The following is a 64,257-nucleotide window of genomic DNA, read 5'->3' on the forward strand; positions in this document are numbered from 1 at the left end:
CCCACCCCCAGAGAGTTCCCCAATATGGTCTTCCAACTTCAATTTGTTTACACTCGAATACATTTTACTTTTTATCCAATCAATTAAAAAAAACAACTGTTACATTTCTTATGCCTATTATGTATTTTTTGACATTTTATTGTTCATATTTTTGATCATCTTCTTTTTATTAGATAAGTCCCTTTAACGGTTTATATAATAAGTGCTTGATGATGATGAACTTTTTTAACTTAACCTTAATTGGAAAGCACTTTATCTGCCCCTCCATTCTCAATGACAGCTTTGCTGGATAGAGTAATCTTGGAGGTATCTCCTTGCCTTTCATGACTTCAAATATTTCTTTCCAGCCCCTCCTGGCCCAGTAGGTTTCTCTTGAGAAATTTGCTGATAGTCTTATGGGAACTCCATAGGTAACTATCTCCTTTTCTCTTGTTGCTTTCAAGATTTTCTTCTTATCTTTAATCTTTGGTAATGTAATTACAATGTGCTTTGGTATGTGCTTCCTTGGGTCCAACTGCTTTGGGACTCTCTGTGCTTGCTAAATTTCTGGGAAGTCTATTTTCTTTGCTACATTAGGGAATTTATTCTTCATTATTTTTTAACATTTTTATTGACTTCAAGTACAGTTGTCTCCATTTTACCTCCATCATTTCCCCTCACTCCAGCACACCCTCCCTCCCACCCTTGATACCTACCCCCTTTGGTGTTGTTCATGTGTCCTTTATAGATGTTCCTGCACACCCTCCCCCATTTCCCCCCATTATCCCCTCCTATCTCCCCTCTGGTTACTGTCAGTTTGTTATTAATTTCAATGTCTCTGGATATGTTTTGATTGCTTACTTATTTTGCTGATTCTCTTCCTCTTCTTCTGGCATTCCTAGAATTCAGATGGTGGAATGTTTAAAGTTATTCTGGAAGTTCCTAAGCCTCTCCTCATTTTTAAAAAAATTTTTGTTTTCATTCTGCTCTGGCTGAATGATTATTTCTTCCTTTTGTTCCAAATAGTTTATTTGACTCCTGGTTTCTTTCCCTTCACTGTTTGTATCCTGTATATTTGTCCTTTTTTAAATTTAATTATTGTTCAACTACAGTATTCTGTCTTTTACTTCCATCCCAGCCCACCCCCCTGTACCCCCCACTTCCCTCCCCTTTCCACCCCCTTAGTTGTTGTCCATGTGTCCTTTATACTAGTTCCTGTAAATCCTTCCCCTTTTTCCCCTGAAATTCCCTCCCCTCCTCCCTCCAGTCACTGTCCCCCTGTTCTCGATTTCAGTGTTGTTTTTATTTTGCTTGCTTATTTGTTTTGTTCTTTAGCTTATGCCTATTATATTTTTAATGAAAGACTGAATTCAGGGGCACACATTTGGATTAATCATAATTCTTGTTCCTTGCAAAGTGTCAAATTTTACTCAAGCATCACATATTTATTTACTTACTTATATTTAATAATATATTAAGACTCTGTGAACCCACCACAAAACACAAAAGCTAGGATGTTGAAAACAACCAACATCTGACAATGTGTTCTGCCATCCTATGCTTCTTTTCCTTTCACCACAGGAAGTCATTACTTTAAATCCTGTGTTCATCATTCTCTTTTGTTTTAAAATAGTATTTACATATAATGATATATCTTTTCATTTTATATGTTTGTTAACTTTTTTAAAAAGTATCAAGCTTTATATAATTACTGGGAAGTTACTTTATTCACTTTATTATATTGCTAAGTTTCTTCCATATTGATCGGTCCTTCTGTAGTTTGTTTCAGTTCCTGTATAATATTCCTTTGTATAAATGTACTACATTATTTTTCATGCATTTTTTTCCTTGATAGACATTTGGGTTACTTCCAGGTTTTGCTGCTGTGAAAAATGCCACTCTGAACTTTCCTGCTCTGATTTACCTGTGTAAAACTTTCTCTTAACATATAGCCACATGTGTGAATGTTCAACTTCTAAAGACAACATTAAACTGTTTTACAACATGGCTACTCCAAACGTCATTCTCTCAAACAATGTATAAGAGATCCTGTGGATTTATTGTCTCTAACACTGGTTATTGCCACACCCTTTTCATTTTTCCTAAACAACTGAATTTCTAATGATATAATATTATGGTCTTCATTTGTATTTCTTTTGTCTCTATGACACTGAGCATCTCTTCATAATGCTTTTTGGCAAAATTTTTTTTTCTGCAGTGAAATACCTATTTATGTCTGTTGCCCATTTATCAAATTAATTTTTTTCTCATTGATTAATAGAAATTATTTATATACTGTTGATAGTGATCCTTTTTGGTTGCATGTATGTTTAACAAATTATCATTCCCCCCCCCCCCCCACCCCCCCCCATCCCATCCTTCTTCAATGCCCAAACCTCCCCCCCCCCCCCCCCTTTCTGTTTGCTTGTTTGTTTTATTCTTTAGCTTCCTGTCAAAGGTGAGATCATATTTTAAAATTTTTTGAGGAGAGATCCAAGATAGCAGAGGAGTAAGTGGAAGCTACACTAACCTCCTCCTATGAACAATCTGGAATTACCACTGAATTGCATTTGGTTATTCAAATTGCATCTGAAATAACCAAATGCACACCGGCTGGAAAGAAGCCTTATAACCATAGATAGATGGAAGAAGCTACCTTACCACAATGAGACTGGTAAAGGAGGGTGGAGGAGGCACGAGAGGACTGGCTGGGCTCCTACGGGCAGCTGCTGAAGTTGCAGAGGGATATTTCAGTTGCCAGGGAGTTCTCCCTGAGAAGTGTGGGGTGTAAACTCCCCAGTTAGGCTCCCCAGACTACAGCACCAGAGCCAGAAAGGAACCAAGATAACATCCTGCTGTGAAAAGCAGCAGGGTTCCTGTCTGCCAAGGAGAGACAGCTAGAGACTCAGAGAGCCTCTTAAAGGACTAATGAACAAAATTTCATTTGCAGCCACTTACCCTGAGCTCTGGCAGAGAAAGGGAAGAGTGGACTAGAGTTACTTGAGGAGAGTCTGTTGTTGGTGTGTCTGGGGAGAGAACAGAAAGAACAGAGCCAGGATCTCAGTGCTGAGTCATTGCCCATTCTGCAGAAGCCATCTTTCTCAAACAGAGCACTCCTCTCTGAACTGCATCAGCCTGAGGGGAAGCAATAGCCCTTCCAACAGATATTACTCTGCCCCACCTTGTGGAGCTTAAGCCAGGCAGCGGATTATAGCTTCAGGCGACATAATTAATTAGTTTAACAAGTAAGACCAATCACTAGAATCTCTATGAGACTTCAACTGACCTTCCCTCAGGACCTCTGGCTTGGTGTGCAGCTTGGTTCTTTTTGCACAAAAAAGGTCCAGCCAAGGGAACCACATGCTGTGGAATGCTGATACTTCCAAACAGGTTGACCAGGGCCAGTCACAAGCAGCATCTGACAAAGGCTTACACCAGAGTCTTTACAAATCTAACTAATACATAAAAACACATTCAAAGAAGCAGACAAAATGGGAAGCCAAAGAAACAGATACAAAATGAAAGAACTAAGAATTCTCTAGAAGAACCAGACTAAATGAAGGCAAGCAATTTATCAGATAGTTTAGAGTAATGATTGTAAGGATACACAACAGCATGAAAAAGACATAGAAACCATAAAAAAGGGCTAGTCAGAAATAATACAATATCTGAATGAAATGACATACTAGGAGGAATAAACACTAGGTTAGATGAAGTGGAGGATCAATTACATCAGTGATTTGGAAGACAAGGTAGAAAAAAAAACCACCCAGGAAGAGCAGCAATAAGAAAAAAAGAATTTTTTAAAAATGAGGAGAGCATAAAAAACATTTTGAACAACATGAAACACAACAACATACAACACATGGGAGAAGAAAGTGGGCAAGGGTTCAAGAACCTATTTGAAGAAATAATGCCCCAAATTTTTTTAATCTGGTGAATGAAAAAGACACACAAGTCCAGCAAGAGAGTCCCAAATAAATTGGACCCAAAGAGGCCTACGACTGAGACATATCATAATTAAAATGACAGGGCTTAAATACAAGGAAAGAATCCTAAAAGCCACAAGAGAAAAACAGTTACATACAAGGGAGCACCAATTCCACTGTCATCTAATCTTTCAACAGAAATATTTCAAGCCAGAAAAGAGTGGTGTGAAATGTTCAAGATAATGAAAAGCAAGGACCTCCAACCAAGGCTATTTAACCCAGCAAGGCTCTCATTTAAAATCAGTGAAGAAATAAGGAGCTCCCCAGATAAGAAAAAGCTGGAGGAGTTTTTTTTAAACACAAAACCAGTACTGAAACAAAAGTTAAACGTCTTGCTTCAAGAAGAAGAAAAAGAGGGAGAAAAATAAAAACAGAGGAAAATAGTCTAACACTAAAATGACACTAAATACATATCTATCAATAATCACATTAAATATAAATGCCTTACATGCTCCAGCCTAAGGACCTGAGGTAGATAAATGGGTAAGAAAACAAGACCCATAGGTATGCTACCTCCAAGCAACCCATCTCAAATCAAAAGATACACATAGACTATAAGTAAAGGGATGGAAAAAGATATTTCATACATGTGAAAAGGGAAAAAAGCTGGGGTTAGCTGTACTTATGTCCAACAAAATAGACTTTAAAACCATGGCTATAGTAAGAGGCAAAGAAGGACACTACATAATGATAAAGGGAATAATCCAACAAGAGAATATAACCTTAGTAAACACACCTGACATAGGAGCACCTGAATGTGTGAAACAAATCTTGTTGGACATAAAGGGAGAAGTCAACAGAAACACAGTCATACTCAAGGATTTTAACAGCCCATTTGCTTCAATGGATAAATATTCTAGACAGAAGATCAACAAGGAGACAGCAGCCTTAAACAACACACTAGATCCAATGGATGTAATTGATGTCTTCAGAGCATTTCACCCCACAGCAGCAGAATATACAGACTTTTCAAATGCATATGACATGTTTTTTAGGATAGATCACATGTTAGGACACAAAACAAGTCTCAATAAATTTAAGAAGATTGAAATTATATCAAGCATATTTTCTGACCACAATGGTCGAAATTGAAACTGGAAATTGATCACAAGGAAAACATTGAAAAACACACAAGGTCATGGAGGCTAAATAACATGTTATTAAATGATAAATGAATCAACAACTGAGATCAAGGAAGAAATAAAAGATAACTCAAAACAAATGAAAATGAGGGCACAGTAATAAAAAATCTGTGGGGTACTGAGAAAGAAATCTTAAGAGGGAAGTTCAGGCCAGGTGTTGAAAAACAAATACCATATGATCTCACCTTTAACAGGAAGCTAAACAACAAAACAAACAAGCAAGCAGAATAAAAACAAAGACACTGAAATAGAGAACAAGGGGACAGTGACCAGAGGGGAGAGGGAAGGGAATTTAAGGGGGAAAAGGGGAGGGATTTGGAGGAACAAATATAAAGGACACAGGGATGAGAACTAAGGGGGGTGGAAATGGGAGGGAGGTGGGGAGCACGGGGCGGGGGGCGGGGGGTGGGATGGGAGAAATAGACAAATAACTGTACTTGAAAAATAACTAAATAAAAAAAGGGAAGTTCATAGCATTACTAGCGTCTCTCAATAAAGAAGAAAAAGCTCAAATAAACAATCTAACTTTACACTTAAAGGACTTGAAAAGATACAACAAAGCACAAAGTAGAAGGAAGAAAATAATGAAGATCAGAGTACAAATAAACACAATAGAGCCAAAAAATTTTGCAAAAAATCAGTGAATCCAAGCACTGCTTCCTTGAAAAGGTAAACAAGGTTGATAAGGTTGACAAACCTTTAACCAGACTTATCAAGAATAAAAAAGAAAGTATCCAAATAAATAAAATCAGAAACAGGAGAAATAACAACTGACACCAAAGAAATACAAAGGATTGTAAGAAAATATTATACACAACTATATGCCAACAAACTCGACACCCTGGATGAAATAAAGAAATTCCTAAAAAAATACAACCTTCCAAAACTAAATCAGGAAGAATCAGAGAACCTGAATAAACAGATTACACCTAGTAAAATTAAAGTAGTAATTAAAAAACTCCCAACAAACAGTAGCCCTGAACCTGATGGCTTCACAAGGAAATGTCAGCAAACATTCTGAGAAAAACTAACATCTCTTCATCTCAAACTATTTCATAAAATTCAACAGGAGGCAAGGATCCCAAATTCATTTTATGAGCCCATCAATATCCTAATTCCAAAACCAGATAAAGACACTGCAAAGAAATAAAATTATAGGCTAATATCCCTGATGAACATAGATGCTAAAATTCTCAAAAAAATTTTTTAGCAAACCCAATAGAGCAATGCCTCAAAAAGATTATACAACATGACCAAGTGGGATTTACTCTGGGCATGTAAGTTTGGTACAACATTCATAAACCAATTCACCACATAAACAAGATGATAGATTAAAAACCATAAAATCATATCAATAGATAAACAAAAAGCATTTGATAAAATCCAGCACCCATTTATGATAAAAATCTCAGCAAAGTGGAAATTGAGGGGAAAAATCACAATATAATAAAGGCCTTGCATGAGAAACCCACTTTCAGCATCACACTCAAAATGCAAAAACTACACTAGTTCCCTAAAGAGTGGGGACAAGACAGGGATATCCACTTTCACCTTTGTTATTCTTTGTAGTGCTGAAAGTTGTAGCCACAGCAATCAGACATGAAGAAATAGGAGTTCCAGCCAAGATAGAGACATAGGTAGAAACGCTTTGATTCCTTGCACAATCAAAAGAAGGATAACAACCAATTTAAAAACAATGAACAACCAGAACTGCCAGAATATCAAACTGCATGGAATTCCAGCAATCAAGGAATTAAAGAAACATTCATTCAGACTGGTAGGAGGGACAGATAAGGGCAGCCACATGTAGAGGAACCTCGGCAAGGCAGCCAACTGTGTGTGCAAGGCAGGAGCTGGCTGACTGGGAAAACAAAGGCTCAAAACCTCTAGCTGAGGTCTACAGGATCCTAGAATGTACACAAACCCACCCACATGGAAATCAGCACCTGAAAGCGCACAATCTGCTTGTGGGAAGTGAGGAAATGACAGAAAGTGGGGTTACAATGGAACAATCCAGCTACATTATTTCTTATCTGACCCCTCCCCCACAGACAGCATGATCACTCAGCAAAGAGGGTTACCCCACCTTAGTGAATACCTAAGGCTCTACCCTTTACAATGTTAACACATGCAGTGAGACAAAGAAATGTGGCGCAAAAGAAAGAACAGATCAAAACTCCAGAAAAAGAACTAAGCAACGAGGAGATAGACAACCTGTTAGGTGCAGAGTTCAAAACACTGAAATTCAGATGCTCACAGAAATGACTGAGTTCAGTCATGAAACGAAGGCTGTATAGAGTGAAATAAAGAAAAACATACAGGGAACCAACAGTAAAGGGAAGGAAACTGGAACACAAATCAACAATTTGGACCAAATGGAAGAAATAAATATCAAACCAGAACAGAATGAAGAAATAAGAATTCAAAAAATAATGAGGAGAGGCTTAGGAACCTCTGGACAGCTTTACACACCCCAAAAGCAAAATCATAGGGGTGCTGCAATTTACAATAGCCAAGTGCTAGAAGCAGCCTAAGTGTCCATCAGCAAATGAGTGGATCAAAAAACGTCGGTACATTTACACAATGAAATTCTATGCAGCAGAGAGAAAGAAGGAGCTCCTATCCTTTGCAAAAGCATGGATGGAACTGGAGAGCATTATGCTAAGTGAAATAAGCCAGGCAGTGAGGGACAAATACAATATGATCTCACCTTTAACTGGAATATAATCAACAAAAGAAAAAAAAGCAAGCAAAACATAACCAGAGACGTTGAAATTAAGAACAATCTAACAATAGCCAGAGGGGAGGACAGGACAGTAGGGAGAAGGGTTTTCAGGAACTACTATAAAGAACACATGGACAAAACCAAGGGGGAGGGTGGAAGCAAGGGAAGGAGGTGGGTTTGGCTGGGGTGGGGGGAGTGGTGGGGAGAAAATGTAGACAAATGTTATTGAACAACAATAAAGTAATTTATTAAATTTATTAAATTTAAAAATATCCTGGAGAAGAAGAAGAGGGAGAGCAAGAAATTGAAAACTTATTTGAGTAAATAATGAAGGAAAACTTCCCCAATCTGGCAAAGGAAATAGACTTCCAGAAAGTCCAGGAAGCCCAGAGAGTCCCAAAGAAGTTGGACCCAAGGAGGAACACACCAAGGCACACTATCATTAAGTTACCCAAAATTAAAGATAAGGACAGAACCTTAAAAGCAGCAAGAGGAAAGGAGAGAGTTACCTACAAAGGAGTTCCCATCAGACTGTCAGCTGATTTTTCAAAAGAAACCTTGCAGACAAGAAGGGACTGGAAAGAAGTATTCCAAGTCATGACAGGCAAGGACTTACATCCAAGATTACTTTATCCGGAAAAGCTATTATTTAGAATGGAAGGGCAGATAAAGTGCTTCTCAGGTAAGGTCAAGTTAAAGGAGTTCATCATCACCCTTATTATATGAGATGTTAAAAGGACTTATCTAGGAAATAGAAGACCAAAACTATGAACAGTAAAATGACAACAAACACAACTATGAACAATCGAACCTGAAAAAAACAAAAAGTAAACAAACAACTAGAAAAGGAACAGAATCACAGAAATGGAGATCACATGGAGAGTTGCCAGTGGGGAGGGAAAGGGAGAGGGGGAGGGTGAAAGGTACAGGGAATAAGAAGCATAACTGGTAGGCATAAAATAGACATGGGAAGGTTAAGAAGAGTACAGGAAATAAAGAAGCCAAAGAACCTATATGTACATCCCATAGACATGAAGTAAGGGCATGGAAAATGTTGGAGGGTGGGGGGGTGCAGACCAGATGGGAAATAAAGAGGAGAAAAAAACTGGGACAACTGTAATAGCATAATCAATAAAATATACTAAAAAAGAAAAAAAGAAAAAAATATAAAAGGCATCCAGACTGGAAAAGAAGTAAAACTGTCATTATTTGCAGATGAAATAATACTGTACATAGTGAACCCCAAAGATTTTACCAAGAAACTGCTAGAACTAATATGAGTTCAGCAAAGTAGCAGTATAGAAAATTAATATTCAGAAATCAGTTGCATTTTTATATGCCAATAACAAACTAACAGAAATAAAATTAAGAAAAGAATTTCATTCACAATTGCTACCAAAAGAATAAAAATACCTAGAAATAAATCTAACCAAGGATGTAAAAGGCCTGTACTTGAAAAATTATAAGACACTGAAGAAAGAAATTGAGGAAGATACAAATAAGTGGAAGCACAGACTGTGTTCATGGATAGGAAGGATTAATGTTGTTAAATATCCATGCTACTCAAAGCAATCTATAGATTCAACACAATTCCTATCAAGATTCCAAAGACATATTTCACAGAACTAGAACAAATATTTCAAAAATTTATATGGAATAACAAGGTTCCACCTAGCAACAGCGATCCTGAGAAAGAAAAACAGAGTTCGAGGAATCATACTATCTAATATCAAACTATACCATAAGGCCATAGTAATCAAAACAGAATGGTACTGGCATAAAAACAAACATATAAATCAATAGAACAAAAGACCCAGAAATAAACCCATAACTTTATAGTCAATTAATATTCAATGGAGGAACCAAGCACATACAACAGGCTAAAGGTAGTTTATTCAATAAATGGTGTTGGGCCCTGGCTGGTGTAGCTCAGTGGATTGAGCGCGGGTCTGTGAACCAGAGGATTGCAGTTCAATTCCCAGTCAGGGCACATGCCTGGGTTGCAGGCCGATTCCCTGCAGGGGCCAGTTCCCAGCAGGGGACGCACTAGAGGCAAGCATACATTGATGTTTCTCTCCATCTCTCCTTCCCCTCTGAAGATAAATAAATAAAATTAAAAAAAATAAAAATAAAAAAATAAATGGTGTTGGGAAACTTGGACAGATACAGGCAGAAAAATGAAACTTGACCACCTTCTTACAATACAAAGAAGGGTAAATTAAAAAATGAATTAGAGACTTAAATGTTAGACCCCAAACCATAAAATTCTTAGAAGAATACATAGGCAGCAAGTTCTTGGACATTTTCATAGCAATATTTTATCAGATATAGCTCCCCAGGCAAGGGAAATAATAACAACAACGACAATAAAAACAATAATAACAACAAAACAAATGGGACCTCATCAAAAAAAGCTCTTGCAAAGCAAAGGAAATCATCATAAAATAAAAAGACAAACCACAGAATGAAAGATTATATTTACTGATACATCTGATAAGAGATTAATATCCAAAATTTATAAAGAACTTACAAAATTCAACACCAAAAAAACAAATGACTCAATTAAAAAAATGGGCCAAAGACCTGAATAGACACTTGTCCAAAGAGGATATACAGATGTCCAATAGACATATAAAAAGATGCCCAATGTCACTAATCATCAGAGAAATGCAAAATAAGACCACAATGAGATACTATGTCACACCTGTCAGAATGGCTATGATCAATAAATCAACCAAAAATAGGTGCTGGCAAGAGTGTGAAGAAAAAAAAATCCTTTTGCACTGTTGGAAATGTAAATTGGTGCAGCCCCTGTGGAAAGCAATATGCAGATACCTACCTCAAAAAATTAAGAAGGGATGTGCCTTTCAAGCCAGCTATCTCGCTTCTGGGAATATATTTGAAGGAACCCAAAACACCAATTTGAAAGAACATAAGCACCCTTATGTTCATTGCAGAATTATTTACAATCACCAAAATATGGCAGCAGCCAAGTGACCACTGGTAGATGAGTGGATAAAACAACTGTGGCACATTTACACAATGGAATACTACTTGGCCACAAAAAATAAATTTTTACCTTTTGCAACAATATAAATGAGCCTGGAGAATATTGTGGTACATGAAATTAGCTTGTCAGAGAAAGACAAATACCATATGATCTCACTCATCTGTGGAGTCTAATAAACAAACTGAACTAACAAGGAAAAGGGGGACAGACTTACAGATGGAGAGCAGGATAACAGCTTGGGTGAGGAGGTTAGGGGGCAGATGGATTAAGCAAAATTGAAGAACTACTCATGGATATGGACTACAGCATGGTGATTGCTGGGGGGAAGGGCATATAAAGGGACTAAATGGTAATGGAAAAAAAGACAATAAAGATTAAATTTTAAAAAAATTTTGAAAAAAGTTCTAATTTTTAATATAGTTAAATGTATTAGTATTTGCTCATAAAGTCAGCTCATTTGCATATTAAAAATCCATAATAATCTCAAAGGCCAAAGAATTCACCTGTACATTCTTCAGATGATTTTGCAGTTAGAAATTTACCCTTGCATTGTCTTGTATGTTAATATTGCCTGTTTTCATAACTTTATGTACATGAGATCACATGACCAACTTTTTTCTCTCAATATTACATTTCTTTTTTAAAATATATTTTATTGGTTATGCTATTACAGTTGTTCCATTTTCCCCCCTTCACTCCACTCCACCTTGTACACCTCCACCCACCCATATTTCCTGCCTTTAGTTCATGCCCATGTGTCATACGTATAAATTCTTTGGCTTCTACTTTTCCCATACTATTTTTACCCTCTCCATGTCTATTTTCTACGTACCATCTATGCTACTTATTCTCTGAACCTTTTCCTCCCTCTCCTCCTCCTACTCCCCTGTTGATAACCCTCCATGTGATCTCCATATCTCAATTCTGTTCCTGTTCTAGTTGTTTGCTTTATTTTTGTTCTTGTTTTAGGTGTGATTGTTAATAACTGTGTTTGCTGTCTTTTTAATGTTCATCTTTTTTATCTTCTTTTTCTTAGGTAAGACGCTTTAACATTTCATATAAGGGCTTGGTGATGATGAACTCCTTGAATTTGACCTTCTCTGAGAAGCACTTTACCTGCCCTTCCATTCTAAATGAAAACTTTGCTGGATAGATCAATCTTGGATGTATGTCTTTGGATTTCATGACTTGGAATACTTCTTTCCAGCCCCTTCTTGCCCGCAATGTCTTTTTTTAGAAATCAGCTGACAATCTGATGGAAACTCCTTTGTAGGTAACTGCTTCCTTATCTCTTGCTATTTCTAGGATTCTCTCCTTCATTTTAATCTTGGGTAATGTAATGATGATGCGCCTTGGTGTGTTCCTTCTTGGCTCCAACTTTTTGGGGACTCTCTGAGCTCCCTGGACTTCCCGGAAGTCTATTTCCTTTGCCAAATTGGGGAAGTTCGACATTATTTGTTCAAATAAGTTTTCCATTTGTTGCTCTTCCTCTTCTCCTTCTGGTACCCCTATAATTCGATGTTGGAATGTTTAAAGATGTCCTGGAGGTTCCTAAGCCTCTCCTCATTTTTTTGAATTCTTGTTTTTTCATACTTTTCTGGCTGGATGTTTCTTTCTTCTATATGGTCCACTCCATTGATCTGAGTCTCAATTTCCTTCCCATCACTATTGGTTCCCTGTACATTTTCCCTTATTTCACTTATTGTAGCCTTCATTTTTTTAATCTAATTTGCAACAAAATTTAACCAATTCTGTGAGCATCCTGATTACCAGTGTTTTGAACTGTGCATCTGATAGGTTGGCTGCCTCTTTGTCACCTAGTTGTGGGGTTTTGTTTTAGTTTTTTTTGGAGCTTTAATCTGTTCTTTCATTTGGGCCATATCTTTTTGTCTCAGCACATGAGTTATGTAGCAAGGGGTAGAGCCTTAAGTATTGTCCACAGCAGGGCAGCCAATGTTGCTCCCTGTGGCACTGTGTGTGGGGAAGAGGTCTGAGGAAGAACAATACCACTTGCTCAGCTTCTGCCTGGCTTTTGGTCACTTCCTCTGCTACCCACAAGCAAATTGGGCCCTTCTGGTGCTGATTCCTGGGTGGGTGGTTTTGTGTATGTTCCAGGATCCTCTGGGTCTCTCCAACAAACTCTCCTGTGAGGCTGGGAGTTTTTCCCACCACCACAACATCCACAGGTTTTTTCAGTCAGAGCTTTTGATGCTTTATTTCCCCATGCTGGAACTCTGGGTTGTGTGGTCTGTCTCACTCCCTAGTTGTTCCTCCCAGTTTATCCATACTCAAATGTGGGACTGCCTGCTCTGCCAGTTTCTGCTTTGCCATTCCTGGTCCTCCAGCTGCCACCTTGCCACAAGTCCTCTCCACCCTGGCTGCCCATCTCTGCCCCTACTACTGGTCTGGATGAATGTTTCTTCTTTAACTCCTTGGTTGTTGGACTTCCATAAAGTTTGATTTTTTGGGCAGTTCTGGATGTTTTTTGTTTTTAAATTTGTTGTTGTCCTTTTGGTTGTGCAATTAGGCAAAGTGTATCTACCTACACCTCCATCTTTGCCAGAGGTTGGCTAATTGATTTTGAAATATTAAATTGATCTGTGTTTATGGAACACAGATTAATATACTTAACTAAATGCAAAGTATTATCTTTTCTGTATTGCTAGAATGAGTGTATTAATATTTGGTTTAGAAATTTATGAGTGATATGGCTCTATAATTTTTTTATAATACCCTTATTATTTTTTTAGTCAAAGTTATACCAGATTTATAAAAAGAGTTAAGGGAATGAAATGTTTATGTTTAGAAGAATCTTTCAAAATACAAAAGAACACAACTCATTTTTCATTTTCTTCCTAATACAAGTTTTTGTTGTTCTTTCTTTTTTACATCAAACCTTAAGAGTTATTGTCTGACTGTGTCATCCTATGAATAGCCTTTTAGGAATGCTCTAAAATCTTCAGAAAAAAATATATCTGCAGAATTCCTAGTATAACAGAAGAAAATTTTGGCAGTGGGAAATTATAACCCATCCCACCGTTCTTTTGACATTGTTTCTGTAAGTGCTGACTCTGACTAATATATAGCTTGTAGATGAGCTGCATGTTTGCATAAGAATCCTAGGAACTAACTTCAAAAGATACAGACTTTGACCTTTAGACATCCCACCTCCAGGAGATTTGCTGACATTCAACCACAGAGCCAGGATGACATGAAGCTGAGATGACCAAACCAGATGATACATACCAGACCACCATTTGCCTTATTGGAACAGACTGTGCTCATCTGCATGTAGAGGATTTTGCAACCCCCTCCCTTGATCTCTTTGTTATGTTCCCCTGTCCATCTGTATAAAAAAAAAACCCTCCACCTCCACTGAAAGGTGAAGATGGACTTCGTGACACATCTTCTAAGTCCCCCATCTTCCAAGAGATGGGCTTTGTGATACGAGTTTTCCATCTTCCAGATGATCTGCAAATAAACCACTTTCCTTTACATCAGCACCTGCTTCTCAAATATTGACTTTTATAGAGGCAGACAGCTGGACCCAAGTTCAGTAATACAAGTGTTTGAGATCCTACTTTAAAACTGAGGTCTAATGATAATAAGTTGAGTATAGTCATTATTGTTAGTTAAACCTAGCATACACACACTAGGAAAAACTTCAGCATAATTTTGTACTTCTCTCCCTTGGCTGGGACTCAATACAGATCTATTAGATGCCTCAGTATTTATCCTTTTAAAAATTGATAAAATACACATAAAATGTATCTTCTTCACAATTCTTTTTTCTGCATTCTTACTTGAGAATATGTTTTAAAAAATGATTTTAGATAGAGGGTGGGGGTGGCAGAGAGGGAGAGAGAGAGAGAAAGAGAGAGAGAGAGAGAGAGAGAGTGATTGATTGATTTTGCCACCTATTTGTGCCCAGAACATAAAACCTAGGTATGTGCTCTGATCAGGAATTGAACCTGTGACATGGGACAACACTTCAACTAACCAAGTGATCCTGCCAGGGCATCTTAACCATTGTTAAATGTACAGTTCAGTGGAATTAAGTATATTCACTTTGTTGTGCAAACATAATCACCACCCATCACCAGAACTTTTTTGTCTTCACAAACTAAACCTCTGTACTCATTAAACACTAACTCTCCATTCTTCCTCCCCTGGCCCCAGGATAACCATGCTTCTCCTTTCTCTCTCTATGAGTTTGATACTGTAGGTAGCTCATTTAAATGAATTCACACAGTATTTGTATTTTGTGATTGACCTGTTTTGCTTAGCATAATGTCCATAAAGGTTTGTCCATGTCACAGCATGTGTCAGAATTTCTTTCCCTTTAAAAACTGAATAATATTGCATTGTATGTATATACCACTTTTTAATTATTCATTCATCCATCCATGAGCACTTAAATTGCTTCCACCTTTTGCCTGAGAATATAGATGTACAAATATCTGTTTGAGTCCCTGTTTTCAGTTATTTTGGGTATATATAAATATTGTTTCTTGAGTGTAGAAAAAGTTAGTTTCAGTTTAGTTCAACTCATTATTTAATCAGATTCCTTTGTTTGTGTACCATGTCAAGTCATACAGAAAACACTAATGAAAAATAGGGCAGATTCTGGTTTGGACAGTTTACAAGTTTGATGAAGTGTTACTCAAGGTAATAATAACAATAATAATAATAATAATAATAATTTCATGTTCTTGTTTTATTATATGTGCCATTGGTTTTCATTAATGACTTGTAGCATATTATCTAGGGAAATGAGTCCAACAATAGCATGTATTCTGAATTCTTATTTTTTCTAATATAGCCATAAACAAAAGTAGGAAGTATGGAGTAGACACTGTTGAGAATCAATGTAGCTCTGTTGCTTAATCCCTGTGTTATTCAAAGCCATTTACTGATCTCTCTCCGAAATGGGCTTGATGCTATAGTATTTATGCCTTGTAGTGTCTTCATGGCATCTGAAAAAGGCCTCTGACAATGCCCTTCACAGATGACCTTAAAGGAACAACCTGATAACCCCCATACTGTGTCATGGAGGCTCCTGAATTTCAGAATTCCTGGCCCCTGTCTTGGAGTCAGAGATGGGGACCTATTCCTGTTCGTGGCAGGGGCTGGCTTGGGGTGGAGAGAACAGTTGTTTTCAGTATCAGCCCTCGACAAGAGTTGTTATTTTTCCTGTCATGTTTGTTGGGGTCCAGCTCAAGTTTGTTTTTCTTGCAGAAAGACAGGAAGGCCAATTTGGAACACACACAACTTACATGTCATCAATGATGACTTGGCCCAGCACTTGGCATTGGCTCCTTGACAGTTAAAAGGCACATGGTGGGTGAGCCCCTGTGGCCAGCACTGAGGAACAAGGAAAAGGAGGGAGAATGTGAGATTCTTATCTGCGCAGGCCTTGCAGGCCCCTCCATTCTTTCCCCTGCTCACGCCTCCCTCAAGGGACTTCTGGCTTCAGCTCACACAATTTCTCGCCCTGCTGTTCAGTGGCCGCCTCCACTTTCTGTCCACCTCTTCCTCTTACTGAATGTGTGAGGAAGCATCCCACCCTAAGGAGAGGAAAGTCTGGATCAGCAGAGATCCATGCAGCAGCCTTGTGGGAGGCACAAGCAGGAAGAGGGAGAAAGAGTACTTCCCATATTGCACCCAAGACAATCATGCAGTTATTTAGAAAAACTTGGTGTTTTTCCACTGAGACTTCAGTGGTGTTGGGAGTCACCATATACAAGTTTTCACTGACTTTAAATATTAGGGTGCTTTGTAGGATGGCATGCTCTTGAAATGTGTGTGGGTGCTTGGTGAATTCTGTCCAGTCCTGTTACATACAGGTCTTGGAACTTTTGAAGAGAAAATCATAGCCTTACATGTTAGTGAAAGAGCACACTCAATTCCAGGGAAACTTGACTGGGTAAAACTGCAAATCAAAAATAATATAAACAATAACATTTGTAAAATATGATCTTATGTTCTCAATAGCTAAGCATTCCTCATTCTGTTCATTAATGGATATTTTAGGGAGTCAGTGTTACTTTGAGAGTATTTAGATCCTCAAAGCATCAGTTTTGTCACTAAAATGACTAATAGTGTGGCTTACTTTGCAGGGTTTGAAAAGATTCAGACAGACCATAATTCCAAATACTTCTTAATCTCCCCACAAATGACAGCTGTTTTTGTGATTCCTATGTGTTCATCCCTTCTTTTTGAAAAAGTATGATGTTTGTAATTGAAAAGAAGTAGGAGTTGTAGCTTGGATGTTATCTTTGAAGAATATACTTTACCTTGTGATATAAGATTAACATAGCGGACATTAAAATAATTTGTTAAACGAACAGCTTTATAATTGTTTGTTTTCTACCTATTTTATGCTTCAACTACAAAAAAGCAGAAACCTTGTTTTCCATTTCTTCCAGGTAAAATATATCTTTAATGTAAGACTTTTGTGGTGTTAAGTTTCTTTTTTAGATACATTATACATAATCCATGCTATCCTCTAAAATACTTCACTTGCTTATCAACCCTTTAACCAATAATATGCCAGATGGGGTATATCACACATCCAAAGATAGCTATAACAATGTCCACCATCCCATAGGCACTGTGCAATGTGACCTTGTCACTCCTCATGAAGAAAGGATATCTCATTCCCATCACCTTGAATCTGGGCTGGCCCTGTAACTGCTTTGACCAATATGAAGCAGTGGAAGTCTTGTTCTGAAACTGCAAAACCCAGGCGTGAACAAGTACTAACAGTTTCTGTCTTTCTACTCTTGGACATCCTGATGAAAGTCTAGCAGGTAAGCAGTTTGGCTGCTTAAAGAAGCCATATGGAGAGGGAGAAGCCCTGAAACTGTATATAAGGAGAAGTCCAGCTGTTCCAAGCCCTAACTGAACCCAGACCCCAGCTAACCTGCTAGGCAAATAAACCCACATGGCATGGCCGCAGGAAAGACCAGCAGAAGAATAACTCAGCCTCGCCTAGGTTGCAGAATCATGAACAAATAAATGGCTGTTATTTTAAACTGCTAACTTAACTTAATTAAGTAGCTTATTTTAAGCTAAATTTTGGAGTGTTTTGTTATTACAACAGGCAATCAAAATATCAGATAAAGTAATGTTAAATCTTAATTGAATTAGTTTCAAATGTTTAGTGCAAATGGTGTGAAAAACATTTTTCATTCATTCATACGGTTTTAGTTTATAAGTAAGATCTTGTGAAAATTGTATACTTGACAATTTTATAAGTATTGTGTTTTTGTAAATATAACAATTACATTGCTCCTTCTTGTCTTTTAATTCTCCATTTCTTTGTCCTGGTCACTTTACATTAGAATACAAGGCATTTTCTTTTTCTTAAATTATATTTTATTGATTATGCTATTACAGTTGTCCTGATTTTCTCTTTTTAGCCCTCTTCACCCAGCACACCCCAATATTCTCAGGCAATGCCTTCACCATTGTTTATGTCCATGGGTCATGCATATAAGTTCTTTGGCTACTCCATTTCCTATACAGTACTTTACATCCCCATGGCTATTCTCTAACTACCTATTTGTGCTTCTTAACCCTGTGACTTTTTCACCCATTCCCCACAACCCCCTCCCTAATGGCAACCATCAAAATGCTCTCTGTATCCATTATTCTGTCTTTGTTCTTGTTTGATTAGTTTGTTTTTCAGATTCAATTGTTAATAAACGTATATTATTGCCATGTTATTGTTCATAGTTTTTATCTTTTTTTTCTTAAATAAGACCCTTTAACACTTCATATAATAATGGTTTGGTGATGATGAACTCCTTTAGTTTTTATCTCATCTGGGAAGCTTTTTATCTGCCTTTTGATTCTAAATTATAGCTTTGATGGGTAGAGCAATCTTGGCTGTAGGTTCCTGCTTTTTACAACTTTGAATATTTCTTGCCAATTCCTTTCAGCCTGCAACATTTGTTTTGGAAAATCAGCTGAGAGTCTTATGAGAACTTCCTTGAAGGTAACTTAATGACTTTTCTCTTGTTGCTTTTAAGATTCTCTCTTCATTTTTAACCTTTGTCATTTTAATTATGATGTGTCTTGGAGTGGGCCTCTTTGCATCCATCTTATTTTGGACTCTTTGTGCTTTCTGGATTTGCTTGTCTACTTCCTTCACCAAATTAGGGAAGTTTTTTCATTTTTTTCAAATAGATTTCTAATTTCTTCCTTTTTCTCTTCTTGTGACACCCCTATGATGCACCATCTTGAACTTGTCCCAAAGATTTAGTATACTATCTTCATATTTTTGGGTACTTTTCTTCTTATTGTTCTGATTGGTTGCTTTTTGTTTCCTTATGTTCCAAATAATTTATTTGATTCTCAGCTTCATTCTCTCTACTGTTGTTTCCCTGTAAATTGTTCTTCATTCCAATTGGTGTATCCTTCATTTCTGACTGGGTCTTTTTTATGCTGTTGAATTCCTCACTAAGTTCCATGAGCATCCTTATAGCCAGTGTTTTGAACTCTGCATCTGATAGATTGCTTATCTCCATGTTGGTTAGTTCTTTTTCTGGAGTTTTGATCTGTTCTTTCATTTGGGCCATGTTTCTTTGTCTCCTTATTTCAGCAGCCTCCCTGTGTTTGTTTCTGTATGTTAGTTAGAGCTTCTTTGACTCCATGTCTTGGTAGTGTGGCCTAATGTCATAAGTGTCCTGTATGATCCAGTGGCATAATAAGCCTTCCCTATCACCCAAGCTGGATACTCCAGGTACATCCTTGATATGTGCTGAGTACAACCTCCTCTTGTAGTTGAGCCTTGGTTGCTGTTGACAGATTAATGCGAGGGATTTACCCAGGCGAGTCAGATGCAAGAATTGGCTGTGATTGCTTACCACCAATATCTACCCTCTGTGGAGGATCAGCTGTGTGGGGGTAGGGTGGTGGTGCTCTGATGTGGTCTATAGCTGTCTACTATTGTGCTGGCCCTGGAGTTTCCTGGGTGGTGCAGGGCAAGATCATCCCCCACCTGTATTTTTGGCTTGGGCTATCCTGCGTGAGCTATAATGCAATTTGAGATGGCTGCTGCTTGTGCTGGGCTTGGAGATTCCCAGGTGAAGCCAAGCTGTAAATTTAGGCTGGCTGTGATAGTGTCAGACCTGGGGCTCACTGAGGCCAGCCGTTGCTTGTTTGAGAGGATTTAGGAAGTTGAAAAGTATGAGCAAAGACCTACCATTCATTTGGAAAAGCAGTTTGGGTGGACTCATAGTTGGGTAGGGTGGAGTGTTTTGGATCTCCACAGTGAGTCAAACAGTGTTACCTAGATCAATGGAGCCTCAGATATGACACCAGCCTACTGGCTTTGTTGGGGAAGAGTTCACAAAAGGGATAATGGTCTCTGCTCACCTTAATGTCAGACACTTCAGTTTCTCCTGCATGCCACTGGTGCCCTTCAAGCTGAAGGGCACCCTGGTGCTGAAGTTCCGAGTCTGAGTAGGTGGGTCCATGTGTAGGTTTGGTTCTGTATGATGGTTGTTTATAGTTTAGTTATAATTTTGGTGTGGTTGTATGAGGAAGCAAGAATCACATTTACTATGTTGCCATCCCAATTTTATTTTTTGCACATGGATATGCAATTTTTCCAACATTATTGAAGAGACATTCCTTTCCCCATTATGTGATTTTGGCTTCCTTGCTAAAAATCAGTTGATCATTACAATCATGCCTCATAATATATTTGAAAATCAGAACATGTGATGCTTCCAGTTTTGATCTTCTTTCTCCAGATTGCATTGGCCATTCAAAATCTTTTTTGGTTCTATATTAATTTTATAATTGATTTATATATTTCTGTAAAGAATATCATTGTAATTTTCACAGGGGTTTCACTAAATTTCTAGATCACTTTGGGTAGCTTTTAATATAAATTCTTATAATCCATGAATATAGGATATCTTTTCATTTATGTGTCTTCTTTAATATTCTTCACCAATATTTTATAATTTTTTAATGTACAAACATTTCACTTTTTAATTAAGTTTATTTTTAATTACTGTATTTTTTGCTACTAAGAATTAGATTGTTTTCTTAATTTTCTTTTTGGGTAGTTTATTGTTTATGAATAGAAATGTAACCAATTTTTGTGTTCTAATGTTTTATCCCGCAACTTTACTCAATTCATTTATTAGCTCCAATACTTATTTTGTTGCATATTTAGAATTTTTTGCATATATACTCATGTCATCTATAGACAGAGATAATTTTACTTCTTTCTTTCAAATTTGGATGCATTTTACTTATTTTTCTTGTCCAATTGTCCTGACTAGGACTTCCAGTACTGTGTTGAATTACAAGTGTTGGGAATGGGCATCCTTGCCTTGTACCAGATCCTGGAGAGAAAACTTCCAGTTTTTCTGCATTGGTTATGATGTTAACAGCGGGCTTCATAAATGGCATTTAGTGTATTGAGGTAAGTTTCTTCTATACCTATTTGGTTAAGAGTTTTTAATGATGAATGGGTATTGAACTTAGACAAATGCTTTTTCTGTGTTTACTGACACAATCATGTGTTTTTTTTCTTTTATTCTATTAATATGTCATTCTGTATTACATTGCTTGACTTGCATGTGTTGCACCATCTTTACATGCCAGAGGAAGTCTCACTTGGTCATAGTATATAATTCTTTTAATGTGCTGCTGAATTTGCTTGGCTAATATTTTATTGGGAATTTTGCATCCGTGATCATCATCATATTCTTTATCTCCATCATCACCATCTTTCTAATATCCAATTCTTCTATATTCCCCAATCCAGAAATGCCATTTAATTTGTTTACAATAGAAATTTTCTTTATCTTCATTAATTAGTTTCCATTAGTTTATTAAAAATCAATATACTTCCTCTTCTGGCTAAAATCATAATCTTTCTTTTTACAATTAATTAGTTTCCTTCTCTTCTGTAAAAAGATGATTGTGAAAATGAGAACCTTAATACCAATGTAGAAAATAGATAGTACTTATGGAAAGAATGGTCTGTGGTGGTGACAGTGAAGTAAAGTATCCTTCAAACCATTATTTTAGCAAGTCTCCCTTTTTATTCTGTGGACTGAAAGGTAATTTGTGCTCCAGGGGAATGGTGACAGAGGCAGTGAGTAGAGCAGGTAGCTCTCCCAGGCTGGGAGGGAAGCAGAGAGGTGCAGTATAAAGGCAAGCTTTAAAGAGAGCAGGAGGGCTCAGCTCTGATGGCATCATCTTGTTTGCCAAGATGGCATCCTCAATCCTGGAACCTTCTCCTAAATTCAGATTCTTGGTTTCATGCTTTTAGCACCTCATCCTAAAGTGGCCTCTTTAGATCATACAACCATCCAGACATCAGAACCCATTTTATCACAACAAAATATATAAATGCAGGTTCAAAAGGTAAGTTTTATGATCACACTTCATTGAGAATTCTTAGCAAACAATTTGTCCATAGATAGAAAAAATGTAGGACATTTAAAACGTACATTTCACCCTTCTACATTTTGCTTGATCTGCAGGAAGACTGCTTCTCTGGTATGTCACACATGGCTTCTCCTTGCCATAGACACCCTTTCTAATGGGCGTTCACTTTTGTTACAGGGTCAAGCTGTGCAGTTTCAGTGAGTACAAGATCTACCCTGGACACAGGAGGTGCTACACCAGTACCGACAGGGAGGTTTTCTAATTTATTAATGCAAAATGCGAGTAGGCATTCCTTTCCAAGAGGAATCCTTGACAGATAAACTGGACTGTCCTCTATAGAAGAAAGCACAAAAAGGGACAGTCAGAAGAAATCGAAAAAAAGAGAACCCATCATGCGAATTGCAGAGGGCCATTACTGGTGTGTCTCTTGTTGATATAATGGCCAAGAGAAATCAGAAACCTGAAGTTAGGAAAGCTCAAGAGAACAAGCTATTGGGCTGCCAAGGAAGCAAGAAAGGCTAAGCAAGCATCTAAAAAGACAGCAATGGCTGCTGCTAAGGCTCCCATAAAGGTAGCACCTAAGCAAAAGATTATGAAGGCTGTGAAGGTTTCTTCTCCTTGTGTTGGTGGAAAATGCTAAGTTGACTGATCATATTTTTAAATAAAGACTTACAAAGTTAAGAATTTAAAACAAAAACAAACAGAAAAATACCCTACATTTATGTTAAAGTTACTCCTCCCTGAATAAGATACAGCTAGATCTTACCATAAATAATTGTAGGATTAGATCTTTTATCATCTCATTAAAAATTCCCAATGGTTATAATTAATAGGTTAAAAGTATAACACCATATATACATTTTATAGATTATATATATATTTAATAGGTTTTTGCAAATTATTTATATCAGCAGTCACCATGGTTATTTTACTGTCTCAGACATTTCTTCAGTCTCTTTACTTGAAAGATATACAGGTGGGGTTGCAGACTAGTACAACCACTATAGATAACAGTATGAAATTTTCTCAGAAAACTAAAAATGGATCTGCCTTTTGACCCAGCAATTCCACTGCTAGGATTATATACTAAGAACCCTGAAACACCAATCCAAAAGAACCTATGCACCCCAATGTTCATAGCAGCACAATTTACAATAGACAAGAGTTGGAAGCAACCTAGGTGCCTGTCAGTAAATGAATGGATCAAAAAACTATGGTACATATACACAATGGAATTCTGTGCAGCAGAAAGAAAGAAGAAGCTCCTATCCTTTGCAACAGCATTGATGGAACTGGAAAGCATTATGCCGGGCGAAACAAGCCAGGCACTGAAAGACAAATACCATATGATCTCACCTTTAACAGGAACTTAAACAACAAAACAAAGCAAGCAAAATATAACCAAATACACTGAAATAGAGAATAGGCTCACAGAGACCAGAGGGGAGAGGAGAGGGAATTTCAGGGGGAAAGAGGAAGGGTTTACATGAACAAATATAAGGGACACATGGACAAACACTAAGGGGGTAGAAATGGGAGGGAGGTGGGGAGCACTGTGGGGGTGGGCTGGGATGGGAGTGAGAGACAGGAAACTGTACTTGAACAACAATTAAAATAAATAAATTTAAATTAAAAAAGAAAGATATACATATGGAGAATATATAGTATCTAGGTTATAGGTCACATTTTCCTATTTCTTTGAATATTCAGTAATTTTTTATGGTGTGCTGGTGTTCAGGGAGTATTAAATTATGTCATTTTCCTTTAAATAATATTGACTTTTATGCTAACAAGCAATTAATTTATTAGTGGGTTCTCTTGATCCAACCAAGTTGGCCTATTTCTGTTTTGTCCGTAGTTCTTTTGTCCTTGCTCCTAAAGAACATGCCTCATTCCAGAGCATATTCTTTTTTTTATGTCAGGATAACATTTTTAAATATATTTTATTAATTATGCTATTACAGTTGTCCCATTTCCCCCCTTAATTCCCCTCCACCCTGCACACGCCCTCCCACCCACATTTCCCCCCTTTAGTTCATGTCCATGTGTCTTAAGTACTTTCCCTTCTACATTTCCCATACTATGCTTGCCCTCCCCCTGTCTATTTTCTATGCTACTTATTCTCTGTACTTTCCCCCCCTCTCTCCTCCTTCCACTCCCCTGTTGCTAACCCTCTATGTGATCTCCATTTCTGTGATTCTGTTCCTGTTCTAGTTTTTTGCTTGGTTTGCTTTTGTTTTAGGTGTGGTTGTTAATAACTGTGAGTTTGCTGTCTTTTTAATGTTCATATTGTTCATATTTTTAATCTTTTTCTCAGATAAATTCCTTTAACATTTTGTATAATAAGGGCTTGGTGATAATGAGCTCCTTGAACTTGATCTTATCTGAGAAGCATTTTATCTGCCCTTCCATTCTAAATGGTAGCTTTGCTGGATAGAGCAATCTTGGATGTAGGTCCTTGAATTTTGTGACTTGGAATACTTCTTTCCAAACTCTTCTTGCCTGTAAGGTCTCTTTTGAGAAATCAGCCGACAGTCTGATGGGAACTCCTTTGTAGGTGACTGTCCCCTTATCTCTTGCTGCTTCTAGAATTCTCTCCTTCATTTTAATCTTGGCTCACATAATTATGATGTGCCTTGGTGTGTTCCTTTTTGGTTCCAACTTTTTGAGGGCTTTTTGGGGATTTTATTTTTAAAAATAAAATAAATAAATTCTTCCAATTAAAAAAAAGCTGTACAGCAGAGAAAAGTTCTTGTTTCAGCTGGTTGACTCAATAGTGAGAAACAATATGGGAAGTGCTTTTTATCAAATCCCATATTTGGAACATCAACTGCATAAGAATCTTTCTAAAAGTGTGAATTTAATTTCTGTTTCAGTTAATTTTTATCTGATGCAATAATTTTTTTCTTTAAATCTTTGAGGTTTCTTTTAGCAGTCTGAGCTGCCAACCTATTACAATGTGCTGGTTTTTTTCTCATGGGAAATAATCTGCCTTTGATAAGAATGAATAGTTCTTTCCAATTCTTTTTTAGACTTTTTCTTTCACTTTCTATGGGTCTCCAGTTCTTTAGATGCATGGCTGATCTATCTATTCATCTGCTTTAGAAAGTTTTTCCTTTCTCTAACCAGTAATGTTCTTCTACTGTTAATTTCTATGAAGAGTAATTTCATTTTCTTGATATAGTATAGTCATTAAGTTTGTGCTGAAGCTTTTGACTCTCATTTTCAAGATGTTCATTTTCTGACTGCAAAGATGCTTGTTCAGTCTGGAGATTTTTAATACACTCTATAAGTGATTCCTTTGTTTTATCAACTACAGTTAATAAGTGTAAATTTAGTTTCTCCTTCTAGGAGAAAGAAGCCTTTAACCTAGGAGCATAATTGAGCTTCTTCAAAGCTTCTTTTGGTTGATTATTTTAAAGTGCTCCATTTATTGAATCACTCTTCATTTCCAATTTCAAGTTATCATCAGTTAAATCTTCTCCAAGAACAGTAGTCCAATCTTGCATCTTTAGAAAGCATTCAGTCAGATAATTGATCTGATATTCTTTTTCATATAGAACTTGTTTTGCATATATTTTGAAATCTTCAAATATTATTTTCTGTTTACTGACTTCACTTACTTTTTCTTTCAATTCTTCAGTGTCTTGTAAAAGCTGTTTCTGGCTTTCCTGGAGTTGGAAATTTTCACTCAAAACATCTTTTATAGTTATCTTAAGTCACTTCATTCATTAAAAATATTTTGAAGGTTGTTTTGGCTTCAGCTACTTGTGATTTGAATGATTTTGATTCATATTCTAAGGTCTGTATTCTTTTTGAAATATCTGCCATCAATTCTTGTTTAGAATGTTTAGGTTGCTCTTCCTTTAGGTTTTTTTCTAAAAAAAGTATTTTACCCTCAAATTCAGATTTGGAACTTTTCAGTTTTTCACTGATTGCCTTCCAGCTTTGAGTTTCTATTGACTCTGTCTCAAAGCTGTAATTCTTTAATGACTCTAAGCCTTCGTACTCTTTTTGTAAGAGGCTAAATTTTTCAAGTAGTTTACATTTTTTATTTAATTAGTATAAACTGTTCTACAGCAAGCTTGTTCTCTCTTTTCACATAAATCCAGCTTCTAATTGATCAAAAACTTCACAAAGACAAGAAAGTATAAAATCCAACAATAGCTGCACATATCAGCAATTTCCATGGGAAACCATAAGGATTAGGAACTTTCCTCGTATCTTCAGGCAAGGCTGCCTCAAGTAGCTTTTCCAGGACCAGCCCCAAGTATGGCTAAGGGGCAGTCCTGGGCTCCCAAGGTGTCCTGGGCAACCTTGAATATATACAGTTGCTATACTCAAGGTTGCTTTGGATATAGCAGCTGTAGCCATGGCCTGGCTAAGACACATCAATGGCAGAGAACACACAGAGTTCTGTCCAGAACCCAAACCCATACCAGGCAACTGGACTAAACCCCTTCAGAGCTTGCTGTGGGAGTTTGCAGGAAGGAATTCGGCTAATAGGCCTCAAGTGTCTACACTGCTTATGGCGGGTCCTAGGCTTCTACCTTATACTTAGCATCTAGACGATCTGAAAAGTCCCTGACAGCACTTCTATCTGGGAGAATGGTGCCCTTCCAAGTGCTTACCCTAAAGACAGGCAATTAAGTTCCTCCTCCTATGTCCCTTGCTCTTATTCAGCTGCTGTCTTAGTATTGGAGCTCAGAGTAAGTGAGTTTTTGAATGAGTAAATCTGTGCATGGGCCCTTCAGGAAGAATACCTTGGACTCCAGAAACCCTCTACTTACTCAGCCAGAGTCCCTACTGGTTTTCACAGACAGAAGTTTTGGGAACCCTGGGCTGAGGGACCTGGTATATGGGGTTGGTAATCTTGCTCCTCAGAGGGAGACTTCTCTAGCTGAAGTATCCCTCCCATTTCTTAACTGCCACATCATGAGTGTGGGGCTTGCCCAATGTATGTCTTCGCCCTTCCTATTAGCCTTGATGTGGATTCTTCTGTAGATCCTTCATTATAGGACTTTTATTCAGCTAGACTTCAGGTGGTTCTCAATGATAGCTGTTCTGTAGTTTAGTTGTAATTTTGATGTGGTCATAGGAAGAGGGGGGCGCAGTGTTTCTACCAGTCATCTTGACTAGAAATCTTTTAGGAGCTCTTCAATGCCAAATTCCATTTAAATAGCAGGTTAAGAGTTATGAAAATACATTCATCTTTTTGTTTAGCAAATGTTTATTGAATTCTTCCATGCTCAGGAGCTCTTCCAGGGTAGCAGGGAACCAGAGAACTAAACAATAAGTACTCCCTGTCTTCTGAGTGGTTCCATTCTACCTTGTGAGGGTGAAGAGAGTAAACTATCTAGTGCAGCAGATGCACCCAATGCTGTGTGGGGTATGCATGCTGGAAAGGCTGTAGAAAGTGTGTGTTCCTGGTGAAGCAGTTTTAAAGAAAGCAGATGGGAAGACCTCACTAAGGGTTATTTTAGCAAATACTCAGGGAAGTAAGGAGATACCTGAGTGCAAAGTTCCCAATGCCCCTCATTCGTTTGAAGAATAGCAGGGAGGCCAGTGAGACTAGAGTCATGGGGTGGGTTTAGAAATGGTACCAAGGTCAGTGTGGGGAAGTTTTTGGACTCAATTAAAGAATTTTGGCTTTCACTTGAGCCAGATGGGAGCCACTAAGGAGCAGCTGGAGACTGCTGTGCAGAAAATAGACAGGTAGCAGTGATGGAGGCAGAAAGCTGTTAAAAGCCAGGGAGTGCTAGACTAGTGCAGGCAGGGAGATGGGAAAAGTGGCCAGATATTGGATCTATTCTGAAGGTAGAAGAAATGGGATGTCTTCCTTCCATGAGAGGTGGGGGTGAGAAAGAGAAATTAGAGCTGACTGTAAGATTCCTAGCCTGCTAACTAGAAGAATTGAGTTGCTGTTCCAGAGAAAGTTGATACTAAGGAGGGTTTAGTTTTGGGTATGTGACATTAATAAGCATACTAAGCATTTCAGTAGAGTGTAGATGGGCAATTGAAGATAGAAGAATGAGTTAAGAGGTTTGCACTCAGATGGTGTTTAAAGCCTGAGTTGGGGGTGGTGGTGGAAGGAGTGAGGGTAGCTGCAGAAAAGATGAGGCCTAAGGTCTGTGAGCCCCTTTGCTTACTCCACCGATATAGAAAGAGTACAGTAAGGACCTAGCCTGGACAGTCTAACTATAGGGTCCTGGGCACATTGCTGAACCTCTCTGAACCTCTGAATCTGTGACTGTAAAATGAGAATAGCTGTACCCACCTCCCCAGATTATTAGGACTAATGAGGTAATTTATGCATGAACATTGCTTACCTTAGCACCCATTTCTCAACTCCCCTTTCCTAGCCTGAGTGATACAGTAGGGCCCATAGACCATCCCAAACCATCTGATTGAAAGCTTCTATAAGAAGCCTGGTAAAATTATAAGGGAAATATTCTCCACCTGCTTTAGCTATTTCCTTTTCAAGTCTTGCATTTTGCTGCTCTTGAGAGCATAAGGCATCTTTCATAGACCCCTTTTCTTAGCTGATTGCCAATATCCCCTTTTCATCCAGCTTTTCAAAACTTATCTGGGTTTCTGTTCCAGTTTTGCAAACACTATTCTCATTTATGTGCCAAGATAAACTTGCCAGAGGGTTAATATGTTAATGGTGTTAGTGGGTATTCAGTTAGCCTTCCCAGTCATCTGCAGTCTGTAGCTACAGGACCCCCTTCACACACTCCCCCAAAGTAGTTGCTGCCTAAAAACCTGTTTTCCATCAGAGGGTGGGGGAAGGTGAGAAACTGGGAAGCTGAGATTTCTGAGAGGGTCTGGAGAAAGAGCAAAATCATCATGTGCTGTGAAATGCTTTTCACACACAACTGATAAATCAAGCTGTTCTTGAAATTAAGAGGTTGGCGTTAAACAAACACAAATGTAGACTAAATATATGATTTTTCCATCTTGATTAACATCCCAATGGCCCTAACAATAGATCCACATAGTGGGAAGTGCTGTGATATGCTTGGTCTTGTCTTGTTGCAGTTTAGAAATATTGTAAGACCTAGTTAATCAGTGCAAGAAAAATAACTTGAAGGTGAAGTGCTTTCTGATAGCTCTTGTAGCATTCTTCCAAAATATACAAATTTAATGAAAAGAGGAAAAATTTAGTGTAGATAACACCAAAATTGAAAAACAAAGCCTGTTTCTAGGGGAAGCAGCAGTATTTTCATTTTTAATGTTACATGTTCAATGTAACAATGAACATTGAGAATTCCAATTCTTGAACTCAAGAGTCAGGAGTTGAATAAATTCTATTTTTGTAGACTTAACAAATTAACTCAGAAATCTGTTCCTGGCAAAGCTTCTGAAGAAACAGATTTTGCAGCTCAGAATCTTGAAATTTCTAAATTACTTTTCTATAAAAGTGTGCTTTGTTTTTCATTATTATCAAAGCAAAAAAGAACTGCTCTATGTCTTCCATAATTTCAGAAAGCACAGAAAAACAAAAACAAAAAGATCAATGACCTCACCTGATGACCTCACACTTTCAGTAAGCAGGTTGACTATTTCAGTTATCACGTTGGTATTTGTACTTTGAGATTTTTTTCCTGAGCACATTTTCCTCTACCAAATGAGACAATTCTATAAATTTTATGTGGGGACATGCATTTTCATTGTACAACATGCATCTTGAGGAAGTTTTCAGGTTAGCAGTGCATTGCCAGTGCAATACAGTACTAGGGGCTGCATTCTAAGCCAAGCGCAGTGTTTCTGGGTCAGTTTGTTAACATTAACAAGATTGACAGAGTCCCTGCCATGATGAAGCTGCTAGTTTAGTGAGAAATAGGAAACTGTAATACACCACAGTGATGGAGAAGAACAGGTATATGATAGACCCATAAATTTGTGAAAGGAGGTACTTAAGCTGAGATTAGAAAGATAAGTCAGAATTAACCATACGGAAGAGCAGAGGGATAAAACTGGCTTGAAGGCTCTGTGAGGAAGCAAGCACTGGGGGTTCAGGAAATCGAGTGGAGGACATTATGAGCATGGCCAAGTGAGCTAGGGAGAAGGGTAACCACACTGCTGAGTCCAGGTCAAAAGTGAGATGAGCACTGTAATATATAACTGGGTGTTCAGAGTGTACCCTAAGCACACTGAGAAGCTGTGAAAGGTTTTGAGCAGGAGAATGACAATCAGATTTGAGTTTTGGGAAAATTACTAGAACTAGAACTGAAGTGTAAAGAGAGGCTTGGCAGGGCCCCAGAATGTGACAATGATACAAAGGAAGAGGCCTATACAAAGTTTGGAAAGTAGAAATAGAGAGAAACAAGGTTGATTCAAGAAATACTTAGGAAATAGATAGGAAACAACTTTCATTTTGTTTGTAATCGGCGTGAAGATAGGCCTGCACATCCCTCTAACAAAGGACTTGTCCCACTTCAGGGAGGGCTGTCAGCCAGCCCTTCCTGTCCTAACTACTTCCCAAGGTCCCTCTCTATTGGGCAGCTCATATTCAGTGACCGATTGAGGTGGAGCCACAAAAATCAACTGAACCTGGAACAATGTTCACAGACCATTCAGCTTCCACATCCCTTGAGGGTTCCAGGAGGCCATTATTGGGCCTACATCACCACAGCTCAGGTTCTGCCTGTGTCTAGTCCTGCCCCCACTTTCTCCTCCCCACAGAAGTCTACCCCAAGAGCATGGGAAAGAACTATGTGTGGCTTCTGGGTTTCTGGTGGCATTATTCATTCTCACTGAGAACTCAGACAGAAGAACCAGGGTCGGAAAGAGGGATGTAGATGATGAACTTAGCAGAAGTGGGAGGGGGCTGTGAAATTGGGGTGCTTATGACATATTCTTGTAGAGATACCAGTAGGTGAGTCAACTAGGCATTTGGTTTTGAGGTTAAGTATGATTTGAAGCTGCATGGTCACAGATGTATTTCTTGCTGTCTTTTGCTGGCATCTCTGTACTCCTGCTATTCTGAAAGCAGTAGTTTCTTAAATATACTTAATTCTCTTTTATTCTGTGTCCTTATACATGCTATTGTCTGTGCCTGGAACATTCTTCTTTTCCCTTTATGTTCTTCCCCTGCTTAATTTCTGCTCATAGTGATGACATGACTTCTTCCAGGAAGTTATCCCAGGTGCACCCAGATCTGGTTTAGGGGCCTGACCAGCACACTCCCAGACCATCCCATATCCCAGCACTTGTCATGTGATAATCGCTGATTTTCTTCTTTGTGTTCTCCCCAAAGTTTATAAACTTCATGACAGAAAGGATTTTGTCTGAGTTGTTGAAAGCTTTAACCCCAGCACCTCCCATGGTTGTGACACCAGGAAGTTATCAGTAAGAAATTGTTGCATGAGTCATTGCTAATTGAAAGACAGACTTAGAAAGAAGCAGAGGAGTGCTGAGATTTAATGTAAAGTTAGAAGCAGAAAATACTAAGAGAGGTGTGGCCAAGAGGTAAGGGTAACTTTTTAAAAACTTTTATTTATTTATTTACTTATTTTGATCAACATTTATTTCCCCATACCTTTTTCTACCTCCACCCAATCCCCTTGACCCTGCAATCACCACACTGTTTTCTGTATTAATGAGCTCTTCCTTTTTTTTCTCTTTTTTGCTCAGTCCCAGCCTTCACCCACAGACCTGTCAGCCTGCTTTCTATCTATGAGTCTGTCTTATTTATTAACAGAATTTATTAAACTAATATTGTTGGACATTTAGGTCTTCCCAACATTTTCACTATAAATTAAAATATGCATTATTTATAAATCTGTTCAATAAATAAGTCTGCCTTATTTTAAACAGAATTTATTAATAATAAAATATTTATCATTTATAAATTTATTTAACAAATAAGGGTGCCTTATTTATTAAACTAATACTGTTGGACATTTAGGTCCTACCAACATTTTTTTAACAATTTGTTATTGCAATGTTATCACAAATGCTCTTCTACATAAAGATTTTGTGCACGTTTTAAATTATGTCCTTAGAATAAATTGATGAAAATGGAATGGCTGTCTCTAAATTTTCTGTTATTTGATTTTTGATATCTAATAGTGATAATTTATCTATCAGAAACATTGTGTCATTTATGTGCTTATTTCTCAGCCCTGAAGTATTTAACAATTTAGTATAAAGCTTTTGTTCATTTATTTATTAATTTTTCTATTATGCTAAAGCATGTATGATATAAAATGTACAAGCCAGGGGCAATAAGTACATTAATAATGTTATACAACCATTACCACTGTCCATTTCCAGAACTTTTTTTCATCATTCCAATCAGAAAGCCTGTGCCCATAAAGCAGTAGCCCTATGCCCTCCTCAATTATTTCAGAAAATCATGTGCATGGCTTTGAAAGGAATTTTTTATTTTATTGCCATTTCTTCCAGCAATAATAGAATGTTAGTCAACTCTAAAAGTTCTAACACTGCATTAGGCCAATTACTAGGAACCTGAGTGAATAGTTATATCATTATGCCAAGGAATGGAATTTTGAGAAAATAATATCCAGGCCCACAATTCCATAAACTAGATAGCCCATAGGGTTTTGTAGACTCAGAAGAGCATCCTTTTGTAATATTAAAGAACTTCTCAATAAATCTAGTGATATGAAATAAACAAAGACCAACATGTTTAGGATTTTAGAAGCTTATCTTAAACTAGAAATAAGACACAGAGGGGTTCTGTTTGTTTTTTTGCCGGTGTAATGTATAATCCTAAATATTGATGAGGTGTAGTTTACCAAAGTGGTAGCGATTTTAAGAAAACTGAAAAGAAAAATTTAGTTTTTGTTTTGAAATGATTTCCCAGAGATGAAAGATTATATTAATATTTTAAGAAGTTTACATAGCAACTCCTGGAGTGCTCATGAAAAGTCAGATAACCCAAGAATGAGACAGCATGGGATTGAGAGGAGCGTATATTTGGACTTGATATGGATCCTGAGATTAAGTAAGGTATGTCTGGAGACCCACTTCAAACAATGGCAGTTTCTAGCTCTGCTAATTATTGGCTCTAGCCTATCTTTTTCTGTTAGGATTACTAAGCAAAAAGGTATTGTATTGAACCTCTAGGCATAACAGGAGGGAGAATTTATGGAGGATTAACTTTCTTTCATCTTTTTACCTTTAAATAGGGGAACAAGTCTAACAAACTGAATTAAAGGGAGGTACTTTCTTAAAGTCTTTGAAGTTTTTCTTTGCAAACAGAGTTGAATTGATTTGAGCCCTTTCCCTTCAAAGTAAAAGCCCTACAAGCAAATTTCCTTTATACATTCTTTGCTCTTTGTGAATTAACAGAGATAATACAGTAAAAAAGAGGATCTGATAAGAAGCAAGCCAACCCCTTTACAATATTAATAAATGCTGATGAGCTTATAAAGTGACAGAACAATTTTTAATGATTAAAAAGTCTTAATTCTGTACTCTGGAAGCATTAAAACCTTAGGTTGGTGATAAGAGTAACATGGAAAAAATTGAAATAATAATATGACCTTAAGATGTCTGCCTCTCAGAGCTATTTAAATTCAGCCAAATATTGTCCATTGGTGGGGCTCTCTGTTTTAGTATCTGAAAAAAAAAACAAAACAAAATTATGAGTAAAATGTTTCAAAATAGCCAAAATTTATGTCTTATATAAGTCCCCAGTTTTGATGGTCACCCTACCGTCAGGATACTGTTCTGATCGAGTGTACCCTGCAGCCAGCTTATAGCAGCCTTGGTTCTACCTTGGGCTCTGCCACTTACCAGCTTTTGTTCCTCACAGTCTTTCTAGGACTCAGTTCCATCATTTATGCAACGGCAATATGAATGGGAGCTAATTTAGGAAGCTACTTCTCATGTGGCGGCAGGGGATTATAGAAGATACACTTTATGTGCTTTCGAGATAGTTTTCATACATTTTCTTTTATAAAAAGGAAAAAGATTATTTGGATTAAATGAGGTCATGAGTATAGGCAGTCTAGCTCACATGTGTAGGATGACATTGGAAGTGCCCTTATCTTGGAAGTTTCTGACCCGGTTCTGCTGTCAGCATAGAGGCAGGACCTGCCTGGCCTCACCTTTTCTCTTGGGTAAAATGAGGTTTATCAGGCCCAGGTTTGGAGAACTTTTTCTGTTGGTTGGGATCACAAAGGGAATCCGACATACATGAGGCAGTCGGCACTGCCTACACCACTGTCTGCAGCGACAGTCTCCTTATGCTCCAGTGGATGGTAGACATCCTATGCATGTGTTCTCTCATGCAGGCTGGGTAAACCAAGACAGCAACCATTCTTGCTCAACCCAGTCTTGCCACCTCTAGGCCCTTCACTGGATAAGGCTTTCCTGCTCCAGATTTTCTTCTTATCTTTATTGTCCTTCCTCTCCCTCTATGTATACATATGCATATGAAATTTTCATTTAAATAAAGCCCTTTGGTTCTAATGTTGATGAGATGCTGTAGGGACTTAATTCTTGCTTTTCTTTTTTTTTTTAAAGTCTATGAGATGCTGTAGGGACTTAATTCTTGTCTGATATGAGAATTGCTACCCCAGCTTTTTTTTCTTGTCCGTTTGCTTGAAAAATTTGTTTCCAGCCTTTGACTTTTAGTCTGTGGTGAACTTTTGTCCTGAGGTGGGTCTCTTGTTAATTCTTGCTTTTCTTATAGTCATTTTGACACAGGTCCAAGAACCTGTCAACAACGTTAAGTGAGGACTTACTGTATTCACAGACTCTGTATTTGCAAATTTGCTACCTGCTAAAATTCCTTTGTAACCTCAAGATGAGTATTTGCTGTACTTTCCCAGTCATTTGTGAACATGCATAGAGCAGGGGAAATTTGAGTTGCTTGACTAGCCTGTTCCCAGCCGAGGAACAAGGCAATGTTCTGCCTTCTGATTCAGCCTCCAGATTGCAAGTAAACAAGAGGCCTTTTATTGCTCGATTTAGTGCCACATTTTTGTTGTTGATTTTACTGTTTAAAATGGCTCCTAAGCATAGGGTTGAAGTGCTGCCTAATGTTCTCAAGCACAAGAAGGCTGTGATGTGCCTTAAGTAGCAAATAATGTGTGTTAGAGGAGTTTTGTTCAGGCATGAGTTACTGTGCTGTTGTCCATGAGTTCGGGTTAATGAATCACCAATATAGTATTTTAAATAAGGAGTATTTAAACAGAAACACATATAAATAAGTTTGTATATTGGTCAGTTAATGAAAATATTACCAAAGACTCGCTACTGTATGTCCCCAAGGAGTAATTACAGTATCCACTAAATCAGTGTTCATAGTGAGTTTTTAGAACACAACTACTGTCAATAATGAGAATTGATATGCATGCATGCATGTGTGTACATAATATACACATAAAACTATCTTCAAGGAAAGTAAATCTAATTGAGAAGGTAAAATATAAAAATAAAGGAAATATAAATGGAAGCATTTGAGTGACAGCTTAAAGACTAATGATAATTGACAGCCGAAAAGAGAAAGTTCTATTAAACTCTCCATATCCGAGTAAAGCTTTTCCTACCAATAAAATAGAGCAATGATACCCAATGCTTGGCTAGTTTCTGCTTATTTTTCAGTACAAACAAAGCTCTATTCAAAATAAGGATAAATGTATCCATGTTATTATTACGTAGGACTCTTCCTTGAAAAGTAATTCCCCTAATTTTTCTCACCAAACCAAAATTTGTAATTATCAGATGAAAAAGTTAGCTTAGAATAGCCATTCTCAGAGGAGAGATTTGCGTCAGTCGGAGTTTTTCTATTGTCTAATATGATGTCAAATTCTTGAAATTTAACTTCAGAAATTTTGGCAGAATTTCAGGCAAGGGTCAGTTTTCCCCAACTTCTTTCTTGGTTTTTCACACCTGAGACTTGTAAAAGAGAGAAGCCATAGCTGAGGAATGATGATACACTGAGTACATTAATTCACAACGTCTTGACATGACCAGTGACCCACAGGTTTTGTTCATGGGGAGAAACTCTAAATCAGCAATTTTCAACCTTTTTCTGTTCATGGCATGTATAAACTAATTACCAAAACTCTGTGGCATGCCAAAAAAACATTTTGTGATCTGACAAAAAAATAGATATAAATTGTATTCATTTACACTGATGGCTATCGTTACCTTTTTATTTATTTAACAATCTAAAAGAAAAGAGGTCAGTGCCTCTGACTAAACAGTCAGGTATTGCATGTTTTAAAAATTCTAGCAGCACATAGGTTGAAAAGCGCTGCTCTAAATTGTTTATTCTTTTTCCATTCTATTTCTTTCTTCCTTTATGTCTTGTACTCATGTTAATTCTCCAGAAGCACATCTTAGTTCCCTTGGCTGGCAGTATCTCCTCCCCACTCTGCTCTCAGTGGACTGATTAATCCAGTATCTTCACAGTGGGAGAATGAACCCCACATTTTCCTTAGGTTTTCTCTGTGATCCCAGTTTCTCTGCTAAGACTCCTCTGTTCTTTCCAATAAATTTTCAGTCATTTTTCTAGGTGAGAGGCCACTTCCATCTAAGATCACCTGGTCTTAGCTTTTACTAGAGCATTTATCCTACCAGACCCACTGGTAGTATAAGGAGATTCTAGAACACATTATCTAAATTTGGTTATTTTTAAGTGCCCTTGGCCTCAGTTGGCAAGGCTGAGAAGAGGAAGTCCATAAGCCACAGTCAAGAGCAATCTACACAATTTTCTTCGTGGTTGGCTGCCATTATGTGAGTTCAGTGTTGTAACAGTAGACTGACCCAATTACTCTAAAAAGTGACAAAATCTATAAAAAATATTCTATAGGACAGAAAAAAAGAGGGATTCTCAAAAATTAAAGGTCAAAGGCACTAATTCCATCTATCAGACTTCACAAGTAAAGTTATTTATAACCAATATACTAGAATTAGGGCCATAACTCAGGCCTATGAACTTCTAGTTATAACTTTACTTAATCAATGATGAACAAATATATATTTGGGTTTTATTATTAAATTTAATCCTCTTTTTCATTAGTCACTATGGTAAATTAGTATAATTATTTTTGCGATCATTTTCAGTTTCTTTCCAAATAGATCTTTTTTAAAGCTTTGTTAAGGAATAATTAATTGACTTACTATAAACTGTACATACTTAAAATATACAACTTGACACATTTTGACATATGTGTGCATTCATGAAATCATCACCACAAAGCAATAAAATGAAAGAATCCATTACATGTTTCCTTGAACCCTTTTGTTTTACCTGCCTTCCATCCCTTTCTCATACCTTCTTGTCCCCCTCCTCCAATTTGGCAACACTGATTTGTTTTCTGTCACTGTAGATTAGTTTGCATTTTCTAGAATTCTATCTAAATAGAATCATACAGTAGGTACTTGTTTTAGTTTCTCTTTTTCACTCAGCATAATTTTTTTGTGATTTATACATGCAGTTGCTTGAATCAACAGTTTATTCCACTTGATTGATGAGTAGTATTCCATAGTGTGGATAAACCACAATTTGTTTCTCCCTTTACCTGGTAATGGACATAGCTTCTCAACTTGGTACTATTGAAATATTAGGCTGGAGAATTCTTTGTTGTGGGGGACTGTCCTGTGCATATGTCAGTAGTACCCCACCCCAGTTGTGACAACCAAAAATGTCTCCAGACATTCCCAAATATCACCTGGGGGCAAAATCACCTCTAATTGAGAACCACTGGGCAGCAAATTGTGCGGCAATGAGCATTCGAGTATAAGTCTTTGTATTAAACATATGCTTCCATTTCTCTTGGATAAATATAGAAGTAGAAAGGTTATGTCATGTAAATGTATGCTTAACTTTTCTAAAAAACTGCCAGTTTCTAGAGTGGTTGAAAGTTCCCACTAGCAGCATTTTAGAGTTCAAGTTTTTCAACGTCTCTGCCAATACTTGATGTAGTCAGACATTCTATAGTAGTGAAATGGTATCTCATTGTGGTTTCAACTTGCATTTCCCTAATGATAACAAATTCAAACATCTTCATGCACACTTATCTTCTTTGGTGGAGCATCTCAAGGATCACTGTCCTTCATTGCCTGATGGCCAATGTCTTGAAAACTACTATTTCATATATTTTGTACAATTTTTAGTTGTTTCCATTTGGAAGATAGATCTGGTCCCTGTTACATCTTCATGGCTGAAAGCAGGATTCTCAACACCGGTACATAAATATTTTTCTAGTAGTTTCTCACAATCATATAACAGCTGCTGTCATATCTTCCTATTCTTCAGTTTCAAATCCTTGGATCTTTGATTTTCTTTCTTTTGACTTTCAAAGTTAGTTTGCTTAATAAAGAGTTTATATTGTGTGTTTTCTTTTCTTATTCTGGTTTGTTGCATTCTGCTACTGTATCTTTTAAAATTTCCATTGTATCTAGGAGTATATGATGTTCACAAATTTTAATTTGGCAATCAGGATGCCCCAAAAGATCAAGAGGACAAATAAGAGGAATGGATAGAAATTGAGAATACCATTTCATTCTATGTATTTTTACTTCTGGTATCCTTAAAAATAAATTGGCACAAGATAATAAATAAAATGGGCTTTATCAAATTAAAAATATTTATTCTTCTGAAGAAAAAAGTTAAGAAAAATGTAAGTCAATACACAGATTGGAAGAAAATACTTGCAATGCATATAATTTTATATAACTTATGCAGTTAATAATAATGTTTAAAATGTAAACAAACACTTCAAAAATGGAGATATATGAATGACCACAAAGCACATACAAAGGGTCATCAACCCTAATCACCAGGGAAATGAAAATTAAAACACAGTGATACCACTGCCCATCCTCTAGAATGGCTATTGTTAGGAGGACTGACAATGTCACATATTGGGTAAAATATATAGGAACTAGAACTCTCATACATCGTCACGGGGATGCAAAGTTGAATGGGCACTTTGGAAAACATAATGTGTGGTTTAATTAATATGGAATCCTAGAAACGGAAAAAAAGCTACTGTTAGATGGCAGAGCAGTCTGTGTCAGTAGTTGTATAAGTGTATCACAAAAATTCATCAAACTTTACACTAAAGAAGGAGAAATTTTATTTTAGGTAAATAATACCTGAATAAATCTTGAAGGGGAAAGTAAATGGTGACATTCCCATTGGAAAGATCAATGTGGAGTAACTCTTTTCTATAGTAAATGGTAGAGCAGTGCAACTTCTGACCTGCCATCTAATTTGATTTTTAGGCATCTTTGCACCTCATTTTTATGGTTTTATTTTTTCAGGCATGTTTTGAAGAAAATAACATAAATGTTTAAAGTACCTGAAATTCTTTTTTCATGGAAACTTCAATATAAGTGCTATATAAATCCTTATGAACATGCTATAAATCCACAACGTGCAAATATGTGACTAACAATTTAGGTTGGAAAATGAAGACAGACTACTGACTCCATATATTTTACTCCCTTTGTTTCTAAACTGTGTGCTGTTGGACTGTGATTAAATTGCTTGGCTAAAGCACTAAAAACACTGAAAGAAAGAACACTACTGAAAATATGTACTTTCCTCACAGAGAAATATTAAAATCAAAGCTTAATTTGACAGCTTAAATGGTGTTGGTCCAACAATAAATACTGATGTATTTTAATAGTGACCTCTTTTGTCTTGGGTCTTTGAAACCCGAGATCCACTTTGATTTTTTGAAACAAAATGTGTGTGCATGGGAACTGCCAGAATTATGATGTAAAAACATAGGCAGTAGGACCATGAAGTATGTACAGAGAGCCCCAAATTGTAAATCTCTGTGGACAGAGGGTTTTTCAAAACACAATTTCTGGAAAATCCCTTGCATTTCTAATCTACAGTGTGGTACATTAAGCAGGGTTTAGAAATCTGATATCCAGTAACGGTATATCTGTGGAAACAGAAGGCATGTGCCTGATTTTAAATGTCAAAGCAATCTCTTCCTTTTTTCTCCTGCTTTCTCTTCTTATGCTTCCTTTGGCTTCAGGACCTCTTATCTACTGATAGCAGTTTAGAACACATTTCTCTCTCTCTCTCTTCTTCTCTCTCTTTCTCTCTTTCCCCCTTCTCCCTGTCAGCCTCTCTCTGTCTCTCCCCCTCCCTCTCACCCTCTGTCTGTCTCTTTCCGGCAGGTGTGTCAATTTCATTCAAACCTGATATTTTATTATTTATATATTCTCTCAAGTGATAATAAAAAATTTAGTAAAATCCAAGTTATTGGACAAAGTATGGCATGCTAGGGCCTCAGAGCATCAGCTGATTATAGGGTCCTGTGGCCTGTGAGAGATGGATTCTTACCCACAGTGGGCTTGGAAGTCAGACTGGGTTTGAATACTGGCTCTGCTGTTGCTTCTGTCTTTACTATGTAGATATGACTTTGAGCTAGTATCAGCCAAATGTTTATTAATTTCCTTAACCTTAGTTCCCTCATTTGTAAAGGGGGATTGATACATTAAATATTGCTGAGGACTTCCACCAAGATGGAGGTGTAGGTGGGAACACCTTGCGTCCACGCACAACCAAATCTAAAAATAAAGTTTTAACAATAATAAACACAACCAAACCACACAGAAAATTGACAATACTGAGTCCAAAGACAACAAAATGCTCAGCTAAACCGGTAAGAGGAGCGAAGCCAGCAGCAGAGCAGGTTGGCAAAAAAGATCCCCGAACGGGTGGTGCACAAGCAGCAGAGGGCGCAGATCCCAGGTGCAGTGATCACAGGTGCGGTGCAGGCTAGCTACGGGCGGACACAGGAAAGAGGCACAGCTGGCTGTCTGCGGTCAGTGGAGCATTTGCATGCAGATGAAACAGTGAAGAGGCGAGCATTGAGACCGCACAGTGCAGGGCGGCGGGCTTGCACCTTTCCGCTCAGATAAACAGGCCGGGGCGGTGGGACGAACTGGCGAGCGGAGAGGTCTGCCATTGCTCCCTCTCTGACCCCGCCCCCACATACAGCGTCACAAACCAGCCACCTGAGTGGCCCCGCCCTGGTAAACAACTAAGGCTCTGCTCCTCATACTTAACGGGCACGAACAGATCAAAAATGGCTCAAGAACAACTCAGAGCCCCAGAGCCAATAAATCTAAGTGATGAAGAAATAGCCAAACTTTCCAATGCACAGTTCAAAACACTGGTGATCAGGATGCTCACAGAACTGGTTGATTATAGTCACAAATTAGAGAAACATATGAAAGCTAAACTAATTGAAATGAATGGTAATGCACAGGAAACCAACAGTAATGGAAAGGAAACTGGGACTCAAATCAAGGGAGTAGACCAGAAGGAAGGAAAAAATGACCAAACAGAAAAGAATGAAGAAACAAGAATTCAAAAAAATGAGGAGAGGCTTAGGAACCTCCAGGACATCTTTAAACGTTCCAACATTCGAATTATAGGGGTACCAGAAGGGGAAGAGGAATAGCAACAAGTGGAAACCCTATTTGAACAAATAATAAGAGAGAACTTCCCCATTCTGGCAAAGGAAATAGACTTCCAGGAAATCCAGGAAGCTCAGAGACTCCCAAAGAAGTTGGACCCAAGGAGGAACACACCAAGGCACATCATCATTATATTAGCCAAGATTAAAATGAAGGAGAGAATCCTAGAAGCAGCAAGAGCTAAGGGTACTGTCACCTACAAAGGAGTTCCCATCAGACTGTCAGCAGATTTTTCAAAAGAGACCCTACAGGCAAGAAGGGGCTGGAAAGAGGTATTCTGAGTCATGAAAACCAAAGACCTACAACCAAAATTGCTTTATCCAGCAAAGTTTTCATTTAGAATGGAAGGACAGATAAGGTGCTTCTCAGATAAGACCAAATTCAAGGAGTTCATCATCACCAAGCCCTTATTATATGAAATGTTAAAGGGACTTACCTAAGAAGAAGAAGATAAAAAAGATGAACAGTGAAAGGACAGCAAACTCACAGTTATCAACAACCACACCTAAAACAAAAGCAAATTAAGAGGACAGCTAGATCAGTAGTGAACCATAGAAATGAAGATCACGTGGAGGATTAGCAACAGGGGAGTGGGAGAAGGAGAAGGGGGGAGAAGGTACAGAAAATAAGTAGCACAGACAGTAGATAAAAAATAGATAGGGGGAGGGTAAGAATAGTAGGGGAAATACAGAATCTAAATAACTCGAGACACATGTTCATGAACTAAAGGGGGGGAATGGTGAGGGAGGGGTGTGCACGGTGAAGGGGAAAGGAGGGGGGAATAGAACAACTGTAATGGCATAATCAATAAAAATGTTTAAAAGAAAAAATACATTAAATATTGCTGAGAGGGTTAAGGAACCTAAAGCCCAAATGTCCCTTAGGTTTGCCACTAAATCTCTAATATTGTAGCCTCCCATCTATCAAATGAAAAGGTCACCACCTGTGTTGCCCTACAGTTCCTAGGAACCCTGTTTCACATGTAAGCTGAGCAGTGGACTGCACCTCTACAATTAGCTCTGCCCTGCTGACCTTGGCCACCCTGATCAACTGGGTTGAGACTGATCTGGGCTAGATTCTCAGAAGTGGTATCTCAGCATGTGTGGGTCCCTGAAGTGGCGCCTGGAGCTTCTGTTTCACATGCCTCCACTTTTCTGCTGCTCTGCATAGCCTCTGAAGAGAGGAGGGTGTCTTCTCTTTGTAGCTCTGCCTTCCACCCAAATTAATAAGAATATTTGGTCCCTGTGTCCTTCCTATTTGAGAACTAAGGGGGGGGGAAATGGGAGGGAGGGGGGGAGCAAGGGGCAGGGGAGGCTGGGATGGGAAAAATAGACAAAAAATGTACTTGAAAAATAACTAAATAAAATTTAAAAAAAAGAATATTTGTTCCTCGTGCTAACTTTGTCTTGGTGTGCCCAGCCTTTCCTCCTCTGTGGCAATCTGACTCTCAGAAATGTTGTTGTTTCTATCACTATTTCCTCATCTCCAGTTCCTCCCATCCATGAGACTAACCTATATATACATGCCTGGACCCAGAGGGTAAATGTCTATGCATGTGTGTTCCCAAGGGTCTTATAGTCAAGGAACATGTATAAAGGACCCATGGACAAAAACAACAATGGGTGAGAATTGACTGTGGGAAGTGGGGGTGGATAGGGCAGGGGAGAATAATGGGGGGGAAATGGGAATATCTGTAACTGAACAACAGTAAAAAAGAAGAAAAAGATCAGGTGAACCAGACATGTTTATTCATTTGTCATTCAGCAAACACTAGTTGCTACACTAAGAGCTGAGGAATCATGGTGGACAAGACAGATTTGGTAAATATCCTTACAGAAATTTCAGTCTAGTGGCAATAATTCCAATTAATATTCAACTTCCAAGGCAATTAAAATAATGTGCTAAAGGGAGGGTAAGCAGGAAACTATAATGTCTAAGTGGATTGATGGATGTGAGGGAATCTTCCTGAAAAAATGAGGTTAGCCCTTATTGGAGAGAAAAATCAATGCTTTTATTGAAAGAGGAAAATGTTGGAGTAAGGGCAAGAGAGACAGGGCTGTCCTCCCAGACTGTGCAAAAGGGAGTATCCCCTAAACAGAGTATCCCCTAACAGGGACAGCATGGTGTAAAAAAGTGAAGATTGGAGACAGTGAGCTGTGGGTCAGGATGGGAAGCTCTGACGTAGCACGTAGTAGCCCAGTCCCCGTAAGAGAATGATTACTGGAATCAGGGTTTCCGGCAGTTCTCAATTGCTCAGCCTTTTCCTGGGCAGATACTTTCAGCCTGAGCCGACAGGGAACCACCCAACACAGAAAGGCAGCAGCCTGGACCGGCTGATGGAGACCCACAAGAAACATCACCTGTGATTTCTGTAACTGCCTTTGGCAAAGCCTGCATTCATATCTAAACCCAGTGAACCAGGAAGTCTCTTCATAATATTCTGACCAACTGCAAAATAATGAACAGAGCCCATACTACTGAGCAAGTGAAATTTTCTATTACTGCTCAAATTTAGCCGTCTTTCCTTTTTCTCCCTGAAAACATGGTAGTTGGAGATATTTTCGTCCCTGCACTGGCTCGCCTTGTGCTTCCGTTCCTCTCAGATGTCTCTGTTATACAGTTATAAGAAAAGCATACACAAAAGAAATGAGGGCATCTCTTTGACAGCATTTTGCATTTCCTGTGGCAGATCAATAGGATGTTTCTGAATGTAGAAACTTTGGCCTAAAACAATAAGAAGAGCAACTTTAAATGAAGAGATCACTGGTCCTAACTGCCTGGCTCTCTTGTTTCTTTCGGGATGACATACTGATGTCTGGATGTGGACACATTCCAGTGACATCATTTTTTGGTTTTTGACTTCTAAAGTGATTGATTTTTCATTTTGAATCCCACAATCTTAAAAAACCTAGTGCTCTATTCTTTAAAGCACTTTAATTATAAAATAAAACAAATATTAAAAGTGCATAAAACATCTGCATGTAGTTTAACAAGTAATTATACAACACTAAAAAATATCACCCAAACTGAGATATAGGACTTTCTTTGGTTCCCAATATCCTAATGTGAAGAAGACTGGAATATACAGTCCTGTTTTTCTTTATAATTTTTACTACTTCTAGTTATAGCCTAAATATTGAAGTTTATTTTATTTTTTTTGGAAATTTAAGTAAATGGAATTATTATGTACATATTCACTTATGTCTTTGTATCCTTTACTGATTCTATGTTAGGATTCATCCATGTTAAGAGTGGTTATTCATTTTCATTGCTATGTAATATTCCATTGTAGAACAGATCACAATTTGTTCATCTGCTCTAGATTTGATGGTATTTGTCTTGTTTCCAATTTTTGGTTATTGTAAACAAGGTCATAATGAACATATACATGGCCCTGTGCATGTGCGTATAAGAGTTTCTTCCAACTGTATCCATAGGAGTGTCACTGATGGATCATTGTGTATGCCTATATGCTACCTTACAGGATAATACCAAACTTTTTCCCAAAGAAGCTTATAATCCTAACAAATTATCAATATCCTTTGATCACCTACTGTGTAATTTAGATCTTAAGGTAAAAAAATCAATGAACAAAACAGACGAAATTCCCGAACTCATTGCATTTACATTCTAGTGGATGGTGACATGTAATAAATAACAGTATCATATTGCAAGTGGTAAAAAGCACATCGTATGGAAGTAGAGACTGAGAGTGGGGTACTCCTTTAAATAAGATGTTCAGGGTGGGGCCCTGGCTGGTATAGCTCAGTGGATTGAGCGCGGGCCTGCGAACCAGACACTTGCGGTTCGATTCCCAGTCAGGGCACATACCGGGGTTGCAGGCTGGTTCCCTGCAGGACAGTTCCCAGCAGGGGATGCATGAAAGGCAACCATACATTGATGTTTCTCTCCCTCTCTCCTTCCTTTCCCCTCTAAAGATAAATAAATAAAATATTTTTTAAAAAAAAGATGTTCGGGGGGGACTTTCTGCCCCTCTGAGGAAGTCAGGGTCATACTTAAAGAATTGTGCCCTTATGTTTGTTGTAGTTTATATTTCCTTAATTACTAAACATATGGGTATCTTTTCATATATAGTTTTGGGTATTTGAATTTTCCCTTTTGTGAAGCTCCTGTTCAAGTTTTTTTGTCCATTTTTGTGTCACTTTGCCTTATTTTCTTAATGATTCTTTATGAGTGTTTCCTTTTCTAATGGCACCTTTTGATTAACAAAATTAAAATTGTGTAGTTTGATTTATCAATCTTTTCTACATGAAGCTGTGCTTTTTATTTCCTTTTTGTAATTCCATCTCTGTCCAGTAGGTGGTACGTGTTCAGGATGTCAGACCCGGGGCTTCCCACATGGGCCTGGGCCCCTGAGCCTACATTCTTTGATTCTTCATCATTTTCCCAGGGAAAATGCCAACTGGAGCATCCCTACTTTCTGAGCTGTTGTGTGATTAACTATGCTGCATGCCATCTCTGGCCTCTGTGCCATGGTGGACAATGCCTTCTGCCTGGGAACACACCTCCTTTCTGTTCTTGTCTTTCTTCTACCTCCTTTGGAAAATGCCCATCCACTTTGGAGTCTCCCTTAATCTCACCCCACACCTGAGTTTGGATTAGGACCCCCTCATCAGTCTTCCTATTGGGCCTATTGTCCATCACTCTCAGTGCCCTGACACAATGCATACAAAGTATTTGTATCTTTAAAAAGAAGTGACTGTATTAACCTTCTATGCCAATAATTTTTAACCTTTTTCATCACACACAAATTAATTACTAAAATTCTGCAGCATACCAACAATACATACTATGATTTTTGCCAATCTGACAAAAACAGATATAATTCTGATTCAGTCACACTGGACAGCTACTGTTGTGTTGGCTGTTGTAATTTTTTAATTTAACAACCTAAATAAAAAAAGGTCAGTGCCCCTGACTCAATGGTTAGGTATTGAATGATGCAAAAATTCTTGCAGCACGTTGGTTAAAAATCATTGCTCTATACTATTTACTCCACAATGACCAGGGTAGCTGATTAATCCTTGAAAGCCCAATGCCCAGCACAATGCTTAGCATGTAATGGGCACCCAGTGATTGCTTATTGATCTGAAAATTAACTCTGAAAACGTCAAGGTCATCAACCTAATGAGTTCTGTTGACTGACTGCATTTTATTTTACTCGTATCTTATTTTTCTAAATATCAATTAATTTATTTTTAGAGAGAGAGGAAGGGAGGAAGAAAGAGAGGGAGAGAAACATCAGTGGGTAACATATGTGCCCGGACTGGGGATGAACACACAATTTAGGGGTGGAGCCTGATAGGGAATTAAATTGGTGACCTTTCATTTTGCAGTATGATGCCCAACCAACTGAGTCACATGGTCAAGGCCAGAATACATTTTCAAAATTTCTTATTTTTTTAATTTTTAAAAATGTGGTTATTGATTTTAGAGAAGAATGAAGGAAGAGAGAAGAATTATAGATGTGAGAGAGAGACATTGATTGGTTGCCTCCCATTTACTCCCTGACCAGGGATTGAACCCACAATCTTGGTATGTGCTTTGACTGGGAATCAAACCCCCAATGTTTTGGATTGTGGAATGATGCTCCAACCAACTGAACTGCACTGGCAAGGGTAATTTTAGACATTTCTGTAGGCTCATTATTAAAGTGAGAATTTTCTCTTAACTCCATTAATTACTACTAGGACTTCTTTCTCAACAAAGAGATTCTGGTAGTGGGTTGAGAATAGATGGAAGAAAAAAGAAACACTTGGAGATTTGCTGGGATAACCAGCGGCCCTCAAAGTCAGCTGTAGATACTGGATAAAAGGCCATAATCAAATCCGCAGAAGCATCGCTGTCCCAGCACCTAGAAGAAACAGTTATTCCATGTTTTGGGGAGGTATGCAAAGCCTGACAAATGTGAAGAGTGAGCTACGTGTGTGATTTGGATGAATTTGAAATTGCCCCTGTGTGGATTTTGTGCTATTCATGCTGTTTATCTTTTAAAAATAGGGCAGTGGTTACACAGCTGAAGCTCTGAGCCTGCCCAGCTCCCTGCAGGACTCTGCCCGCTCCAAAGCTTGACAGCACTTCCTTCCTGACCTCGAGTGGCTTCCTGCTCTGGCCTTATCGCACACAAAACTTGACACTGTGCTGGAATGCACTTAAAGTCCATACATGGAAATCTCTTGCTTTCTACATTTACAAACAACTGCGATCTACTAAACACTTTCTTTTTTTTTTTTTGCCAGACTTTCTTTACTCTAGTAGGGTAGGATTAATACAGTTCCAAAAGAGCAAGGGAAAAAGCACTTTCCATCTCTATCCCTCGTTCTCAACTGAAATTTCAATCTTTTGTTTTATGAGCCAAAGAAATTATTAGTAAGTATGACATATATGTATACATTAGCAAGAGAGAGGTGGTGGGAAGCTTCAGTATTTACGAGGGAAATGGCTATCTACAAAAGCGAATTATACAATTATATATTTTCATTGTCATTTTATTACATCTCTACCTTAAATAACAATGGTGGGCAGTTTGATTATGAATATTGTTATATTAAAAATAATCTTCTAGCACTGACATTTGGCTTCTCTTGAAAATTTTAAGTGTTTAGGTAGTTATAAAAGGCCTTTTGTTTCCTATCACCTGAGATATCCTGATATACTTCTTTCTTTCCCCCATAAAATTTCAAGGTACATATGAGATAATCCCCACATTGAAAATTAAAATTTGGAATGCCAAATCAATCAAAGATAAATGGGGCTTACAAAACTTTTAAAGGTTAATTAAGTTTCAGAGACAAAGAACACAAACCACTCTCTGCTTTCAATGCATTTTAAAAAGCTACTTTGTAAATAATTTAAAATTTGGAAAGGTGCTGATCTGGAAATTTCAGGGGGTTAATGCAGAAGAAATGTAGTTTAGAGGAGGTTCCTGGGAGTGTCTTGGCTTTCTAAATTTAATTGCTTGTCATGAGCTCATCAACTTCTTAAGATATTATGATCTTTTACCCAGGCTGGGGGAATTTCCTCAGATGTGATTAAAGAGTGGGCTGGGCCATGTCCTCAGAGTCAAAATGCTTAATATTGGAAGCATGAACTTTCTTGGAGCCTTTCCCAATTTTATTTCAGAGGAATTCCCCCTTGAAGAACAACTCCCACGATAGAAGGCAGGGGACAGAGGAAGCCTTTTGAAATGTATTTATTATTTTAATTTGGAAGTTAAAAAGTCTCCCCTCGACTCTTTGTAAACTACTTAAGTAAGAGTCAGAGGGAACAATTCAAAGTCTCTTTCATAGGATGAGAAAATTAAACAAGTGAAGAGTACTCAAAAATACTCGTTGAAGTTCACAATCATCCTGAGTTATTATTTGTAAAGCACATGACTTCAATCATTTCAGGAAGCCCGATGGACCCCATGGGTGAAGGGAGCCTAGGTTTTTCATTGATTCCTAAAGAGTAAGGCAGCTTTAACAAAGCTTCTCCATGTGAATATAAACTCCCCTGTGACATGTGATGAAGCTGAAATATATGAAATTCGAGATCTGTCAGGAAAAAGTACAGCCATTTTTAATAGAATAGAACGAGAATGATTTGTGTGACATATATGTAACCTGGCAGCTAAGGAAAGTGAACTGGAATGGGCATGCGTGAACAATGATGATTTCACCCTACTAGTTAGTGGGGGTGGTAGACACCGTAGAGTGAGCATGTGCACTGTGGGGCTGTCACATTCAAATGACTGAGCGAGTAGAGCAAGGAATCTGCATTAAGTTTTGCATTGAGCTAGAACATTCCTCCTTGGTAACTATTTGGATGATTCAGGAAGCTGCGTCTATAGACAACTGGGACTGGCAGCTTGGTCCTGACAATGCGCCCACTCATGCATCCTATCTCGTGCAGAGTTTGACAAAACATCAAATCACCCAGGAGACTCAGATTCCCTACAGCCCAAATTAGGAGCCCTGTGACTTCTGGCTTTTCTGAAACTAAAGTCACCTTTAAAAGGAAAGAGATTTCAGACCATCAGTTAGGTTCAGGAAAACATAATAGGGCAGCTGATGGTGATTGGGAGAACTATGTGAGGTCCCAAAGTGCCTACTTTAAAGGGGACTCAGGAATGCGTGTCTTGTGTACAGTGTTTCTTATATCTTGTATATTCTTCAATAAAGCCTGTTTTTCATGTTACATGGCTGGATTCCTTCTGGACAACCCTCGTATATGAAGGGTAGAGGACTGACTGAGGGCTGGAGTATGAGGGAAAGCTTCTCTGTGGAGATTGTATTTAAGCTGCTGACAGATGGAAGAGAAGCAGCCCACTGTGTTCAACAGCCTGCGGGTTCACAGAGCCCTTGAAGGACATCCAGGGTAGGAGTAATGAGGAGGGAGGGAAGCTGGGGTGGTTAGGCAAGGGCTAGATGACACAAGGCCTCCTAGGTCATGGTAAAAATTTTAGATTTTTAAAAGTTGTAATATACATTACATATAACTTACCATTTTAACCATTCTTAAGTGTGCAGTTCAGTGGCATTAGCTACACACATGTTGTCGTATAACCATTACCACCTTCCTTCTCCATAATTGTTTTCAACTCTTGAAACTGAAATTCTAAATCCATTAAAAAATTTCCCTTCCCTGCTCATAATACCCCCAGCAACCACTCTTGTACTTCTGTCTCTATGAATGTAGAGGTTATATAAACAGAATCATACAGTATTTTTCTGGTTTATTTCACTTAGCAAGTTTATATCTGTTCTTGCATATGGCAGCATTTACTTTTTTAAGGCTGAATAATACTTTATTGTATGTATATATCACATTATCTTTAAGGATGGACATTTGGCTATTGTGAGTAGTGCTGTAACATACTCTACAATAATGTACAAATATCAGTTTTGAGACTCTTTCGAATATGTTCCTAGCAGTGGAATTGCTGATCACATGGTAATTCTCTTTTTAATTCTGTTTTCCACAGCAGCTATAGCTTTTTACATTCCCACCAGCAATGCAAAGGGGTTAAAGTTGCTTCACATCCTTACCAGTACTTCTTATTTTCTGTTTTTTTTTAAACAAATAATAGTAGTCTTAATAGATGTGAAGAACAGTTTGGAATCTGTAAGTTAGAATCCATTGGATACTTTTATAAGTAGTAACATGATCCTCTTTCTTCTTAAAAACAGTCACTCTGGCTGCTTGGTGAAGAATGAATTGAAGAGAAAGGAGAGAGTAACTGAGCAGGTTAATTATAAAAACATTTCGGTGTTCAGGAAAATGATGATGGAGGTAGGGACCAGTATAGTAATTTTAAAGAGAGATATACAGATGCAACCTATACTTTAGAAGTAAAAATTATCCATCTTAAAGATGGGTGGGATGTAAGGGTGGCTGAGAGAGAGAGAGAAAGAGAAATCAATAAGACACTAACGTTTCTGAAATAAACAACTTGGTGGGTGTTGCTGCTATTTTCAGAGATGAGAAAGACTGAGTGTGGCAGGGGGTATCAAAATTGGAAATCAAATGCTTCTAAAATATTCAATGGAAGCATCAAGAGACAGAAAATTGGGTTGGGTAACATGGAAACTGGAAGAACTGATTCAGAAAAGTCAGTAAAACGAAGTCAGTAACTTAAGGTCACACAACACAGAATGCCGGTGGCAGAATATAGAAGCAAACCCAAGATTGTGTGGCTGTGAAGCCTGGTCTTACCGATTCTGTGTCACTGCCTTCCAGTCCAACCAGCTCAATCTCCAGGAATTTGAACCAATGACTACAATTATCTACTTGGGAAAAATCTGTAGTAATAAAAAGGAGTCAATGTGGAGTGACCTCTGTGAGAAGTAGTGGGAAACCTTGTCACTGTGATAGTCTTTCAAACGCAAACCAGTTAAAAAATTAAAGAGAGCCAAGAAATGAAATTAGAAAAACACTCTAAATATTTTTCTACATATATTGCCCACATAATTAATGAGTTCTGAAGCATTAGCTAATAACTTTACAGTCTTAAAAGCATAGCATTCCTTGTTGGGACAAATGGCATGTTTTCTGGAACCCTCCTTCTAAAGGTTGGAGAAATTCAGGCAAAATGACACTGGATTTGGTCCTGGGTAGACCTTGGTTTGAATTCTCATTCTGCTTTTTAGCTGTGTGATCCTGGCAAAATTATCTAACCTCTTTGTACCTTTCTCTTCATTTGTAAAATGGGGACAATAATTTGATTTTGTGAAGCACGTAAAGTGATTAGTTGTAGCTGGTCCAGCTTAGGCTGTCTATAAATGGTAGCTATTATTGATAGCTATTTTTATTTCTTTTTCTCTTTTCCTCTTGTAATCTACATTATGCTTTTCTCCCAGGTGAAGGATACAGAAAAAAAAAACACTATGGAACACAAGCCATCAAAGTTTCCATGAAATCTTTGCTAAATCAGGGATGTCGTTCTTCCTATTGAGTCCATGTCCTAAAATAACTCCTTGACCATCTATAACCCTTCTTGATAGAATTTACAGATGGAAATGAGTGAGGAGTTCTTGTTTCTTACCTGCACTTGTCTGGTTGATTTCTTGGCTCCACTCAGCTTGTTAACTGGTTTGCCTTTGAATGACTCTCACAATGACAAGGTTTCCACTACTGCTAACAGAGGTCACTCCACACTGTACCAAGACTTCCTGGTGAAACACATGCATGTTCTTTTCCTCAACTATAGCAGCTTGACCTTTCTTGACTCTCTCTTTCCTAGGACCCAGTGCAGTGGTGAACTTTTTAAATCAAAGGGCAGAAGAACATAAAGCAGGAATTGGCATAGTTTGGGTACTGATAGAGTGGCGATGGGAGGTGATTGGTGTGGTTTGGGAGGGAAAGGACAGCACCACCTTGCAGGAGCAGAGGCTGAGGGAGCAGAAACTGATCTGAGAAATAAGTGACAAGTTTTAAGTCACTAAGCAATCATCAGGCGGTTATAAGTAGGGACTGGGGCTTGTGGAAGGTTCCAGAATTGGGATACACCCTGGTGATCTTTTGCATGAAAGTGGAAGGTAGACAGAGGGTGGTTTGGTCACCACGGGGAGCCAGAATGTGGGCAGGAAATGCTATGGAGTCAGAATTTAAGACCAACTACATTGTGGAGTAGGAGAAGAAAAAGGATCCAACAACACTAGTGGGAAGCAGAAATCTGCCATCTCAGAACATAAAACGGGGCACAGGATTACCGTACCCAGATGACAGCATTGGAGGCACCAGAAGGTTAGGAATGTAAGGCAGGCAGGTCAGAGTACTTCACAGCTCCTACTAACTGGTGACTATAGAAGTACCTGTTTCAGAGAGTGAGGGAGAAGTTTCATCCTTGAGGGCTTGGCAGGTGAAGAAAACATTTAGCATAGAAATAATTTTTTATTTTCTATTTATTTATTATTGATTTGTTTACTTTGTATTGTTGACACAATTATACATGTCTTTCTTTCCCCCTGCCTTTACCTCTCCACCCAGCTCCTGCCCCTCACCCTGGTCTTCACCACATCATTGTCTGTGTCTGTGGGCTATGCATATATGCAAATAAGTGTGTTTTTTGGCTAATCTCTTCCAGTTACCCCCACCTTGTGCCCCTCTGACATCAGTTAGTCTATTCCATGTATTCAGGCCTCTAGTTTTATTTTACTCATCAGCTTATTTTATTTATCAGATGCCACATATCAGTAAATCATATGGTATTTGTTTTTGTCTGATTGGCTTATTTTACTTAGCATAATAATCTTCAGGTATATCCATGCTGTTGCAAAGGGGTAAGATTTCCTTCCTTTTAACAATTATGTAGTATTCTATTGTGTAAATGTGCCACATCTTTTAAAAATTTTTTTAAATTTAATTATTGTTCAAGTACAGTTTTCTGTCTTTTACTCCCATCCCAGCCCACCCCCCCCCAGTGCTCCCCACCTCCCTCCCATTTCTATCCCCCTTAGTTGTTGTCCATGTGTCCTTTATACTAGTTCCTGTAAATCCTTCCCCTTTTCCCCCTAAAATTTCCTCCCTTCTCCCCTCTGGTCATTGTACCCCTGTTCTCTATTTCAGTGTCTTTGTTTTTATTTTGCTTGCTTGTTTATTTTGTTGCTAGATTCCTGTTAAAGGTGAGATCATATGGTATTTGTCTTTCAACACCTGGCTTATTTCACTCAGCATAATGCTTTCCAGTTCCATCCATACCGTAGCAAAGGGCAGGAGCTCCTTCTTTATTTCTGCTGCATAGAATTCCATTGTGTATATGTACCATAATTTTTGATCCATTCCTTTACTGACAGGCACCTAGGTTGCTTCCAGCTCTTGGCTATTGTAAATTGTGCTGCTATGAACATTGGGATGCATAGGTTCTTTTGGGTTGGTGTTTTAGAATTCTTAGAATATAATCCCAGCAGTGGAATTGCTGGATCAAAAGGCAGGTCTATTTTTAGTTTTCTGAGAAAATTCCATACTGTTTTCCACTTGGTTGTTCCAGTCTGCAATCCCACCACCAATGGATTAGGGTCCCCTCTTCTCCAAACCCTCTCCAACACTTGTTTGTTGCTTTGTTTATGATAGCCATTCTGACTGGTGTAAAGTGGTATCTCATTGTGGTCTTAATTTGCATCTCTCTGATAGCTAATGATATTATTGAGCATCTTTTCCTGTGTCTCTGGATCCTCTGTATGTCCTCCTTGGAGAAATGTCTGTTCAAATCCTTTGCCCACTCTTTAATTGGGTTGCTTATCTTCCTAGAGTGGAGTCGTGTAAATTCTTTGTATATTCTGAAGATTAAACCTTTGTCTGAGGTATCATTGGCAAATATGTTTTCCCATACAGTTGGTTGTCTTTCTATTTTAATACTGTTTTCTTTAGCCATGCCGAAGCTTTTTATTTTAATGAGATCCCATTTGTTTATTCTTTCCTTTATATTCCTTGCTCTAGGGAACATATCAGTAAAAAAGTTGCTGCATGAAAAATCTGAGATTTTCTTGCCAATGTTCTCCTCTAGGACTTTAATGGTGTCACGGCTTATATTTAAGTTTTTATCCAGCTGGAATTTATTTTGGTATATGGTATAAGTTGGTGCTCAAGTTTCTTTTTTTTCCATGTAGTTGTCAACTTCTCCCAACACCATTTGTTGAAGAGGCTATTATTACTTCACTTTATGTTGCTGCCCCCTTTGTTGAATAATAATTGGCCATAGAGATTTGGGTTTATTTCTGGGGTCTCTGTTCTGTTCCATTGATCCATGTTCCTGTTTTCATGCCAGTACCAGGCTGTTTTGATTACAGTGGCCTTGTAATACAGTTTGGTATCAGGTATTGTGATTCCTCCAACTTTGTTCTTCTTTCTCAAAATTGCAGCTGCTATTCAGGGTCGTTTATGGTTCCATACAAATTTTCGAAGTGTTTGTTTTATATCTGTGAAGTATGCCATTGGTACTTTAATAGTTATTGCATTGAATCTGTAAATTCCTTTGGGTAGTATGGACATTTTGATGATGTTAATTCTTCCAATCCATGAACATGGTATATGTTTCCATTTGTTTGTGTCTTCCTCGATTTCTTTCTTCAGTGTTGTGTAGTTTTCTGCATACAGGTCTTTTATGTCCTTGGTTAAGTTGATTCCTAGGTATTTTATTTTTCTTTTTGCTACATTGAATGGGGTTCTTTTCTTGATTTCTGCTTCTGCTTTTTCATTGTTGGTATACAGAAATGCCTTTGATTTCTGGGTATTGACTGTACCACATCTTTTTTATCCATCTACTGATGGGCACATTGGCTATTTCCAGACCTTAGCTATTATAAATAATGCTGCAATGAAAATAGGGGTGCATATATTCTTTCTAATGAGCTTTTCAGGGTTCTTATAATATATTCCCAAAAGTGGAATTTGCTGGGTTATAAGGCAGTTTCATTTTGAGTTTTTGAGGAATCTCCTGCCAGAATGGCTATCATCAATAGAATAGTCTTTTGAGAAGGATCTGCAACAAATTAAATTTGATCAAATTATTTTTTGGAAATTGCCACAAATTTTAGGCACTGTTTTGAACAGATTATATAAATACAGATTTTTAAAATACATTTTTATTTTATTATTATTTTTAATTTATTGAGTTATTTTTCAAGTACAGTTTTCTTTTGTCAATTTCTCCCATCCCAACCCCCCCTCCGCCCCATCTCCCCACCTCCTGCCCATCCCCCCCTCCCCACAACCTCATCCCTGTGTCCTTCCTATTTGTTCTTCAAAATCCCTCCCCCTTTTTCCCCTTAAGTTCCCTTCCCTCTCCCCTCTGGTCGCTGCCCACTTGTTCTCTATTTTAGTGTCTTTGTTTTTATTCTATTTGCTTGTTTATTTTGTTATTTAGCTTCCTGTTATAAATACAGATTTTTAATAAATTACAGACATAGACACAATACCGCTTTTATGAAAAAGGCTTCAAAACTACTGAAGTGTTTAAGAAACAACATTCGATTTTCTCCTTGTGTTTCGACTTGACCTGACACACCCAAACTAAAGTACCTTTCAACTATTTTCAACCAATTTTTGAGAATTTTTTTATATTTACTATTTTGACACATTTTAGTTTTTATTTTAAAATAAAATTTAAGATTTACTTACTGAATTAATTTTGCTGTAGCCAGTGAGTCTTAGATTTCCTACATACTAATAAGAATTGACCCTGAAGTACTTTCCAATTACCTTTAAATGAGTAAGCTTCCAGGCAGGAGGGCGAGAATCTTGCTGTACCTTGGTCCCCTCCCTTTGAGAAAATGACACATTACGGAAACTATTAGTTCTTAAGAGGGGAGTTGTTATTTCCAAGATTGAAAAAGAGATATACTATTTCAAAAGATTCACCTCTTTCTCTTTTATCTTTCCTGTTTGTATAGATGGTAAGGTTCATATAAGGAAACCTAGCCTCACAGCACTTTTCCTTTTGAGGGTGTTTGTAATGTTTTGTGTTGCCAAAATGCCTGAGTTTATTAATATTCACTACACATTGTGTTTATTTCTGTTTCATCAAGGTTTTGCCAGATTATGGCCTGTCTGTGTCTGATAGCGGCTGTGTTTGTGTATGAGCACAGGGTCATCTGATAACGAATTGTCGCATCATGCGATTAAGTGATGTTTAAAATGGGTGTAAGCCAGAAGAGTTTGACTCCCAGCACACTTTTAGAAGGTCTGATCAACAAAAGAAAGTTCAAGGTATCTTGAAAGAGGTCATTGATTACAACCAGTGTCTTGATCATTCTGGACATGTTCCTTCCTGCAGAGACACAATTAAAATAATGTTGTACAGTAGAAATTTTTCATTGTTGGAGGAAGGACACTTTATTCAGAGGTAAATCAATGTAAAATCTATCTTCTGTTTAAGAAGATAAAAGCAAATAGTTTTAGAAGTTTACTCAATGAATTATAGAAGAGTTGATGCTTTATTACATGCATCAGTTCCCAAATGCTGTCTGTGATGACTTTACTTTCTCTGCCACATCCAAGGCCACATAGGCAGACTGTGAGCATTATAGGGCAAGGATTCTGTTTTATTTACTTTTGTATCCCTGGTGCGGTTTTGGGGTGTACAGTAAATGCCTTGTAAGTTTCAGTTGAAAGACTGGATGAATTCTTGAAACAAATCCAGTTACTAGCCAGGAATATTAACAAACATTTAAACTTTGACTTATAATAGTATCACTATAGTTTTTGTATGATATCTAATTTCCAATTTATCATTGTTATAATCTGCTATAAAACTGAATTAGTCTGAAAAGTAATGGAAGAAAGTTTTGTCTGATAGCTAAAGGTAAGAAACAATGCCACCCTCATTACTAGTGGTTTTGTGCTCCAGGGAAAATTCTAAAATTAGAGTTTTTCTTTATTATTTTTTTGCCTTGGGCACGTCTCCTAAATGCTATGAGTATATTATCTTGTTAAAACTTAAGAAAATGTGCAAATGAAATGAACCTGTGTTCACTTCCGTAAAGTCTGGTAATTTTAGTAATCCGTTGCCCTGTGAGATACAAGGCAACTCTGCTTCCTCTGCAGTCTGTTTTTTCTTCCTTTCTTTCAAAATAACCTGCCATCTTTCCAAAATAAACATGAAGGGGAAATACATTAGTGGGTATGTAATCTCCCAGATATCTGGAGCAGCATGCCTCTAAAAAAATAGTAAAAATAAAAGTCATCAGAAATTTTTTCTGGTTTTGTAAGACTTGTTAGTATTCTTGACTTTATAAGATTTTTTTAAAATAAACATTTATATTTATGTTAAAAGTTTTCCAAAGTGAAAATGAAATAACTATCTGCCTAGAAGTTATTTTCTCTTAGATTTCTAAGGTTATAATTTTGGTGAACATCATCAAAGAAATTATTTTATAGATTTTTAATATTCCAGAGGTATAATGTCATATTATATTTCTATTCAATAATTATAAAGCCTCATTCTAATGCTCTTATCTAATAACTATATTAATTATTTAATTATATGTATTAATTATAAAATGCATATTTAGCATTCATATTTAGATTCCTTGAATTTAAAGATACTTTTAGGATTCCTTTCAATCCTGAAGGGTCTTTGATATTTAAGAAACATTTAGAAAACTGGCTTGCTCAAAATACTGGTGAATAATGTTACTACTTTCTATTTATATTTAGGAAAGTACAATGATCACTCTCTTTTTCCTTTCTCCTGTTCTTTTCCTCCTCCTCCTCCTCTTCATTTGCATTTTCTTCATGATCAACAAATATCTGTTTAGCATCATCTGTGGTACCGTGCAAGAAAAGTTCAAAGTTTCAGCTACTGTTCTTAGACGTAAAGGAAGAAGCTGACCTAAGAGTCAAATCCTGACTCATTTTATATCATGACCATGGCCAGGAGCAGACCATGAGAAGTATAATACAAATTTGTTCATGAAAATCTTCTTCTTTTGGAGTCTGTGATAATTTGTAGGAAGCTAAGCAAAATTATCTGTGTATAACCTACCAGTCTAGGAGAGAGGATTTGCCAAAAGATTTATTTGCCAAGCATCATAAGATAACAATGTTGACTCTTAAGCAATTCAACTGCTTTTGCCAAAGCACATGCTTATGAGACCTGAGGATCCCAATTACAGATCATTCTTATCTTGTCACTAAAGTCACAAGGAGGTTTACTTGTAAGAAGACCTTAGTAACCATGGGAATCTTAAAGCCAAATAAACAAATTACAAAATGATTCTTCAGTTTAGACTGACTACGACCTCAAATTCCAAACTACCCTGACAGTCATAACACATGGTGTGTATAGATCTCCCCTTGCCTTTGAATGTTGAGTTATTACAATTCTACATGCTAGGAAGGACCCATTGTTCATTGTTCGGTGAGTTAGTCCTCCAGCCAGGACTCTGGAAGGAGAGCCTGTAAGAATGAACCCACTGCTAAGCCCCTTTTGGTGAGAAGGGTCAGTTCTGAGGTTGGATGTCTTCATCATGTGGACATCAACCATAACTTCTAGTGACTCTCTATCTGAAATGGACACTTCTTCTCACTATAGGGCTAGGGCTTGACTGGGGCTAGAGGTAGGGTAGGAAGGACAGACATCCTCTGCCAGGACCCAGCAATTCCCCTTCATAGTCCTTACTCTGTGTAGCTTCAAAGGCTCACCTCTCCAACCCAGTGGGGGTGGAACAAAAGTTGCTCAATTCATAAAAGAGAAGAAATAGCAAAAGTGCTTATTGACATAGTTTGTCTCTATGTACCTGTGCTGATGTAGGTCTGACAGGTTTCCTGTTGGTAGATGATCGACTGGCTTCCAGTTCACTTGATCCTTCATATTCAATCTCCAGGAAACAAGCCCATCCATAGTCATTCATAGCTTTAGTCTGAAGATTATAACTAAAGCTCTTAGAGATAAGGAAGAAAAGTTCAATTAAAATGTGTAGCCACACTTTCTCAGGGCAGAGCTATGGAGCATTTCTGGCAGTATCTTGGAAATGGGCAAACCAAAATGCCTAGTTTTAATTAGATGGAGGGTTGGCATCAATGGAGTTCATCCCTTTACCCCCAAATTACCAAGCAGGAAAAGTTCAGCACTGGAACAGAAATCCCAAGCTAAGTAGTCAGCCTGTTGACATAAACACAGCTTTAAGATCTTTGGGCAGGCTACTACACCTGTCACCTCAGTTTTGACATACAATTGTCCCCTCTGATCCATGGGGGATATATTTTAAGAGCCCCAGGGAATAGTACCAAGTCCTATATATGCTGTGGGTTTTTTCTATACAGAAATACCTATGATAAAGTTTAACTTATGAATTAAGCACAGTAAGAATAACAATTAGAACAATTATAATAAAATAGAACAATTATAATAAATAGAACAATTATAATAATATATTGAAATAGAAGTTATGTGAATGGCTTTGGGGCCATTATTACATAAAATAAAAGACACGTGAACACAAATACTGTGAACTTCAACAGTTGATCTACTAATCCAGATGGCTGCTCAGTGACTAACACACGGGCAGCATCTACAGTATGAATATGCTGGACAAAGGGATGATTCATGTCCTGGGTGGGATGGAGTCGGGACAACATGATATTTCATCACTCTACTCAGAACAGCTTGCGATTTTTAACTTGTGAATTGTTTATTTCTTGAATTTTCTATTTAATGTTTTCAGAATACAGTTGACCACAAGTAACTGAAATCCCACAGACCAAATCGTGGATAAGGGTGACTACTGTTCTGTAAAAATGGGGATAAAAATAGCCAAACTTCAAAAGGTTCTCAGGGGCTTCCTTTGCAGGCTTAAATAAGTTAATATCTGTAAAGTACTTATAACTCTACCTATCACAGAGTTGGCTCTAAACAAGTTTATTTATGTAAGCAAGGACTGTTACGTAAGCAAATCACCATTTCATGTTACAGTGCAAGCATTCTGGATGACTAAAAAAAGGAGAGAAAAAAGAAAGAGGAAAGCAGAGGGGAAAAAAACTTCCTGTCAAGGTTTAAAGATAACTTTATATATATATTACCTCACCTGGTATTTCCTTTAATTCTCAAAATAACTGTGAAATAAGTAAATAGCTAATATTTTAAGAGAGGTAAGTTTTTTTCCAGCTTTACTGAGGTATGATTGACATATCAAGATTGTACAATGTGATTTTTAAGCTGTAGAATAGGATGATTTAATCACATGTGCATTGTGAAATGATTACTACAATCAAGTTAATTAACACATTCATTAGCTCACATAGTTACCATTACAGTGTATGTTAAGAACACTTAAGACCTACTCTCTTACCAAATTTCAAGTATACAACATGGTATTATTAACTACTGTCATCATTAGATCTCCAGAACTCATTCATCTTATAACTGAAAGTTTATATCCTTTGACCATTGCTGGTTCCAAAAATGATCTAGTACTGTCTGTTCAAGTGCATATTTATTTCCTATAGGTAGTAAGGACCCAGCAGAGGTTTTATACAGGAGTGACATGACTATTGTTCTTGAAGCCTGGCCACATAGCCACTCTGGTAGCTGCTCTGGAAGCAGCATGAAGAATGTGCTACAGAGTCAGAGCAACTTGAGAAGGCCTTGGATACAGTGCCCAAAAGAGATGGGTCCCAAAATGGAAGGAGGATATGGGGATGGAGAGATGCATTCAGAATTTAGCCATGAGTGTTAGGATTTGGTAATAGGCTGTGAGGTCAAGAGAGGAAGGAATTAAAGGCTGACACCAAGAGTTGTTGAACTCAGTAATAATGACTACATATTTTGGCTTAATTGTGTAATTTAAACTTAGTAAAGACATGGAAACCATTTCCAAATGTCTGATTCCATTTTAAAATAATTGAACGTAGCTCGTTTTCTGCAGTGTCACATTGCAACAACAGCTAGTACCACATTGCTTCTGTCACTTATTAGTTCTGTCATCTTCAGCAAATCATTCACTTCCTGAGTATTATCTCACTGATAAAATTTGAATAATATCTATTGCTATAGAATTGGGAATTCAATTTATAAGTTATATGAGTAATCCAGTCATGGCCCAAGAGACAGTTGGGTTAGTATATGTTAGTTGCCTTTGAGGGGAAGAATTTTGACTACTGGGGAGAGATGTTGTCAGTGGGTGGCTAGGGAGCCTTTTTCTTCCTTCCCCTCCCTTGCTCTCCCTCTATTTCATCCTCACTGCTTTCCACTCTCCCTCTATTCCCTTTCTATTTTTCTTCCCCTTTTCCTTCCTCTCTCCTTTCATCTTTTTCTTCTTTTCCTAGCTAGATTCTGCAGTTCAGGGAAGCGAATTCTTTCTCTCTTGTAAATAAAATGAGATGAATAAGCCATTTCTGGACTTTTACTTGTGGGTCTAGAATTTAGCTTACTGTACAAATTGATATTTAAATTTCAATATTTAAATCACTATTAAACTGTCCTTTGCCTCAATTCCTCTCATTTCTAATTTCTATCCTCTCATTAGTTTCAGATCATTGGTTCTCATTGTTTGAGAAGTGATGCTCAAGTGACCAAGAGGACTCAAGTGTAAGTACTCATGGGGAATGCTACACTGAATCTTGGGTGGGGCCCTTGCCTTATCCTACAGACCTTTCCTGTTCACCTGCTTCAGTCAACCCAGGCTTCCATCACACAAGAGCTGGAACCAGAGTTCCCACAACCCTCTTTCCACATGCTGGGCTTTGAGGGAGGTAGGATGAGTCTCCTGGGCTCTTCGAGGTTCTGTGTACTTCCAGATTGTAGCACACCAAATCACAATATTATTTAAATATCTCTTTGCTTCTCTTCTCCCTCACTAAATCTTGAACCACAAAAGTAGGGGCCTTGTTCTATTTGTGGCTTTATTTTAGTACCTACTACAAGAATAAGCAAAAAGCACTAGTACTCACTGAATAGCAAGTGTGTGGGGGGGTCAGGGATGTGAGGGGAGATAAGTCTACTGCTACAGTACTTTGGGCCATGTAGAACTGGGGATATTCATCAGACATGTGTATACAGGAGATCAAGCCTTGGGGGGATTTGCTGTACCACAGGACACTGGATAGGGAGGATAAGCTACGGGCCCTTCGGTTTTTCCGAGCTAGTCTTTCAAGTACTTTCCAGTAAAACTTCTGCATAAATATTCCATTACAAGAATAGAGATGTTTTAAGGCAGAAGGAGCACTAAGCTACCAGATGGTTCTCCATTGTTAACCTGGACACAGCATCATCCTATTCTTTGGCTAGCTGATGAAGGCTAAGGTGTTGACACCCCTAGATTATTATATTTTAACACATGCATGCTGAAGAGATATTTGGGACTGCATTGTGGAGGGGAGATTGGACCCTTCCTAAATTTGTGTAGTCTCCTTCCTTAGGGGCTAGTATTTGACAATTTCTTGCCCTGTAGCCATATCTAAGCAATGTTCCTCCTCTGCTTTTCTGTTGGCTTCTCGCTTTGGTTATTCTCTAGGAAACAGGAGAAAGGAGAGCATCACTGTGCTAGCTGGGAAAGGCTTTATCTGTCTTTCTAGCACGTAGGCTTTGTAAATAGACCGGGGAGTCTTGACTTCCCTGCTTTGTTAGTGTGTGCTATCATCAGGTCCTGGAGCCACTTAGCCTTTCTGTCAAAGACACTTGTTTATGTGTTGTCTAGGAAGTCAACCTCTGCCCAGAGGGGAGGGCCGGCTTGTCTGGGGAAGTGTGTCTGGGTTGTAGGCCACAGTGTGTCTTGTCTCCCTTTTTGATTTTTTTGGCCTGATGGGAGCTCAATGTTATAAAACAAAGTAAATATTACAAGCCAAATTTTCACAAAGAGAGAGATGCTAAGTTGCTGACAGTCTTTCGGTAAATTACCATGCTTCTTATTCCCCTTGGAATCATATTCTAAATTATGTTCTACATTTAAGATTTAAATTTGGCATTATCCATCTCCAATTAAATACAACTAGAGGGGAAAAAAAGATAAACACTAAAATAAGTTACTGGTAGGCTAAACAGGGTGTCTGTTCTCTGTGAAGAAGACAGAATAAAATACACTTTTTAAAAATTGTGGTAAACTGCATGCAACATAAAAATTCATCTTTTCAACTATTTCAAAGTGGCACTTACTAACTAAATTAAAATGTATAACCATCACCACTATCTTTTTACAACATTCTGATTACTCTACTCATCTTCTCCTTTTAAAAAGTTAAGATTCTATCTGCCCCATAAAGAAACAGAACAATTTTAATCAACCAGTGACTGAAGCAATCAATTCATAAAGCAATTCAATATACATATTAAATTAATTCAATATACATATGAATCAATTCATATGTATATTATATATCAACCATCCACAGAAACTGTAATATAATTAAATTCTTTGATATAGATGGTTATGAAGAGAGCAAAATACATACACATAGATATAGGTAAAAAAATTGACATGTAGAATATTTGAAGAAATAAAATTTTATTACTTTTATGTTCCTAGAGTATCTCTACTAATATAAAAGGGAAGGTAGAAACACATTTGATTATTTTACTTAATAAAAATATAGATGTAGATAGGTGACATCAATATACAG

The 64,257-nt window shown here is 37.7% G+C and overlaps 2 pseudogenes; one reads left to right on the plus strand and one right to left on the minus strand.

Annotated features, from left to right (window-relative positions):
- The first annotated feature begins 21,272 nt into the window (after positions 1-21,272).
- LOC119049352 (60S ribosomal protein L24-like) lies at positions 21,273-22,906 on the plus strand (annotated as a pseudogene).
- A 2,080-nt stretch (positions 22,907-24,986) lies between these two features.
- Positions 24,987-59,555, minus strand: LOC119049350 (melanoma inhibitory activity protein 2-like; annotated as a pseudogene).
- Positions 59,556-64,257: the final 4,702 nt, after the last annotated feature.

This window comes from Artibeus jamaicensis, unplaced genomic scaffold, assembly GCF_021234435.1.
Source record: "Artibeus jamaicensis isolate MK-2021 breed Jamaican fruit bat unplaced genomic scaffold, CSHL_Jam_final scaffold_916, whole genome shotgun sequence".
NCBI lineage: Eukaryota > Metazoa > Chordata > Mammalia > Chiroptera > Phyllostomidae > Artibeus > Artibeus jamaicensis.